Raw genomic sequence first — 72,089 nt, 5'->3', positions numbered from 1 at the left:
TATATGTATGCATTTATAATTTCAAAAATATTTTGGTTGGCATCTTCTTCATTATCTTAATTTTTGTCTATATTTCTTTCTGTAACTCATATCTAATCAGTTTTGGGCCTTAAATTATAAGTCAGTGCAATAGATTTCTATCCATTGCCCATTTTAAGCGGGTGTTTGCTTATGCCATTCTGGTAATGGTCTTTTTATACGCTATAAATAATAACATAAGATACCCATCAGCCTTCAAAATATTTTTTTGAAAAATGGCCAAGGTACATTGTTGAAAATTCCCCTGGGAAATCAATATCCCAAGATCTTGAACTGTATCCCAGAAAACATACTTTCCGGCACCTCCAAAATCTACGAGATATGATTAGCATCCAAATGACCTCACATATAGATAGTTGCCTACTCTTTATTACCAAAAGAGAAGCACAAGATTTCTCCACCCAAACTCTATCCATCTTCATGAAAGTTTTACTCACTAAAGCCAAAATGTGTCTGTGTTTCTGTCTATAAAGGTTATGCAGCTGAGAACGTGACACAAACAGAGACCCCGACACCACTGGAAAGCTCCACACCTACACTTTATAGCTCTAAACCCACAAATGTGGGTCAGGGTAGGATTTTTATTTCATTTTTTACATATTTATTTCCCAGCAGAACCACACAAACATCCCAGAATTGCCTGTTATGTTTTATATAATAATCGGTTTAAGTTTTATATGTTTATTCTATACTTGTTTCCCATTTATTTGCGGCTTTGAATCAAATTGTTTCCAATACAGCTAAACTGAGTTACAGATCCAGTACAAAATGTCTTCGTTCTCCGTTTACCTTGATAACATATTCTGTAAAGTTTGATCTGTCACGGAAGGCATCGATTTTTGGTGGCATAATAAACCCGGCGATATTTGTTTTGGCTTATATCTCAAATACAATTCAATCAGGAAAGTGTTCGCCTCGTTCCTCCAGGTAACCCCAATGCGACAGGGGTGACAACGAGCCCAGATGCAGAGCAGTTTGACCTCACCGTGACTGCGGCAATCACTGACAACTCTTCAGACTCCCCGGTGACCTCCGCTGTGACCTTTGAAAAGACGCCAGCCACACAGCGTAAGCTTCGATTCTGACTCAAATACAAGTTTGGTTTCGGTGGAAGGACTTTCAGTGTGGAATTGGGGGAGGGTAACAGAGCCGAGGATTGCATGAATAGCTGAGAGGCTTCCTCTTTACTCATGCAATTCATATCAAGGGCACACATAACTTAGAAACTAATTAGTAGGTAATTAGAAAATGTTCAACGCTCTTTCCATGCTGAGAGGCTTAAAGATAATGCGGTGTTTCCGCGGGATTGAGGAGCACTGTCGCGGTGAGCTGATATGCTTTATGAAGAATCAACCAACCATATATCCTGGGAGAGCAGCGCCATTGAAATATGCAAAAATTGAATTTGAAAGACAAGGCCGGACAGAGAATGAGTGCCGCTGGAATTTAATTAGAAGCAATTACGGACAAATCCATAGGATTGCGATAAGAGGAAGCGTCTGCTTTTCACACCCAAAGTCTTTGCTGTCAACCTACATTATGGACAAAAACGGGATTCAAAAGCTCACTTCTATTCATAATTCTGCGAATTCGAGGAAAGAATGTACATGCTAGATTAGGTTTCTCTCCTTGTCTTTTTCCTTGACCTCACTTCCCTCTCATTTTCTCTTTGCAGCGGCCCGTAACACCAACACCTCCAGAACCGCCAAAGCTGTGGTGTGGGGTAAAACTTTCTCATCTTCTTACTTAAATGTATTCTACAGCCTTTTCACTCATGATATATTGGAGGTGTTACTTTCCCATTGTATCTGTCAATAAAAGCTTTGTCAATGATGCTTAGTTTCAGAAAGATTCACCGAGTTTTAGAAAAAAATATCATCTAAAATTATACAACATATAAATATATATTTTTTAAAAAGTCATCAAAGTTAAAATATAGTTTTTTGTTTCATTTTCAGATTTTTATAAAGCTCTTTTTTTTTTTTTGCTAAGGAGTAGCAAAAATTAAATGTTAACTATATACATATAATTTTATAAATTAAATGTATACATATAAAACAATTAATATTCTAATATGTAAAATATTATATTAAAAGTATAATAATATTTAAAATATATCAAATAGTTATTGATTAATATATAGTTATAATATATTTTAAATATTTTATATTTTATATACACATCAATCCTTAATCACTGCAATTTTTTATTTTTGTAAAATAAAATATTATTTTTTATTATTATCTAATTTTAATATACACTACCGTTCAAACATTTGGGATCGGTAAGATGTTCGGCAAAATTTTGAAAGCAGTCTCTTATGCTCAAAAATACAGTAAAAACACAAATATTGTGAAACATTATTACAATTTAAAATAACTGTTGTGAATGTGAAACATTTTTTCAAGCTTTTTTTGATGAATACAAAGTTCAAAAGAACTCATTTATTTGAACTAGAATATATATTTATTATATTTTATTCACAGTTTAATTAATTTTGTATTCCACTCAAATAATAAAAAACTTATGAGTGATTAAATAAAGAAATCTTTTTTATCCAATTTTTTTGGTTAGGATATCTTTTTAAATTCCATCATGCATACACTGTAAAAAAATTCTGTACAATTTACGGTAAAAAACCGGCAGCTATGGTTGCCGGAATTTTACCATAAAAAATACGGTAGCAACGTTTTAGGTTTTACAGTTTTAACTTAAATTTACAGTTAAATACCGTAATTTCATTAACTGATATAATGTTAATATACAAACCTATTGAAGTACTGAAATCTGTTTAATACCTTTGTAATACACTGATAACCACGAAATGCAGGTGGTGATGAGAAAGTCACATGATGAACCAAAGCCCATCACAAGCAGCTTTTAAATAATAACATGTATAGAAGGTGCACAGTGTCATTCACACAAACGCTAAACACCATCATGGTAACACACATGAAACTGAAATAATGCAATAAACATTCATTTAACAACATTAGGTGTAACACACAACCCTAATATACAAAACTGATAAGAAAAAACTAAGATAGTTAATAGAAAAAACATAGTTATTTAAAAAAAAACACATCAAATTTGAAATGTAACGCAGGGAATTCTGGGAATGTCAATTTACAGTTATGCTTTTTCACTTCCAAAAACGGTATACTACCGTAAAATTAATGTCCAATACGTGTAATGTCCAATACAGTTTTTCATCGTATATAGTAGGGGAATTTACCGTTAACCATTTAACAGGTTTTTACTGTAGCATTTTTACAGTCTTTCAGTCTTTTACAGTTAAATTCACGGTCATTTTTTACACCCATATCAGTCTCCATTACTTTTTACCCATCAAGTCATTTGCATAAACAGCATCTCATTGACACAACTCTGATTAAATCGTAGAAAATTAGTGTTGGAGGTCATGTAAGGTGGACAGGTGAAAGATCGTTTCATCCCATTAGACCCATTAGACACCATGAACACACACACACCCACACATATACTACTGGCTTATTTAGCATATTATGAAAATGATAAAGTCCATTACATTTTATAGGCACGTGGACAAATAGGCAAAGAGGTCTTGTTTATGATGTCAAAACCTCTCTAAACTGTGCAATTTCCTCAACAGATGAGAGATGGGATGAGCCGTTTCATTACAGTAAGTATCTGTTTAATCATTCAGTAATTAATGGTGCTTGCTAATGCAGACATCACAATTACTACTAAAACAAACCCCTAACCCAGAGTATTGAACGTTGGCCTGTAACTCGTGGCGCAGCATTTGTTCTACAGACATGGATGATACTTTAAATCATGTGCTGTTTGTGCTACAACTTTTCCAAGTGACTGGACTTATGATTCTTACTTAATGGATGATAAAGCACGCAACAGATGGAACAATTAGCAGTGTTGTATATTATTATAGTATTTCATATTTGGAAGAAGTTTTTATTTTTATATTTTCAATTTTCATTTTCATTTTACTTAAGGTTTAGTAATTGTATGTTCTTTTGTTCTTATTATTTATTTTTCTGTTTAGCTTTATTTTTTATTCCAGTTTTAGTTATTTTAGTACTTCAGATTAAACATTTATTAAAGAAATAGTTCACCCAAAAATGAAAATTTGCTAAAAATGTACCCTCAGGCCATCCAAGATGTGGACGAGTTTGTTTCTTCATCGAAGAGATTTGGAGAAATTTAACATTACATCATTTGCTCACCAATGGATCTGCTGCAGTGAATGGGTGCCGTCAGAATGAGAGTCAAAACAGCTGATAAAAACATAATAATAAACAAATCCATCATTAAGACATTTTGTACTTCCGTCGCTTCTGGCAAAAATACATAAATCATAATAACACTTCCTCCAGTAAAAAAAGTGCAACCCCTCACATCAAAATCCACAGACCTGTTTGTTTAGAACTGAACTTTTAGACTGTTTTCACTTGCATATTGCATATTTCTCTACTGATTCAGATGAGATTACTTTGTTTTATCAGAGAAAGCAATATTATGGATAGATGTCAATGGTTAAGACATCTTAGCGATGGATTTGTTTATTACAAGTATGCAGCTTTTTACTTCACAAGACTTTAATTATTCTGACGGCACCCATTCACTGCAGAAGATCCATTGGTCAGCAAACAAAGCAACCAACAAACTCATCTACATCTTGGATGGCCTGAGAGTGAGTACATTTTCAGCAAATCTTCATTTATGGTTGAACCATTCTTTTAAATAGTTTCAGTTAACAATAACATTAATAGACCACATATTTAGTGATCTTGCGGAACTCGTTAGCAACTAATCAAGTAATGTGGCAGTTTTATTCTTAATGTCACAACTGTGCTGCTCAGGTGTTAATAGTCTGCTGGTTTTTCTGGTACGAGCCGCTGACAGTGCGTTCTAACACAAAGACTGGAGGAACTCGGTCTCCCTGTCAGTGGAAAGTATTGTGTTTATAAGAAGCACAGAGGTGCTGAGCATGGGAGCACTATTACTGTCTCAAGAGCTGTAGTTAAAAGCTTATGACCTGGCGACAGCCGCTGCTTCAATCACTTCCTATTGTTAGGGCAGCTACAGGGCATCTGATGTTCAGGAAATAGCCTCATTAGCTGTGACCCGTAGATGCCTCTGTTCTGCATTCATTCCCCAGGAACTAAGTTTATAAGTGCCCGAATGTGTTTCAGAGTCATCAGTTAAGGGTGTTTTATGCCGGTTCAGTGTTACTTCAAAGCCTGTGTGTGTGCGTTTTGCCTGCTTTGTGGGTACCGAATGTTCCCACACGGATAGTAAAAGATATACAGACAGACAGACAGACAGACAGATAGATAGATAGATAGATAGATAGATAGCTTTGAGAGACACTTGGTGATTTAAAGTCTGTCGTGACATCTTCACACAAACATGAAATTAAAATTAATGTGACTTTATGTATGTTTTCAGACTGTTTGACCGGATTCTGTGAGTGTGTGTTCTTCATCATGATTAGCGCATAGCATGACTTGTTTTTTTTTCTCAGATTACACCTCTCTACGTCAAGTAGGGTTAACCATTGCTGCGGTTCTCTTTGTGATGGGAATCATGGTGCTTGGTTGTAAGTAAACCTATCTTCAAGTCTCAGTCCTGATTGCTTTTATAAACCGTTGCGTTTCAAATCCCCAAACCCCTCTCCTCTCTTTTTTCATTCTTCATTCATCTGAAAGGTGGCAAAGTTAAACGAATACCACGGTGTCATATTGACAAAGGAAGGTGAGCAAAAACTCTCTAGTGTGTGTGTGAGGCTGTGAAGTTCTTTTCAATGGCATATGGTGTATGATGAATGAACTGGAAATAGAACAAGTTGCCATTTTTAATATCTTTCTTTATTCGTCATTTGATTGGACTGACCAAAGATCTATTTTAATGCTTTTGGATTGCTTCAATATATTTCACTTTTCCACGACATTCTAATTTATTGAGATGCACCTGTATATACAGTATATAGTTTAATAACATTCCATTATGAATAATAGGCTAAAGTAGTTGGTGGCTCTATTAATATGTTTTTGTTTTGTTTTTTTTGTAAAATTGTCATAGATTTTGGCACTGGAAATTGGGTTTATTAACGGATACAGTAATCCATGCTGTAAGCTCTACTGTAAACTGCTCATTTAGGCAAATGTAGAAGTTAATTTGAGAACATATGCATGCTGTGTATAGTATACATGCTATATACTTGCTTTAAAAGTAGTCTGCAAGTATGCTCTTTCGTACATAGCCATTGTGTGCATTTTGAATGCATTCAGTGATTGGGTGCATAATAACGTTTGGCCTCTTTTGTAACTTTCTGATGTGTCTTTATAATCATAATGGACTTCCTTGTGTTTAGACGCCATTAGCGCTTTTATATAGATTGTTCTAAAACATATGATTTCAATCTTGCCACATATGATGAATGCGAAGAGTTTAACTGTAATGTGCTTATTATACACCTGTCTGTGCCATTTGAAAATGAAAATTAAAAAATAAAAATACACAGCCATTGCATGGACAGAATGTCAACTGAATTGACTAGCAAAGAGAGACAACAAAACAGTATATAATTTTAGTAATATAAGAGAACAATAATGACACGCTTCTCAATGAAAAGAGCCTTTTCAAATGGTCTCGGCTATTAAGGCAAAAAGGCATAATTTTCTTTCTCTGCAAAATAGTAACAAGCGGTAATGCTTTACCTGGAGAGAAAGCAGTTGTTGACTTGGCTTTACCTCTCACAGAGCTGCTCTGAAAAACCCGCTGGAGGCTTTAACAGACGATTTATACTATATTTAATGGAATATTTAATGCCCTGTGGACTGTAAAGTTGCATTATATGACTTTGGAGTGAAGGTTGACTTTTTAAAGGAAAAGGAAAATTTGTTAAAACATTTACTCACCATCAGGCCATCCAAGATGTACCTGTAAATTAGTATGTTTCTTCATCAGAACAGATTTGGATAAATTTAGCATCACTTCTTCACTAACGGATCCTCTGCAGTGAATGGGTGCCATCAGAATGAGAGTCCTAACATCTGAACATCACAATAATCCACACAAATCCAATTTGGTCATTAACATCTTGTGAAGTGAAAAGCTGCATGTTTGTAAGAAACAAATCCTTAATTAAGGTGTTCTAACTTTAAACTGTCACTTCTGGCCAAAATCCATAATCCATAATAACACTTCCTCCAGTGAAAAAGTCCATCACCTGTTGTCCTCTCACATCAAAATCTACCAACATATTTGTTTAGAACTGTTTTGGACTGGTTTCAAATGGTGTTTGATCGGTGCATATTTCTCTCCTGATTCAGATCAGATGACTTTTTCACTGGAGAAAGCAATATTATTGATAAAAGATGTGAATTGTAGCAGGAAGCAATGGTTTGAAGTTAAAAATGTCTTGATGGATTTTTTTAAACAAAAAGCAGTCAGTTTGTCACTTAAGACATTAACTGATGGACTGGAGTCATGTGGATTTCTTGTGGATTATTATGATGTCTTTAACAGCCATTTGAACTTTCGTTCTGACGGCACCCATTCACTGCAGAGGATCCATTGGTGAGCAAGTGACGTGATGCTTAATTTCTCCAAATCTGTTCCGATGAAAAAACAATCTTATCAACTGTACATCTTGGATGGCCTGAGGGTGAATAAATTTACAGCAAATTTTCATTATTGTGTGAAGTATTCCTTTAAGGACATCCCCACAGGATTTTACTGGTGCAAAAATCTGCTCACAAATTTGACAAAGAATTTGTTTTCTTCTTGGTCACACTGCATTGCTGCTCAATTTAATAAAGTTAAACTCTGGAAATGTTGACAAACTAGTTCAGTGTCAAAATGGCCTCCAGGTGAACTGATTTACTTTAAAGGTTTTTTGTTTTTGTTTTTCCTTGAGAAAACTAAGTGCACAACTAACCTTTCTTTTTTCTCTCTCTCCAATCTCTTACTAACCATTTTTTCTGTGTTTGTAGTTCATACAGGGTGACCAGAAGTTAGCACTTCTCTCAGCATTGATCAGCTGGCTCGGCAATAAACAGAAGAACAGCAGGAGAATACAAAGGAGCCAGTCAGACCTGTTTCCACAGCGGTTACAGACTTACATTTCCCCCTTGTGAGAACAACATCATAAGGACAAGATGGAGAGGTTGTGTGTGTGAGCGTGTTCTTTATTTCAAACTGATCTCCGGGTTTGTCACACAGAGGAGCCGGGGAATAAGATGTGCGCTATCGTGCGGCACTAAACGCCAGCGGTAACACAACGGCTGGGACTTCGGCAGATCCCAGCGTAATCACGCGTCTCAGACACAAAATCCCTTCATCCCTCTGCTCTCCTGCACCAAACTGCTCGGTTTAAGCGTAAAACTTTGTACAACGTAGACCTGTACCTGTGTTTTATTATCATTATTATTTCAATACTGTGCATCCTCAGATGTGTCTATCTTTTGGAAACGGAGAGAAGCGTTGTGTGGCTCACAAGCGCCCTCAAGAGGCCTTCAGACACATTTATTATGAGTTCTCCCAAGAGGAGAGAATAAAAACGGTTTGGCTCAGTCTGTTTAGAGATTCATGTATCTGAATTCACCATCTACATCATGTCCATCATGTCAAAAAAAGCATCTTTATCAGTGTATAAGGCCTGAGTTTAAAATAAGTGAAGTTTCATATTTCTTATCTTGCATAAGTTTGTTTGGGCTGTCATTGGAAAATGAGTATTTGCTGATGTCAGGGGAAAAATGAAAATATCAAGACCATCTCTCAGTGACATTTACCATTAGCATATCTCCGCTGGAAAAGTGTGCATGGTGTTTATGTAAATATTCTATAATTCGCCCAAAAAACACATTTGGTCATAAAAAAACTGATTTTTTTTCTTCTTCCATAGTGCATATAAGGAGATCTGTAGATGCTCGTTTATGAACAACAAAACCAAATGGTTGTTAACTAAAGCAAGCAAGCAAATAAACAAACAAACAAATAAAGTTATTTTAAATAAAGATGAAATAAAAGAAAATCGAAATATTAGATGAAAAACTTAAGCTTTAAAAACTTCAATGAAAATTAGAAAGTATGTTCCTTTGGCAAATAATTGAAATAAAAAGTAGTAAAAGTACTAAAACTAAATCTGAAATAATAATGAATAGAAATATGTAAAAATATGTATAAAAAAGTAATGAAATGACTAAAGTGTAAACTAAAACTAAAAAGAAAACTGAAAATATAAAAGCTATTCAAAATATTAATAAATACTTTAATAATACTAAACGGCAAGCACCAAAAAGTACCATAAATTTAATTTTTATTCAATTTAATAATTATGAATTATAACAATTATTATTATTTAAATGTATTATTACTTTTTTTTTTTAATTACATTTTACGTTTACAGTAACACCATGCTAATGGAGTATAATCACGCAATGAGTAGCTGATGATGATGATCAAATTTTTCATGTTAGAATAAATACCAAACTGTAGTCCTGGTGTAAAACTATGCATTTTGTCATTTTTATGATCTCTATACTAATTCCCACCCAAAACAGATACATACAGTTTGCAGTATAATACCAGCACAGCTGTTGAGAACAATAATATTTATTTAAAATAGGTCTCATACAACAAATAGATGACAGGTTGTCTTATAAAATATATACAGCAACAGGCATTAACCTTTAAACTTCAGTAGAAATCACACAAATGTCCATTAATAATGGCAACAGTTATCATGAGGAATCAAGGCTGTCAATGCTCTGGACTCTATTCTTATTCACTGGGAGTGTAGTATAGTACATTATCAAACTGTTGGTCAAATGTACTCAGAAATTCGAATTAATGGAGTACTGAAAATAAGGCGTATATCGACTACTGCATGATTTATTACGCTGCTTTATCCAGTGACACTGTGCTACAAAAGAGTTCAAAGAAAAACACTACTGATAACATTTATAAAAGACAAATATAAATGGATAATCTCTTTCATACCTCATAAACTTTTCATAAAACTATTTTAAGTATACATTTTTGCTGACAGAATACCTTACATAACATAAAAGAAAATAAGCGCTGATGTCAGAAACAGCCTCTATTGAAAGGAAATACAATACAATCTCTCATGGTTTTCTCTTCAAAGACTGTTGAGAGCGACCTTCAGAGGGAAAATCTGCATCTGCATTTTCCACTCCGTTCTTACTTCAACCACTAAGAGAAACCGGTAACAGAATTGAAATGTGAATCTGTGTGAACCGAATCTTACATGATAACAAGATGTACATGATTCATTTGTGGAGTTACTTGAATGGGGGAATATCAAAGCTTTTAATTTTATTTTTTACAGTATAAAGTCCCTTCACATGGCATAAAGCAACCTGCCCAAAAAGCCCAAGAGAAGTTGTTGGAGTTAATAAAACCCAACGGTTTATTAAAAAAAAAAATCTCTATTAAAAAGTGGGAGGAAAATGTCAAAATGATGTGAAACTGGCTTTCAGAATGATTTTTTTTTTCTGTTTTTCCAATTCCAGTTATCTGAAATGCTATTGTCTAAGGACACCTTTAGCAAATGATTTACCAGAATAGCTATATTGCAAATCTTGATTAATATTACACACTAATGCCTTTATACACACCCACACGCATCAAAGTAACAAGCTCAAGTTGTCTGATGCACGCAAGATTGGATTTCATTTAGATTTAAATAGAAAACCGGCAAGCTCAAGAAAAGCAGGTAATCAAGAAACAGAAAATTCAGCTAGAAAGGAAATGGAAACATTTTTAAAAAGAGATCTGGGTTAGCAGCCCTCCCTTGTTTGTACGTATATACACAGGCTGGGTGGACAGACAGTTATTAGCTACATAAAAATTCAGATTTTGTATTTTATATTCATAAAAATATTTATTTATCCTAATGTCATTCCATGTCTGTTTGATTTACTTTCTTCTGTATAACAATGTTTTCGTCTATACAATAAAAGTCAATGTGGTCCAATGTTTTTGGACCCCAAACGTTCTTCCTAATATCTTTTTTTGTGTTCAACAGAAGAAAGTAAGTCATATAGATCTGGAATAACATTAGGGTCAGTAAATGATGACAAAATGTTCATTTTTGGGTGAACTGTCCCTTTAACAAGATAGCAAGAAATCACAGAAAAACTTTGCCTCGGCAGTGTTAAAAGTGTTTGCTAGCCTGTCGTCTTTGTGTAAATTCAGAGTAAAAAGCTGAGAAGCTCTGAGTCCCGAGACTCGGGCTAAAAGGGCTTTGATTGATTTCCATTTTAATCTAAAAAATGGAAGAAAAAAGATGAGAGAGAAAGAGGAAGATAAAAGTAAGCAGCTCGTTAGTGTCTTAGTTTCAATCGATGATGCTGTGGATACACTGGGGTCCAAAAGTCTGAGTCCACACTAAAAATCGCTTTTAATTTTATTTTTTACAGTATAAAGTCCCTTCACATGGCATAAAGCAACCTGCCCAAAAAGCCCAAGAGAAGTTGTTGGAGTTAATAAAACCCAACGGTTTATTAAAAAAAAAAATCTCTATTAAAAAGTGGGAGGAAAATGTCAAAATGATGTGAAACTGGCTTTCAGAATGATTTTTTTTTTCTGTTTTTCCAATTCCAGTTATCTGAAATGCTATTGTCTAAGGACACCTTTAGCAAATGATTTACCAGAATAGCTATATTGCAAATCTTGATTAATATTACACACTAATGCCTTTATACACACCCACACGCATCAAAGTAACAAGCTCAAGTTGTCTGATGCACGCAAGATTGGATTTCATTTAGATTTAAATAGAAAACCGGCAAGCTCAAGAAAAGCAGGTAATCAAGAAACAGAAAATTCAGCTAGAAAGGAAATGGAAACATTTTTAAAAAGAGATCTGGGTTAGCAGCCCTCCCTTGTTTGTACGTATATACACAGGCTGGGTGGACAGACAGTTATTAGCTACATAAAAATTCAGATTTTGTATTTTATATTCATAAAAATATTTATTTATCCTAATGTCATTCCATGTCTGTTTGATTTACTTTCTTCTGTATAACAATGTTTTCGTCTATACAATAAAAGTCAATGTGGTCCAATGTTTTTGGACCCCAAACGTTCTTCCTAATATCTTTTTTTGTGTTCAACAGAAGAAAGTAAGTCATATAGATCTGGAATAACATTAGGGTCAGTAAATGATGACAAAATGTTCATTTTTGGGTGAACTGTCCCTTTAACAAGATAGCAAGAAATCACAGAAAAACTTTGCCTCGGCAGTGTTAAAAGTGTTTGCTAGCCTGTCGTCTTTGTGTAAATTCAGAGTAAAAAGCTGAGAAGCTCTGAGTCCCGAGACTCGGGCTAAAAGGGCTTTGATTGATTTCCATTTTAATCTAAAAAATGGAAGAAAAAAGATGAGAGAGAAAGAGGAAGATAAAAGTAAGCAGCTCGTTATAGTGTCTTAGTTTCAATCGATGATGCTGTGGATACACTGGGGTCCAAAAGTCTGAGTCCACACTAAAAATGTGGGATTCAAAATCTGAAAATAGGCTATACAATTGAAAAAGTAAAAAATTTTATTATCTATTTCCACTTATTTCGTTATAATTGATTATGTAATGTGTCTTCAAATGTTTCTAATGTTGTTAAATTGGGGGGGAAAACTTACTTTTTTCACTCAGAAACTGCTAGTAAATTGACAACAGCAAGTGACACATTTGGGCTTTCACACCTCGCGTTACTCCACTTTACTGTACTTACAGACTCCGCTTTTAACCCCGGGTAAAAGTAGGTTTTACACTTGTAATTTAGAAGCCGGTTTGACACCGCTTTTGCGGTATTAACCCCGCACTGCCGTGCCAGAACTCTTAGCAATAGACACCCAATCGCGTGCCTCGACTGACTTGCTTCAAACCGTCACGGAAACACCGCGCCTCGCATAAACAGTCGTTTAATTGAGTGGAAAAAATGCCTGAGGGTGACTCGAAACACATGTATTGGCGTAAAGAAGAGACTGTTTTATTCTTACCTTTGAAGTCCAACGAAAAAAAAAACGTTGCGGAAAACTTTAGTAGCCTACATCTGCAATATAAGGGTGCGCAATGCTGTAAACATCACATGCTGCGTTCATCCAATCAATGACAATGTATTGCGAATATGTAAATATGACGCCATATCGTAATTATGAGCAGTGTGAAACAAGATAACCTAGGACTGCTTAGAATGACCCAGGGTTAACTATTTTAAACGAAGAAGAAGAATCTCAAATAATCTTTATTGACAACTTTTCAAAAATCTGTTTTTAAAGTGGGCAATGGACTTTTGGACCTCATTGTAGCTACGTGTTGTATCTTTATTCCATCCGCCCATCAGATTGTCTTCCTATTAAAGCCAGGAGTATATATGAAACATTAGTCTGCTACCCAGCATCCCAGAGCTATTTACAATCTGCTGTGCTTTAGAGGAGCTGGCCACGGTGAAAGAAAGGAAAAAGAAAGTGGTTGATTAATTCACCGTTTGACAAGTGGGTGTTCAGAGTTCCACTCGTTTTTCTCTCTCCGCTTCTTTCTCTCTTTTGTCAAATAATCAGAGAGCCAGAGACCAGCTTTATCTTTTAACCGCCTTGATTTTGTCACTTTAAATGCACTGGGGACAGCTAACATTTGAGGACCGGGAGCAAAAATAAGGAGGATGTTTGCTTAAAGCTGCAGTTCATGATTTCTGTGGCACTGTCTGCCATTGGCTAGTTAATTAGATGGTCCCGCCCCAAACTCATGCCATTTGTTTATATTTTTGATGACTGTGAATGGCTTACTTTTAAGGAGAATATCTAAAGATGGAAAAATATTACACACCTTTAAGCAGAGTTTAAAAAAGGTCTGAACTTGATTTAAATAAAAAATTATTGCAGGCAGAGAGGAAAATGTTCCAATGAGCTGTACTACACAGTCCAAGGACTTTCTCTGTGAGTGCAACATACGACATGTGTGCATGAACAGTATGCATTGTGCATTTAAAAATGGTTCATAGGAAATTTGTGATAGCAACACATTCTCGTCTACTGATGTTATAGAATCCGCTATAGATATAGATACGTTCGGATGAGAAATCACATGCTTGCAGCATGTCCCTGAAAGGATCCAGTGGAGAGGGGAAATGAAAAGGCCCTGATGGTTAGACAGCAGCTTTCTGTCCTTGCTCTGCTGGCACAGAGTAGACCCTAGAGAAACAGAGAGAGAACAGTCAGTTCACTATGGAGACTTTGATTAAATCTTTAAGACTTGATGCTCCATTTTTTCTGCCTTTCCCTTAACAGGATTTTTTCCTCATTAAAACATTTAACACATAATAGAATTAATGACAGATATGTTTAAATGATGCACACCAAGTGAAAGCTTAATGAAAGCTGTTATATTTTTAAACGGAGCGGGTCATGAGATTAGTCAAATATTACTCACTTTTTGTAGGTTAATTAGATACCTTTGTTGACTGCAAATCAGCCTAACAACAAGACTTCAATACACAATTTCAATACTAAAGTCCTCTGAAATGTGATATGAGAGACATTAAAGTAGCAGTTTGACCGATCGATGATGGCCAATATAGTGCAACGGTTCCAGAAATAAAAATCCCATTCATTTTTGGCATAAAATAAACCTTTAAAGACAGACTTACTCTGAGCTTTGAGGTTGTTAATATATGGTGCATACTTTTGTTTTTGTTGTTGTTGTTTTTTTTTTTAAAATAATCATGTTCAACAGTGGAATTCCTGATCGAAAAACTACATTACCCATGATTCTGCAAAAAATATCAACCAATCAGAAAACCGAAACAAGCAACTTATGTCAAAGGAACTCTTTAGTATCCACAAACTTAGTTAGTTTCCTTATGTTTTCAAACTACTATATATTTGTATGCATAATATACATATTTTGCTATAAACTTAAATTTTAATGTTTCCATATGTCAACATTTTTATAACTATCTGTAATTTCTTAATTGGATAACATAATTCGCAAAGCTTTATGGGATTGTAGTTCTTTTCATCACTAAAATCATTAAGTACACAGTCTTTTACCTTTATCTTTTTGTCTTATTTTCAAATACTTTTTGCTTTTAATATTGTAATTTACATTGTAGCTTGGTTTGTGGCTTATAACTCTTAAACTAAGAAAAACACCTCAACAATATTACAGTAATATTACTGTGGCCAAAGCGGAACCAAAGCCAATGAAAAAGTGGGCGGGCATTGGTAGACTCTATTAGTACATATCAGACCACTGAATGTTGCGACTGACCAATCAGAATCGAGAATTCCAGAACGCATTATAATATTTACTACATTTATAGATTTATATTTTTACATTTATATAATGTCAGTTGTGTTGCAAAATCAATCATAATTCAGCATCTAATGTATCTGATGTGAGATATCAAAAGATTTCCTAACAAGCCATGTTTCAACATCAGTAATGGTCTTTTTGAACTGTGGACAAAGTTTCCATTTTACAATTAAATGTTATCTCAAAAGATTAACAAAAATGTGATTCCTGATGATGTGACCCATTTCGACATGCTTCAGACACACCAAACATCTACAAAACCTATTCAGTGTCTTAAGACAGAAAGCATAGCAGTAGCACCAAGAATGGCTGGATAAATTTACACAGCCAGGCTGATATCTGTAAAGAATAGGGTCAGCTATGGGTCACATTGTACTTAAGGCAATAAATTTAAGGGGGTCTGAATACTTTCCGTACCCACTGTACATGTGAGAGGAGCTTAACCCTGACTTGCGCTTTGAATAAAGGGACATTCAGCTTACAGTTGAGGAGAAAATGAATGGAGCTCTTTGTGACATATTCATGCTGTTCAAACACATGTACGTACGCTTGCTTTCCTCAGGTAAATGCTGTTTAATTTGCCTCGGTGATGAATTCGTTCACAGTTTGCCTGGCTTTATGAACTCTATGGCAAGATTTTTGCCCCGCAAGGCATTTCGGGGGGCTTTTATATTTTTTTATTGAGTGTGCTTTCTGTGAACATGCTCAGAAAGGTTCAGTGTTGATCCACAGAGCCTGTGGTTGCTGTGTGATTAAGCCCCTTTCAGCCACCCTATCACTCAACACTGAAAAAAAAAAAGCTGTGGCTCAGCTAACTGCATTCCCCTGAGGTAACCTGTAATCCTGCAGAAGAATTTAACCTCAATAAAGAAAGCGAGAGTGAGAGAGAAAGAGAGAAAACAGAGGATCTTTAAGCTTGCTGTGTGGAGGCAGGTGTCAGACAAACTCCGCTCCCTCCCAGCCTTCTCTCACATATCACCATACTCAGCAACTCACTGAAACTGATTACTGTGCAAAACATTTAGTTACACAACCTATCAAGACGACAGCGATAGGCCACGATGTGGGGGACAGGACGTGAGAGAGAACAAAGCAGCTCTTTCCTTTTCTCTACAGAAAGAAAACAAGCATTTTTATCTTTTAACCGCATTGATTTGTCACCTTAAAGGGACAGCTCACCTAAAAAAAATAAAACATGTCATCATTTACTCACCCTGATGCTGTTCCAAACCTCTTTGACTTTTTATTACATGTACAATGAATAGGGTCTGGAGTTTTTAAGCTTCAAAAATTCACTTAAAGACATAGTACAAGTAGACTAATTTGCCCTATCATAGGTGACACGATAGCTTTGTGTGAAAGAAAAATAAATTTAGTTCATTATTTAAAGGTGCTATATGTATTTTTTTGACTCTACTAAAGCATAAAATATCATAGTATGTTTGCAGATATTTAGAAAACATGCTACAGCTGGTTACTTTGAAATGTGAGTTCTGTTTTGAAATGTCTGTTTTTTTTTTTTTAATTATTGTCTGGGTGATTACACAAATTATCCAATAGTATTTCGACAACCCGGGTTGCCAATTGGTGAAAAACACAGCCAAGGAAGCCAGCAAGCACTAGGTCAGATTTTGCAGATTCTACCCGACCTAAAAAGCCTCTGCATTCATCTAACTAATCAACTTATAGTGTAAGGCTTGTCACCTTACACTGTCAACTACGCTCGTTCCTGTTGCGTGTCATCAATCTGGCAACCCGTGTCAGCGTTGAGTCTGAGAAGAGGGGGTAGGAGAAACAATTCTCTCCAATGTTTTGAACATAGACTGCAGTACCCATTTCAACCACTAGCTGAACTCAAGAATTGGATCTGTCCAATGTGAAAGAATCATTCAGATGTATTTTTTTTTTAATTACATCAGATGATTCCTTAAAGGGATCTAACTTAAAAGAAAGATGTGTTTACGAATCGGACACCTGAACAAGCTAATCTCCGTTTAAAACTACGTGAGTAAACAATGACAGAATTTTCTTTTGGGGTGAAATGTTTCTTGAAAGGCAAAGGGGACTGAATGCTGGCTTACAGATGCAGGGACTTCAAGGCCTATTCTCACCAAAGTCAATAGCAACAACTATAAATAACGTTTTAATAATCATTTTAATTCGACACAATAACTATAACAATAATGACACTGAGAAACTATATCACTTGGATCACTTTTAGAAAGGCTGATGGACGAGAAATACATTGACAGCCAATGAGAATCCACCCAAATGTAAAGAGTTTGTGCATTTAAAGCAGCAGATGACATAGCTGCAGATTACATGCGATTTATAATAAACAACATTATTGTGCGTTGGTGGACGCTAATTTAGTTATCGCTCTTGATGTGAACGAGTGTTTAAGCTTTAAGGAAAGCTTTAAAATGGCCTGAACATGATCCGAACAATGAATCATTCTGTGGTGTCACTATAAATGCAATGTACCGATAAATGGCATGTAATTTGTCATAATGTTTAATGTATTGATTCAGGTGAGGACATGCGGTGTGGGAGTGTGGCTGTGTTTGCACGGAGAACAATAATAAATCAACATGAATTGCAACACCATTTTCTTCCTTATTCCTTCTCTGTCTCTAATAAACATACAAACTGGTTCAGGCAGTTTTGTCCCTGATTGTTTTAGTCCAAAAACATCATGACAAACAGACATGGAAGAAGTCCAATTTCTTATTCTACATTCAACTTTTTAGTTTTCAAATGCCGCCATGACATATTCCCACAGTGTAAACTCTCTCAGGGTTTAGCAGGTCATATCTTGTTCATGTTAGTCAGCGCCTGGCTTGTTTACTGTCCTTTTTTCTTTTTGTTTCAGGGACTTGTTTATAACAGTTCAGGGCTTGAGGGGTGTTTGACAGATGGCTGGAAAGTGGAGTCATCAATGCACATGTACCAACCCGCTGCTAATGGTGGCCTATCCCTCCTGCATATGGCCCTCTATTGTCTCGCTTACTCACGTCGTCTTGTGTTTAGTGGGTTACCAGGGATTCGGAGAACTGTTACCCATCCGACTGGTTGGACCACCCCAAAAAGTTGACGGGGTGGAGCATGCAAGCCACCTTGTAAATCGAAGCACTGATGTGTCACTCAAGATAAAGTGTCAAGTAAGCTAAAGGTGAGACAAAAGGATTTTTTCCCACCCATTTTCCAGCAAGTGCTGCCAAATCCTTCGTAGATCCAGTATAAAAGGGGGACCATGTGGAGCAACTAATAAATAAGCAATTGTGCTTGTGCAGATAGCTTCAGCTTCAATATTTTCCGAATTATTAGTGAGCGTGAAGTACATTAGATATTTCCAAACCTCTATTCACAAAGGCATGCACAAAATCCACACTGCATTTGCAGGCAACATGGGTAATAGTTTGTAGAGTGCTCACAAATTTCTGTCAAATGGATTTTGCTATATTCAACCCAGCATGCTTTGAGTCTTTAATAACATTTTTTCAAAAATATGCTTATCTGACGTGCAGGTCATTTGAAATTGCTTGCAAGCAAAGGTAAATCAGTCTTACCCCTGTTCTCGGCTTTGCAAGTAGCGTCTGAAGAGGACAATAGCTGTAAAGATAAAAGAGATGTTACACTCTATTAAATAGCCTCACAGAAAAACTACTGTATGAAAATTGTGTTGCTTTTTTGGTCAAATAAACCAGGACATCCAACACCCATCAATGGAGCTGTTGGAGTTGACAACAATTTGGCGTACAGCTTTAGCTCCTGTGTTTCTTGTAAAGTACACACCCATATTAAACTGACTTTTTACAATAAGGCAAACATTTTAGATATTCATTTACAGCATGTATCTCATAAACTTTATAACTGCTGTATAATTAAAAGGAAGTATTCCTGAGCTTGCATTTGCAACGTGATCTCATTAGTAGTCGTATGTAAAGTGTGTTTCTTTACACACATTTTCATACATTTGCGTAGGCACTGAATGTACAGTATGTTACTAACGAATTGACAGAATCGAAAACTGCATTTTAGATATGAATAACTTTAAAATGTTTATTAATTCTTTTAAGCTTATAGAATATCGAGAATATTCGAATTAATATTAATACAGGTATAACTTGAAGGATTCATAAATATGTTTATGAACTTAACCCTAAACTACAGAAACTGTCAATAATCCATATTGTGCATTTCAGTGTACATCCAAATACACAAAAATGTACATGTAAACTTTATACAAATACTATGAATACTATAATAGGATCAAGCTGCCATTTGCTGGAATCATTCATTCATCTTGATTATCTAAGATTTTTACACGCACTATTTGTGAAAACTAATAGAATGATAGTATCAAACTGTAATGTCTAGAAAATGCCTGTTAGTGTGGCAAAGTGTGCTAGGATTCAACCTACCTACAATACCTCCAATGGCCAGAACTATGACGCTAACGGCAGCTATGATGATTACCAATGTTCCACCTAAAAATGAACAATAAAAACCAGGAGGATGTGCATTAAATGTGTGCACATATACTTTAACTCCAAGTTGGAAATATGAATTAATCAATAAATAGAAGAGTTTGAAGTTTTTGTCAACCTCCATTAGCTTCATCGTCTCCTGTGGATTTATCTGATCCAGGACTTGATCCAGGACTTGCTCCAGGAATTTCAGGACCTGCATATACAGGACGCCTTGGCTTCACTGAAAAAAAAATGCAGACACAAGGATGATATTCATCGATGAACTGCTATCACATTAACAACGGTTACAAAATTCGTAATGTTAATACTGAATTTAAACAGGGATCCATTACAGTCTTGTGAAATGATTTTGTAGGGCTTTAAGCCATTTTATTGAAGCAACAGTGGATATTTTCCTCTAGGGGCACCAAATTGAAGTGCTGAAAATAATGATTGTTTTTAGACAGGTTTCCTAAACACTTCCCCATCTGCCACTGGTCAAGTTTTTTTCTTCCTGTTCACAGAGTCTATGGCTTTTCAAAGCGATATCTGTCACATGATAATTTTAATAATTGTGGGAACAGGAATATTATCAATGTGACTGCACTGACACTATTGCATGTTAACAAAACTCTAACTAATTTGAACTGAAGTGAAATTTTAATGCACTATAACTGAACTAAACTGAATCAGCACTGAGCTGAACAATGACACTATTATCTTCTGTAGAGCTGCTTTCTTTGAATTGAGTTCATTCATAATTAATTAAATGAAATGTAAGAAATACTGCTGCTGCACATATAACACATATGAATAACCACCATATAGCATACATGAATCACCCCGTAGCAGCTCTATACAGGTGGAGCTGGGGAAGGAGGAGGGTTTCTGAAGTGCGCTGCAAACTGCTACAGCAAACAAAAGCCAGGTATTTGAATATTGAGCAGTAAGCTCATCGGCTACCAATACAGGAGAGAACCAATCAGCTGCCATGTGACAATGATGTCGCCAGGTCAGATTGAGCTAGACCTATCGGACTGCAGCATCTAGAGTTTCATGCCAGAACTCTGTATTGAGCTGAATAATGGCACTATTGTGTTTTCTGAGATGGTTTAAGCAGCAATCATATGCATTTCATAATTAATGAAACACGAAATGCAACATTAATGCTGTTATTTTCCTGTTTATTACTGTGAATCGGCGTCTTATAAACAAATCTGTATTGTATAAATCACTATATAAATAAATGCCACTTGACACAACGCATGCCAAATTTGAACACATTTGAGCGGCATAGCTTGATGTCTCTAAGCCACATCTCCAATCCAATTTTTTTTTATTAATCACTAACATTTTTTTTCGCCTTTTCTAGGAAATGAGATGGGAAATTAATCTCAATTCTGATCGTGCTCATACTGGAGAGTTTTACTTCCCTCCATCCTACCTCCCATCCTTCCCATCTGCCTCTGGCCAGAATTGGTGAACAGGGCTTGCCTTAACAGCTCAGTAATTCTATCAGAGAGCAATCATTCCGCTGATGAAGACGGACAGCTCCTCGCACAGGAGAGCTGAATGAGACTGCCAACGTCCATTAAGGGGATGGACAGTGGTGCGGATGGAGCCGGGGCTATCAGCGCCTCTCTGCTGGGAGACGCTAATTGATTGCTTTCAGGAATTAATGTGGCGGATGAGCTGGTCACGTCTTACAGTAACAACCTGTCTTCATGTTACATGTGCGACCGGAGAGGAATACCTACCTACATCGTCACCGTCCTCATCGTCACCTGGGTAAATGGGAATATGAAAATGAAATAGAAAAAAGACAGAAAATTACATAAAAAAGTACACTGTTACAAAATAGCAATGGTTATTTACCAAACAATGGTTACTATCTGAATGTCATGAAAACATGTCCAAGTCACTTTCACCCCCAAAATTAAGTAAAAATAAGTCTAAATATTATTTTGTAGTAAAGAAGCCTGTTTTAAGCTTTGTTAAATAATTTTGACAGTCTGACTTTTTTTTTTAATTTCCCCATTATTTTCAATAGTGATTTTTATTATATTCTCATATTTTTTCTGCATTATAGTAAAATACAATTATGTATTTATTGATAATATGATTTATATATTTATCAATTTAAATCAAGGCAAACACAACAAATGCTGTCATGATATATAGTTTTAATTTAAATAATATATTTTATATAATATACAAATATTTTCATATATTTTGAGCAGTGTTGTGTGTAATGCATTACTAAGTAATCAATTTATGTAATTTGATTACTTTTCCCTTGAAAAAGTAAAGTAAGGGATTACTCTCAATTTTTCTGTAATTTAATTAGTTATTTCTGATGTAATTGTATTGAATGCTGTATTGTCTATAACAATTCTATATAAATACATTTAACCTCAAAATGTAGCACCTAAAATTAAAATGTATTTTTTTTAATGAAACCTTTAAATACTTTGATCAGTTCAAGAATAATTTATGTAATTTCATATTATTTATTTGAAAAAATTAAACAAGCAGTTTCATGTCTATCTTTGTATTGTTCAGTTGGTCGAGGTTCATATGGAATTTAGAAAGTAATTTGTAATAAGTAATGCAATACTTTTTAGAGAGGGTAATTTGTATGGTAATCGAATTACACTGTTGAAAATGCAATTATAGTGGCTAGTAATTTATTACTTTTTTAGAGTAACTTACCGGGCACTAATTTTGAGAATGAGATTTTGAGGAAGAAAGTGTAATTAATTGTGAGTATTCGTGCACATAATATTCATAAGAGTATTATGTGCAAAAGTGTTTATGGTCTTGAAAATGAGTTTCATTTTCTTTTAGCTAAATATCTTTTTTTTTTTTTTTTTTTTTGTGATTGTGGGGTGAAATATGGCCCGGGCATGACAAGAAGAGATTTATACATATTCAGATTGTCAGAAAACATGAGAGATGTCATACTGATATTATCTCCTGAAGAATTTCCTTCTGTGTCTTCTGATGTTGCAGCTGTTGATTTGAATAAATAAATATAAGGTTAGAGGTCACATGAACATAACCAATTATTATAAGCGTTACAACTAAATATCTTCAGAGGTTATTCAACTGCCAGATAGTGAAGGTAAAACAGCTCCATTGTGAAATGACTATTTTAACATGTATATATATATATATATATATATATAGCATTTCATTTGTCACATATCTAAGTGGCAGATAGAGAACTGCCATCATTTGATGAAATCTCTAGTGTTAGCACAAAACTTTGAGAGTGTTCAAGGCACGTTGGATGAAAAGCATCTGCTAAATGGCGAGTAACAGGAGGATTGGTTCACAAGCCTGTCACTGATACAGATACTTTAGACAGACATGAGAAGGAAAGGATGGATTGAGTACAAAAATAAACATCTGAATAGAATGGAGAACTTTTGATCAAAGTACGACAGAATAATGTAAGCCTAGAGAGAATGAACTTACCTGCACCTCGAAGAATCAAAAACAGAATGAGTAAACGCAGCATCTTCTTATTCTAGGAAAAAAAGATAAGGAGAAAAAATTAATCTACACATTAGAACGCTACACCTAGATTTCTCAAGAGCTTTGATACATAGTCAACCCCGTGAACCTGGCCTAGTGTAACCTAGATAAATTCACATGGAAGAACTGCTTTATCTCTCTAATCTCAAAAGGATCACAATAATCTATTACACCATTCCATGCCATAGTTGAAAATGTATGTCAGAGTTAATAAATAACTAGAAACATAATCAGTCAAGTATGAACTGTGGTTAGCCAGGTTAAATATTATAAATTCATCAGAAGTCTTTAGTCCTTATCTCATCATGAATTTACTGTGGGCTGACTCATGGTTTCAGGTCTGTGGTCTGGTGCACACTTGTGAATGCAACTTTTTTTGTTTACCAAAGCACTTGAACAAGCACACTCGATGGGAAACTTATGCTGAGTGCCATGAGCTCCTTTGAGGACCATGCAGGCTAGTCATGCTAAGCAGTTTATTTTCCCATAACAGTAAATTCCTGAACAGTGTGGGTATTTATCAATTTTTGCTCCCTTGAAATCATAACCTTGTGAATTTAGTGGCTTTATTTTGCGTATTTTAGCCTCAAGGCCATGCTCTCCTAAGAGTCCAATTAAACTGGTGGACAAAATAAATGCATTTAAAATGTACTTCTTTCTCTTTGTGGAAATTGAACCAAAGTATCTAATCATAGCTTTGCCAGGCTGTGATATCAATCCCACGTCAACTTCCTCAAAAAGTTAATTGTGGAAGTTTGTTTCCCCCATGGGATAAAAAATGAGAAAGGTAACTGCAACTTTTTATCTTGGAATTTTGTGTTTATATCTCACAATTCTGCATTTTTTTCTCAGTATTGTGAGACTGAAACACAGAATTGCAATATATAAATACAGAATTGGTAGACGTACACTCTTAAAAATAAAGGTGCTTCATGATGCCATTGAAGAACCTTTTTTGTCTAAATGGTTGCATAAAGAACCTTTAACATCTGCAGAACCTTTCTGTTTCACAAAAGGTTCTTTGTGGCGAAAGAAGGTTCTTCAGATTATAAAAAGGTAAGAAAGAGATGGTTCTTTAAAGAACCTTTGACTGAATGGTTAACCAAAAATGGTTCTTCTATGGCATCCCTGTGAAGAACCTTTTAAGCACCTTTATTTTTAAGAGTGCAAACTCGCATTTCTGAGAGATGTCTGAATTGCGCAATAAAAAATTGCAATTACCTTTTTATTTTTTATTCTATGGCAAAAGAAAAAAAAAAGAGATATAAACGAAATATAAACTTGCCAACTCAGAATTCTAAAAAATGTCACAATTCTGAGATGTAAACTCAAAATTCAGAGAAAAAAAGTTAGAATTGTCAGATATAAGCTCAAAAAATTCAGAATTGTGAGATGGAATCTCAGACTTCCACAATTCTGAGATGTAAACTCAGAATTCAGAGGGAAAAAAGTCAGAATTGTGAAATGTAAACAGAATTCAGTGGGAAAAGTCAGAATTGTCAGATGTAAACTCAAAATTCAGAGAAAAAAGTCAAAATTGTCAGACGTAAACTCAAAATTCAGAGAAAAAATGTCAGAATTGTGAAATGGAAATTCAGAATTCAGAGAACAATAGTCAGACGTTTGTGAGATAGAAACTTGGAATTGTGAGAAAGTCAGAATTCTGATTTGAATTATAAGTTTCCATAAGTTTTTCCCTTGTCAAATATTTGTCAGGCCATTTTGTGCAATCTTAAACTTAAATTATTAAACCCTTCCAGCTTGGAGGCAAGCAGATGTTGTGGCATTTAAATAGAAATGTGTAATAGAAATGCCCCCTAATTTCCTGTAACATTAAGAAGTGATTCATTTCACACTTATGTGTGATTTGTGTACCTCACACCTTAGTGATTTAACAGCCTTCATTGTGAAAGCATCTGACAAGCTACCAAATGACTTTAATCAATACAACTAAAGCACAAATACACATGGAGGAACGTTCATCTTCTATGTTCCTCTTCTACCTATTATGTTTTCAAGATTTTACTTCCACATGGCATCTTTCCCAGAAGGCCGTGTTGTGGTCATTATCCAGGCAGATGTTTGACACACACAGCTGGCCGAGCTCAGCTTCCGCTGGCCGTTACTCTTAACAATTACATGTATTTATTTTTGTTCCCACTTCGGACTAGGAAATGGGAACTAGCCCAGGAATGACCTTTTCCTGAGTCCTCAAATGGTCAAATATAGCAAAGGCTTTTGCCATACAGTCAAATGAGTGCTATGGTGCCCAAGCTCCAAATTTCCCCTCTGTGGCCTGCATATCCATCTCACAAGACCCTGCTCTTCATCCAGATATTGTTGTTGGTGCCCATTGTGTTGGGCTTCCACTTCCTGTTGTTAATTGCTGTTATGATGTCACAATAACTGGGAACTCCACACAGGGAAGTGACACTGGGACATTATACACCTGCTTTCTCCATTCACATTATACTACCCCAACTGGATGTCCACTTTGGACAGTTTTCTTACGCAAAGACTGTAGCTAATAATAGGCCTATTTATAATTGAATCAGTCATTTTTTGCTGGCACAGTGAATGTTTTTGAAAGAATGAACAATCTCAGTTAGGCCTAGATACAATTTAGAATAAAGGTAAAAAATTAGAACAACAAAAACATGTCCATTTACACAAGTCGAAAGCAGTAGCAGAGAAATTTGAATTGGTGAATCGTTCATTCATATGAACTATCTGAACACACTGAATCAATTCACTTGAATGAATCGGACATTCCACTATGAAAGGAGACCTCTTAGGATGAAAAGATTCACTAGAATGTCTCCTGCTGAATTTGGATAAAAAGTAAGAGTAGTAGTATGCGGTATTGCGGTTCCGAATTCCGCACCGGGCTTTATAGCGCGACATATGAAAGTGCCATTTAGGATGAACTGGTTCACTGGAATTAATCAACTTTGATCGGACTATAAGAGAGGGAGGGAGCTATTTATGTCTGCTCGGACATTAAAAAGAGTGATGTAGCATTGGTCGTTAGTTGTGCCGGGTTCAACGCGGAATACTCGTGCTAAATTTACAAATTCCAACGTCAGTTTGTTTCTGTTAATCACGAGTCACGATATGAACGCACCACAAGTTGGCGCCACGAGAACATTCTTCGTGTTTGAAAAGCTCACGTTCATTCATTTTACGTAATACAAATGCATAACATTATTTATAAATTTAATGTATCTCTATAGAATTAATTCAAAAACAATTCAGTAAAAGATGTTTTTTTTTTTTAATAATTGCAATTTAGTTCAGTGCCAAGTCGATGCTTTTTATTCCACTTCTCACTCAGGTGTTCCGACTTGGAATGGTATTCTGTTGCTAATTTTCAAATAGCAGGTGGAAAAATTACTAGTTGTGAGTTTTCTGAAGCACACCATTACAGAAATAAGCGGTGGATTAGCATGAGGGACAGGTCATGACAATGTCAATAAAAGCAAGAGAATGAGTAATGCTTTTGACGCTGTCAAATGAGCTTCGTTTGTAGAACAACCTGTGAGTACTTGGAACTGTGCTGAGCGGAGAGGAGAGTTTGCTTTGACCCTGGCAAGTCTATATTTGTTAGTCTAATTAGCAAATTATCATATTATAGTAACAGCAGCCGAAAGCAGCCTGGCTGGAACACCTTGTTTTAATTGCGTTGTCTTCATCTGTGGTTTACATGTCTTAAATGTGTCAAAAACTGTTAATAAGTGGAAATGAAAGAAGCATCATGGTAGTGATACCAGTATGTCTGTCTTAAAGGGTTAGTTCACCCTAAAATGAAAATTATGTCATAATTACTCACCCTCATGTCGTTCCAAACCCGTAAGACATCCGTTCATCTTTGGAACATAAATTAATATATTTTTGATGGAATCTGAGAGCTCTCTGACCCTCCATAGACAGCAACGCAACTGAAATGTTCCCAGACAGAAACGTAGCAAGGACATCGGTAAAACAGTCCATGTGACATCAGTGGCTCAACTTCAGTTTTGTGAAGCTACGAGAATACTTTTTGTGCGCAAAGAAAACAAAAATGACGACTTTATTCAACAATTCTTCTCCCCCGAGTTACTGTCTTCCCCCATTTTGGAGAGTATCACAATGCATACGCATGCTTTACCCTAAGTGTAAACAACGCTGATTACACCGATTACGTTCATGCGCACGCTTTCCCCCCTAACGTAAACAACGCCGATTACGTTCTTGGGTACTCTCCAAAATGGCAGAAGACGTAACTCGGGGGAGAAGAATTGTTAAATAATTTATGTTATTTTTGTTTTCTTGAGGGGGAGTAATTAATGACAGAATTTTCATTTTGGAGTGAACTAACCCTTTAATGATAGGCTGTCTTGGCAAACCCATCCATAAGGGACTGCTGTATTTGTGGGGGAAAAGAAGGCTCTCCATAAAGAGAGAGATTGTGGTGGCTTAACTCGTCTCGTAATTTGGAATTTACACGCTCGATTCAGGTCATCACGGCAAGAGAGATTCTCTCAATTAAGCTGTTAATCAGAAGATGTGGGACTGGTTGTCGGAGCAAGCACAATTTAAGCTTGTAAAAATGTGACAAGCAAATCTCCCATCAACAGTAACCTACAGCCGTCTGAAACCCCCTCCAACCCCCTCCCTAAATTCCAATTTGGTGCACCCGGCTGCCTCGGAGAAATAATAAGCTGAACCAATTTGAAAATATTTATCAGTGTAGTCCAATGCCTGTGAGTTGACAGTCCTCCTAAAGCTTGTGTTGCTGAACAATTGGCTAATTTATTCGTGTGTATTTGAATTCAAATTGAATTTGGTCTATTCTCTGGTTTTTGCACTTGTTTTGCCTCCACCTAATTTGTGCTCTATCATTAATACGTGCAGTCCTGCAAAAGAGGCCCGACATAAGCCTGCAGCAAAGCCACCGATGAAAAACCACTTATGTACCTCATAAAATCGTAAATCAACACACAGTATAACAGGGTTTTTCATTTTGCTTTTGCTTTGTCCTACATTGTGTGGTTTCTGCGCCTTCCATTGTTCAGACTGTAGATTGGTTAAGCCAATGGTGGTATGTCAATGTTTGCGAAAAGTTGCCCAAAGGCCCGCACACTACAAAGGTTCAAAAATACAAATGCGAAATAAAAACCACAGGTTTACTAAGAGACGCCAAGCATTTTGGTCATGGCATGACCACCTTTAGTGCCTAATTGTCTGTTTTCCTTTATATTGTGCAGGCCATTTTTTTCAACTGTTTACTTGTTTGGATTATTATGATTTACCTGCCTAGAATTTTTTTGAATGTTTAGGCATGGTGAGTTTTTGTTCTCTTTTTTTTTCTTCAGTATGTTAATGTTGATAGCGTTGGAAAATCAGCCTGAGAAAGTGTTGGAGATAAAAAAAAAAAAAACAATTGACATGGTAGCTTTAAAATTAGCAACACAAGTTCAGAGTAAAATTGGTTGTTATGGGCTGATGGACATGCATAAATAAAATTAAACCATTTGCAACCAATTTTACTTTCATAACATGGTGTATTATTGGCAGGGGCAGACTGATTTGGGGGCCCTAAACAAATTTCAGGTATGGGGCCCCAACACAATAACTATATGCTCTTTTATGTCTAATCCTTATTTTGCTCTCTCTCTCTCTCTCTCTCTCTCTCGTAGGTTATAGCTATAACTAGTTTATTTACGCCTTCACAACTTAAGTGAATAATTAGTCAACCTGATGCTGTTCTAAAGCCATATTAGGCTACCTTATTTTTTTTCGGATCACCAAAGACATTATTAAAAAAAAATCTTGCACTTGTCCATTTAATGAATTGTAAACTTCTTCGATATTTTTACAAAAAGGATTCAAATGTCATAAAAATTATCCCATGCAACTCGTTCCGTATCCCAAGTGTTCTTAAGGCATACGGTAGGGTTTGCCGAGAAACAAATCGAAAATGTAATCTATTATTAAGAGAAAATCTCAAGTCATCACATTCGTGCATATATATATACAACACGATTCTTTGTTCTCTGAGGTTAATATATCCGTTCTGAGACAGTCATACATTGTTATAGGCCTACAGCCTAGAAAGTGCGCAAAGAGCACTACCTCTATAAACACATAAAGCTGTCATTCCAGGTCATTCACTTCAGTTCATCACGATCTCACGATGTTAGTTAATCAATGAAGCTGTCTGCACTGCACAATGAATATCTTATTTACATCGTATCTAAATGTTGTTATAATGAGAGGATTCTTGAGCTTGCAGAACTCGGCACCTGACAAAAACTTGCATTTTGAGTGGTGAGTGAACATTTGAGGCTCTCCATAACACAAATACACACTGAAGCATTTGCCAAATATGTTTCGCCAATATCAGATGGGGCCCTCTGATTCCCCGAGGCCCTAAGCGGGTGCTTAATTCACTTATTGGTTAAGTCCGTCCCTGATTATTGGGAAAACTGGATATTTAATGAGGAAAATGGGGCATAATTTGATTCGCCAGGAACTGATTGGCTTGTGAAAAGTGGGTGTTACGTACTAGAATGGACCACAACACATTTAAGTTTGCTAAAACAATATAAATAGCTATTTGGCTATTGGTTAACATTATCCAAAAGAAAAGGAACATCATTACAGAGCAAGATTCAAGTAACATTTTTGAGCAAAGATAACTATTTTTTCCCCTTCCCCATTAAGAGCAGGAATATGTATTTAAAAAGCTAGGGTCAGATGATTTCATGTAGAATTAAACAGATGAGGAAAGGGTCAAAGAAAACAGATATGAAATTATTTTGTGCAGCACAAAAAAATTCCCATAGAAAATTAGGAACAGGAGCAAATAAACTGATGACTAAGAAACTGTCTTGCTCCATTCTTATGGAAATTAATCTTTTCTGATTGTTTACAGTCACAAACTGTCTCAAAAACATCTAGGCCAGACTCACTAACAACTCTCAGTTGAATCAGTAATGTCAGCATTATATGTAGAATTCAGGTAGATGGGACAATACAAGTTTATGGCTGGTTTGGTTTCTTGTTATAAACTCAAAACTCCAAAGCATAACGATGAGGCTGTGTTAGAGGCTGAATTTCCTTTTTAGTCATTAGCTGCTAAAATCAAATTATTTTTAGCTAAACATATTGTTGCTTTATTCCCCATTATATGCCAGTTCCTAAAGTGTGAATACTTGTTCTGCCAGCTCTTTTCTTTATTTCACACTTTCACATCTGGCTTAATGTGACCTGTTATTGCAGCAAAGATTCTAAACATAGACAACTGTCTTTTGATCTACAGTTTCTCACTGCCAACACCTTGTGTGAACCAAAAACCTCAAGGCCACAGATACATGACTAAAGTTAATAGACATGGTTTTGGTAAATGTTTAAATTTGGCCTGAACTGAAAGTGAAAGACATGTGGGATAGTAAAAACAGTTTATATAAGACACATAAACAAATGTTTCACAGGTGTGATTGCTTGAGACAGAAGCTGAAAAACAGGAGGTTTGAAATCCTGCTTTGATCGTATTTCCTTTAAATGGTCTATGAGTGAGAGACATTCAATAAATGCACAGATCAAAATAACACCATACAAGAGAAAATATTAGGTGTAAGAGGGAAGTCGGACAGTTTGAATTAGATTTAAAGCCAAAATTTACCACAAACTGCAAATTTTCTCATAATTTACCTAACCTTAACCAGTTTTACTTTTTTCTGTGGAAACAGAGTTCGGTTTGTTCTACACTGAAAACTGAAAAAAGTCCAGAGCACCATAAAAATATCATAAAAGTACTACTTCTAATAATTTTCTAAAGTCATATAATAATCATATAGTCCTTATTCATAGCAATTGCATAGAAAAGAGTGACCAGCACATTATTCAAAGCATTTTTCTTTTTACATTTCACATAAGAACGAAAGTTAGAATGGCATTAGGGTGAGTAAATGGTAGCAGAATTTTTTATTTTGGGACCAACTATTCCTTTATTTATTTATTTTCTCTTTTTTGAGCTTTGACAGGGTTGACATGATACAAAAGAACAGCAATGATGATAGACAGGACCTACAGTACAAAAGTAGGGACATCAAACATTCATCAAAGGGTCACAGAATAAAGCAGCACATGAAAACACATCCTCAGTTGCAAACTTAACCGCAGCAGCCAACCACATGGAGCTCATATAATAAGGATATGGTTATGATTACATAAGGTTTGTGTTACATGGTATTTGCTGACGGAGGTCTTGGTAAAAACGAGTGACAAGATACGCAAACACCCAAAAAACCCCCAAAAGTATCCAAGTGAGGCGGCTCAGAAACTTGGGTGCCGGTAGAAGGGAAATTTGATGAAAAATTCAGCACTTCAAATGAAACCTCAGGTCTGGCGAGTAGTGGTTTGACATTCTCTGAAAGTGTGACGTCATTTAGGTCGTCTGTTGAAACTGAGCGGAACACAAAACTTAACGTTCACAAACACGACGCGTGATAGAATGTTCTTGAGTGCAGTCAAGAAAAACATATTGCACAATCTTCCTTCAGTATCTGAAAGCTAGCACGACTGTGCAAACAGTCAAACAACATTCTGGTCAATTTGAGAGAAAAAGTCTGAAGAACCAAGTCTGCATACCAGGTTTTCCTCCAAACCAAGCTCTGCTAGACCACAAGTAGCCTTGCTTTACAGAGGCGCACTGTTGCATTTACAAAAATAAACTAGCATATTTTGAGAATGAATCTGCTACTGTTTCAGAAGAGCTTTTGAGACAGAAAACTCCTTTAAGCATTATAGTTGCCATGCAATGCAGACTTTTTTACTTGTGAAAGCAGTAACTGCAATGATAGCCTAAAACTAACAGTGATATCAATAGTAATGGTAGGAATAATAATATGAATGAGCAGTTTTATTTAACCTGGAAAAAATGCCTGACAAAGTTTGTTTTCTACCAAAAACCTGTCTTCACATTGGAGGTGAAAACATCTACAGCCCTGGGTTTTTTTTTTTTTTTCTTAATATCTGCACTGACCATATGGCTTTCATTACAACTGCAAATGAACATCACTCGTCAAACATCCAACAGCCAATGAAACACTGCAACTACTATAAAGCCTTCCGCAGGGGCATAAAATATTTATAATAAAAGTTTGATTACAGACTCACCACTTCCTTGGCCCCTGCCGCATTGAATAGGACAGGAAGCTGAGCTGACTGAAGCTGAGCTCTGAGAGCAGCAGAGTCATTCTGTGAGATCTACACTATGTACGTCATCTTATATGTGCAACAAAACTACAACAGTGGTGCTCAACTTTTTGACTGCAAGTCCTTATACTTTCAAAGACAATATTCAGAAGCACACCATGCCTTCTGGTAGGCCTACTTATGCTGTAATGATATACAGCTGTTTGTTTTGACCTTTTTATTGATATAAAAACAGAAATGTCAAAGGTTAAAGTAATCATCCTTGATCATTTTTGTGATTGCATAGGTATATGGAAAAACCTTAATCGGGCTACAGTTGCTTGCTCAGCATTTTGCGCCGAAAAGTGAGCGATGGGTTACGTGAATTCGTAGATATTGATACATCGCCATGTAAACTTACGTTTTGTACAAGGCGCCACAAAATGGACTGCTTCCATTATAATTTACATATCTTTATAGCGTGTCAGTGTTTCAGTTCTCCACAAATTATTGTCGATAATAATGATATTTATAAAAGGAAAATTGAAGTTTCAAACGTGGTTAAATCTCTAAGTGTCAACAATTTAATTAACCTATTTGAAATAACAAGCCAATGGTTGCCTTTGCTACAGGAGCGTGCCAAAGTTATAGTTGCAAATTGACGCTCACGTGTGCGCGAGTTTCACTTCACCTGCAGCAGCAGAACATAAAAGTGAATCTTATGTGGTGGGGGAGTAATGTTTAGCAGCGGAATGACACCATAAAAGCTTTAAATGTGCCACGGTACTGTAAATTATTTTTAGATTGATGCACTGATAAGTGAAAGCCCGTCAACATGTGAGTTTCATGCATTAAACATTTGGAAACCAAAAACCGAGATAACAATATACATGCTATTAATAACAAAATGTATATCTGTATTAGGCGCATGTGGCAAACAGCGCTGCAGTGTTGAGTGTTAAATGCGTTTCTCGCGCACACTTCTGACAGCGTCTCTAGATTTTCTTGATAACAAGTGTTAAAATCTCTTAAGTGTGATAGCAAGTCAACAGTTCTATTGTCTTGACCTCTTTCAGCAACGAGAATTAAAGAAATTCCCAAGGCTTCACTGTTAACGCATCCCAACCACACACACACACACAGAAGTTTTGGAGTTGCACCACCATGTCCAGTGGAAACATATACAGGGCATTAAAAAAAAAAAAAAGATTATTTAAAAGAGGATGCAATTGTTCCTGTTTTGAAGCCTATAGACATGCATGGGAGAAGTTCCCCATGTTGCTGTTTTTACTAGATATGCTACTTTATCAATCTTTGGCAGAAAAATCCATGAATCCATGCAATATGCAAAACATAAATCCATGCAATATGCAAAACACTAGTTAAAATCTAGACTAGTAAGCTGATACTGACCTGCATGTTTGATGCAATTGTTTGGACACAGAAAGCAAGTGGCAACATGTTCTGTTTACAGTCACAGAGGCCACTGCCTTAATTGATAACTGTCAGCAATGTGACGTCCGACTAATTTTAACTCTGTGAACAAAGACTTCTTTATTTGAGCCTTCATGTTGCCTGATTACACTTTAATATACATCCTGGCATGTGATGCAATCTCTAGCAGTTGAGCACCTGCAGGTTTCTGCAAAGTAGCCACAAATGAATTTGCAGTAGCCTGTAAACATGCTGTCAGACATTTATTATTCTTGTAGCATGCCTCCATTTACTCTGTATTGCATATCATAGACATGTATGTATAAAACCTGTTTTAATTCAAGAGATACTGCTTTTCATATTCCTGAGGTAACCTAAATGTTTTATTAAAGAGAAATGAAAAGCCCTCCTCACTTTGGAGACATCTACTCCTGCCGTGCTTTTAGAAGCTGTGAAGAAAAAAGTCCCACTCACCAAATTGTAGTCCTCTGCTGGAGGTATCGTTCGCATGCACTTATGACTGTCTCTATTCTCACATGAGCTCCTTTGTCAACCTTCCTGGCAGAATGGGAACTTCCTGGCTGTCTTAACCCCTGTGCACGTTTGACAGGGCCGTGATGTGAATGTCTCATTGGCTGACGTTTCACATGAAATCTGACACCTGCACGAGTCTCACCTACACCGTGCTGACTGTGAAAGCGTGGATTTGTACAGAGAGTATTATTGACATTTATGGAGGGGCCTTTTCTGTATCATATATCAGTTCAAATTCTGGTTCTCTCTTTTGCAGTCAGCATTTTCACATGAATGATTTATATAGGATAGTTGTAAATGCTGGGGGGAAAGATTCCATGAATCTCAAATGAATATGAATTGATGTTTCAGGAGCGTTGTACTTTTTGTATGAGTTACATGTTTGACAAGAACTGGGATTGGCTGGACCCCTCGGGTGCCGAATGTAATGATGAATATCACAATGAGTTACTTCTATATCTTTCATCTGCTCAACATCATTTCAGGGGAACCAGCCTCTTTCCTTTCCTTACATTGTTTTACATTTTCTTCTGTAGCCTACAAGATCCATCAAGGCCAGACCTGGCTGATTTTATTGTATTGGTCATTAGTTTGCTCAACAGCAAACAATAAAGCATTATTTTTTCACTGACTGTTTTAACTATTGATTGTGTATGTTAAAAATATTATTGTTTCACTTTTTACAGAATATTAAAGTTGTCACTGGTTTGTGTTTGAGCAACCAGTATACAAATTGTAGGTTATCTATTTTTTTTTTATACATGGTGTTGCTAATAGCATTCGTTCGACTTTTTACAGCAAAAGGTTGATGTTTTTAATCAGCGTAGCTTTTATCAAATGTTTTTCAGCTACTGTGAACTATATTAATTAAGTAGCGGGTCGCATGTAAAGCGCTAAAATGTAACATTTTGACAATATTTCAGCAATAAAAACATGTTTACATTGTACTCCGTCGAACGTTTACATCCGAATGAAGCCCGTTTCATTCGGAAATGATTAACTCTTTTGAATCGGTTGTTTTCGATTAATAAGAATCTGAGCACGAGTCAGAGCAGTTCCAGCCTAAATGATGCACTCGGGTTGCTCAGGTGGTAGGGATTTCGATTCATCTCAACGACTCGAATCTTTTGAATCCATTTAATGACCCTGCAGCAGGCTATTACGCCAGTAGGTGGCTGCAAGCCTTTGCATGTTGTGAGTGAGTCATTAACTCATTCTGAAGTCGCAGACTAAATTAGTCTCATTATCCTTTATTTAAAAAGAGACAGAGTGTTTAAGCATCATGACTATTTCCCACAATTGTCAACAAAACAAATGTCGTATTTGTTCTTCTATTTTGTCCTCTGCTGTATAGCTTTAAGCAAACAATATACATTGTTTTAACCTATAAAGACACTACCCTAAACAATATAATTAGCTAAGAGTTTCTTTAGTTTAATATTGTCATCAACATATTCAAAATTCTTCCTCATCTTATTGTAACATATATAAAAAAAATATTGTAACACAAGTAGCCTATGCAGATCCTCTTTCGAGAACGAGATGACTCGTCCAATGGCGTGATAAGTCTCGTTCACTAAAAAGATTCGATTCACTCGCGAACAAAACACTAAATTCTTCAGAACTTGTACGGAGTACGTCAGTCAGCATCGGTGTTTTTCTTTTCTTTTTTCCCCTCCATCTCAGTTTCACGCTCCAGTGGGTGTCGGAAGTGCACCTAGCCACCTACTGCTGTAAAACGGAAAGAAGATTGGTCCGGGATTTTTCCCCCCAAACTCTATGCAGGCCTCCTCGAGCTTTCGGCTGGTTGTCAGATCGTATGTCCAGTAACTAGCTCGCCCTCACAAATCACCGCGTCTTATTACATTGAGTCACCATGGCCATTTCTTATCAGAAACTTCTGTGGCTTTATTTAGAACCATGTTAGTTGAAAAATATATGCACTTGCCAAGTTAAATCTGAAACGTAAATTAGGCTACCTGATTTTAATCTCTTGCTTATGTAGGCTAAGCATTGTATAATAGCAAAACCTGACACACACACACACACACACAAAAAATTATATAATTTTGTAATAAAGCCTTCTGGATCATATTTGATACATTCATTCACAAGGCCTCAGAATTATTGATGTGATCAAAACTTTGCTGAAAAACTTGTGTAGGCTACACAATCTTCTACATACCTTCTGCCTTCTGATTAATCTCTTGCTTATGTAGGCTAAGAATTGTATAATAGCAAAACCTGACACACACACACACACACACACACACAAAAATTATATAATTTTGTAATAAAGCCTTCTGGATCATATTTGATACATTCATTCACAAGGCCTCAGAATTATTGATGTGATCAAAACTTTGCTGAAAAACTTGTGTAGGCTACACAATCTTCTACATACCTTCTGCCTTCTGATCAATAGTTCATATTTTTCTACCAAGTAAAGGTAAGCATAACCTTTATATTGTCTTTAATATTTCAAGATGAACAGGACTGAAGCAACTTACTTTATTATCCAAACATACATTTTCTTTTAGAAAAAATGTTACAATTCAAAAGTGTCAAATGTGATGCATATATTATTGTAAATAACAACTGTTCTTCAGTGTGAGCTCCATGTTCTCTCTATATTATGCTCTATGAGCCCGATGTATATCATATGATACAAAATATAAAACACATGCAAACGTTCCAGTAAATAGCACAATTTTCTGACTATTGTTTCATATATCAGGCTTTACAGTGTTAAATAAGGGTCACAACCGAAAGTAATTTAAAGCTGTGAATGCTTTATATTAATGTCAGGTGTTTGATTGATTTCTTGACTTTTGGCTATTAACAAACAGGTTAAGGGTTGAATTAGTCACATATAATCCACCTAAACTTAGGAACAATCCTCATGTCCTTCAAATGTGTAGTCAAGCCTTGACTTGCCCAGCCAACTCCCATTATAACGTAAGCACAGGCACAATGTCTAAGCAAATGATTCCTCTGAATCAGATCTTCCAAGCGTTTTCGGTGGATTTCTTATTGCAGTAGAACAGCAAAGGAGAGGTTTAGCAGAGTGTCAAAAATGCATTCTTTCTAGTGCTGTCAAACGATTAATCGCGATTAATCGCATCCGAAATAAAAGCTTTTGTTTACATGATATATATGGGTGTACTGTATATATTTATTTTGTATATATAAAGACACACACATACAGCATATTTTTTGAAAATATTTACATGTATATATTTATATTCATATAAATTATATCATATAGCCTATAAATATATTTCATATATAAACTTAACATATTTTTCTTAAATATATACGTGCATGTGTGTGTATTTATATATACATAATAAATATACACAGTACACACACATATATTATGTAATCAAAAACTTTTATTATGGATGCGATTAATCGTGATTAATCGTTTGACCGCACTAGTTCTTTCATACAATGGAAGTGGATGGTGACCAGAGGCTGTCAAGCTTCAAAAGGATCATGAAAGCAGTCTATATGACTTATGCATTACATTTCAACTCTTCCAACGTCTTACAATAGCTTTGTGTAAGGACCCAGACCATTATTCACTAAAAATCTCGCATGAAATGTTTGGTCACCATTCACTTTTAATCAATGTATGTTACTCCTTAGCTACTTTACGGTGCCAAAATAACACTTACCTGGAGGCCTCCGCCTGTGCCCTTTCTAACAGATTTTTCAGCTGAAGTCAGCAAAGGAACGACTGGTTCTGCTGGCATTCATACAGCTGTTGAGAAGCTAAAGAACCAGTTATGTTAGGCCCACACTTGTTTTGAAAGGTGGCTTTACAAAATGCGTTGTTATTCGTCACTCGTGGATACATGACTTAAGCCTCTGTGAGTCACAGGTGATCTGATAAACAGTTAGTTTGAAAAGGTGCTTGGCACTGTTTATGACTTCTAAAGAAAGGAATAATATAAAGTCTCTAAGTATGGGAACTATATGAGATCTTTGCTGTATTCTCAAAAGAGTTCATCAATCACCCTGGAATTTATTATAAAATGAGTACAATGTTAAAGTGTTTTTTTTTTTAGATTCTGTTACCAGTTCAGGTATAATGTTGTTTGTTTTATATTAAATATAATGATGTTTTAGTGTTATATTAAAGTAAATTATTATGCACTACCGTTCAAATGTTTGGGACCGGAAGGCTTTTTTAATATTTAAGTATCTTATGTTCACAAAGTCTGCATTTATTTGATCAAAAATAAAGGGAAAAATAGTAATATTGGTATTTAAAATAATTATTTAAATTATTAAATAATATTAATTAATTAATATATTGTAAAATGTAATTTATTCTTTTGACTACTTAAGTCTTTAGTGTCACACGATCCTTCAGAAATCTTTCTAATATGCTGATTTGGTGCTCAAGAAACATTTTCTTGCTTAATATTTTAATGGAAACGATAAATTTTTTCAGTATTTTTTTTTTTCACGATTAGGCAATTCAAAAGAACAGCGTTTTTGTAACATTATAAATGTCTTTACTGTCATATCAATTTAATGCATCTTGGCTGAAAAAAAAAACCTTACCGACCCCAAACTTTTGAAATATAGTGTATATTTATTTATTTTTTTAATCTTTTATTAAAATCATATGTACGTACACAAATTATTTATCAATGCTACAAATTCTTTCAAAATCTCATATTGTGACAATTTTATTATTTTTGATGATTTTCATGATTTCAAATTATATGAAATTTTCATAATATTTGTATCATTACTTTTATTCTCAGCTTATTTTTTTAGCGCATTCATTTTTTATTTTAGCATAAGCTTAGCCTTAATGACAGTTTTCATGTGTTGGATTTTCTTTCCTGTGCTTCCATATTTTCTATTGAAACAGGAAGTAGCTTTTTGTTACAGCTAAATGCTCTAGCTATAGCTTCTTATATTTTTAATTCTTGTTCTTTTCTAAATACTGTTAATTGAAATGATTTATTGTGGAGAGAGGGGAACTAAAATAGCCTAGCTATGTTTACAGTGTTTATTATAATGTTTGTAAACATTTTGTGTCGGCATTAGACCTATTTCTGAATGAAATAATAAAATGTGACTTAGACGCTACTTATGTTTTTTTTTTCCTCTAAAAAAACGAAAACATTTTTTATATGCGTAGCGTATTTCAACCATGCAGCAAACCTTTTTAAATATTTTGATAAATTACTAAAAAAAAAAAAAAATTTAAACCATTTAACATTGTATTAATCGGTCAAATTTCTTCACGGTCGGTTAACGGTTAACCGGTTAAAATGAACATCCCTATATGTGGTATTAGGGATGGAGCATTGCCATACTACTTTTGATTGGCCTCAAATCTGTTTGGTGCAGGATGAGTCATAAATCTTCATGGTCTGTTCTTACCAAAGAGAAGCATGGTAATTTTGTGGTAATTTTATCAACTTTTAGGAGTTCACTAGCATGACCTCAAGACGGACGTACACAAAAAGTGCACGGATGTGCAAACATGCTAGTCTTCAAAGAGCCCACATTGTAGCTTTGATGGACTGATATGGTGCACAACAGTTGTTTTGAGAACGATCAGGATCTAAAAACTGTCTCCACAGTGCAAACTCTTCACACTCTATTACCCAAAGACCACATAACCATTCAGGAGGCTAGAGGGGTGTTGTCTGGATATGTTCCCGCCGTCGTCACAAACAGAAATGAGTTCTATTGTGTGTTTGTGTGCAGTGTGAGGAGGGGACGACGAGTCAAGAATGGGGGCAGCTTGTTTCGAATTGCAAAGGTTGCATCATAACTAGCAGGTTCCAGCGCAAATGGGCTTGTTGTATGTTCAAGTACACAAAGGTTTGCAGGGTCAAAGTGTTCACAAGCCGAGTTGAAAAACAGGTCACATATTTCAATGACTGAGCCTAAGGTGATCCACACAGGTAGATGCACTGACATTCAGATATTAAAGCGCTTCATTAAACAATTAGTTCACGGTTAGAGACAAAAGTATGAACAACAGCCCGAGGCATTTCAGCGGAGGTCTGAGAAGAAGGAAGAACATTTAGCAAAAGAAATGGTTTAAACATTTCCCAATTGTAAATTATTAAATGCATTATTTATTGGATATTTCTGAATACACCTGCTAATGTTGTTGTTTTTTTAAAGCTAAAATTAGTGTTTATGCAGTTATTATTTGTATATGAAAATCAGCAGGCAGGATTTTGTGTCAGATAAGTTTGGTATTGGGTTACAATATGAGTGAAATATAGTCCTCCAACCTGATCTAACCAGGTGAACGGCCAGAGGAGGCTTGTACTAGTCATAGTTAGAGGGCATGTTTGCAATTCTAATCATCTCCAGCCTGAACCTGTACGTTTCAGCTTGCCCCACTATGTAAATGTTCAGGCTGGAGATACAAAGTCTTTGTTCTTTACAGATTGTGAAGATGTATGAGACTAATAATCTTTTGAATATCACAAATATCAGTTAGAACTCTTTCACTGCATTTTCTAGATAAGATTTGCTGTTTGTGGCAGAGTCTTAACTTTGATATAGAATATCTCTTTGGTTTTGAGACTTTAGTCTTTGCAACTTCAGGGATCTTATCTATTCACGAACAGCTTGTAACACTACAAAGAGAAAGGAAAACTTGAAATCGCATCATATGACCCCTTTAACAAATGCTCTGCTGCAACCTGTGGCCTCTGTGGGAACTGCAACTGATGTAAAAGATCATCTGAAGGGTCGAACTAGTAGTCTTAGAAACACCTGTGCATTTAGAATAGCTGTTGTTGATTTTCACTTTTGAAATAAGTGTAATGAAATGTGCATATTATGAGGAATGGTACAGAAAACTTTCTGCAGCATTGAAGGTTTGCAGAAGCATGTAGTCTCCGTTACTCTTAGTGAAAGAAGTTTAAAACAACCAGGGCTGCATTTCCCAAAAGCATTGTAAGCCTAAGTTGATTGTTTCAATGGGTCTACGATACAATGCTTTTGGGAAACGCAGCCCAGGACTCTTCCTAGAGCTGATGGCCTCCTGGCCAAACTGAGCAAGGGCTTTGGTTAGACTGGTGACCAAGAACCTGATGGTCAGTCTAGTTGAGCTCTATGATCATATGTTGAGATAGGAGAAACCTACAGAAGGACAAACATCACTGCAACACTCCACTGATCTGGGCTTTATGGCCGTGTGGCCAAACTCAATCCTCTCCTCAATGAAGATGCATGAAAACACACTTGGAATTTGCAAAAAAGCATCTAAAGAATATACATTTTATAATCATATTCAGAGAGCTCCCATCGTGTCCATAACGGGGTTGAAGACTAATAGTGCACATAAATTAAAATAATGACCAATAATAATAGGGATTTGATGCCTAAGGTGGGAAAATATGTTTTTCTGGAAGTTAAATATGTCATTAATGTTGTGAGGTGTTCAGAAAAGTAATATATTTTGGTAAAAAATCTAAAAATGTGTAAGTCCAAATCGTACCGGTTTCGTGGAATGACTCAAATATTATATATTTTTCAAAGTCTTAATTTGCCCTTTCAAAAATTAAAGCCTAAAAAGTTTTTAAATCTGAACAGAACGGAACATCAGAACTTAAATTCAAAAAGTGGTGCCGTTAAATGTTGCATGTGCTGCCAGAAAAAGAGAGAAAATCTTCCTCAGTATTTTTTTTCGTTTTCCAGCACAAATCTAAGCATCCTTAAATCATGATACATTTACTTGACATGCAAATTGAACATGTGAAGTCTTGTTTTCTGAAAAGTTTTTAAAAAATTAAGCAAGATATGCTTAAAACAAGAAGAAACATCTGTTTGAAAACTTTGAATTACCGGTAAGTTAATTTTTCTGAGTCCTTTGGCAGATATTTGTCCATGTTTTAATCATGAACTCACTTCAATTTGATCAATTATTCATAAAAAAGACTTTATATTTTATGCCATTTTGCTTCAAGTAAATTATTTTTTTAAACTATCTTTAGATATTTGCACTGGAAATCAAGACAAAAATACTGATGGTACTTCACTTTTTTTGCAGTGTGTTCAGAAGGTACAGTAAAAGTTATTTGCATATACTAGTGGTTGGGAGCAGATATATTCAAACCATAGGTGTTTTTAATTTTTATTTTTTATTGTAAAATTAAAAAGTAATGGAGATCTATTGGAAGTGGTATTTTCAAACTTTGAAGCATTGTTAATACGAGACATTTACTCAAAAAAAGTAAATTAAATGTCTTAAAAAGTCTTAAATTTACCTTCATAAAAGCTTAAGTCACAAATATGTTAAAGGGGGGGTACAATGCTGTTTCATGCATTCAGAGTTGTTTACACTGTTAAAGAGTTGGATTCTCATGCTAAGCATGGACAAAGTTTCAAAAAACAATTTGGACGTATGACGGAGTATTTCTGTGCCAAAAACCTTACTTCCGGGTTCGTACAAGTTTCAGAGAGTTTTTGTGTGTTTTTGGTTGTAAGGGAAAGATAACTTTGTTCAGCTTCCTAAAGAACCCAACGTTATGTAAACAGTGGATAATTTGACAAATATTTTCCCCCTTTTGCTATGTTGTTTTGACACCAGCATTCTTCTAAATAATCTATTTTATTACATTAATATTATCATGAAAAATCTACTGTTTATAATATTTTGTTTGCTCAGTGTGTCTTGAATTTTGATAGTTTGGCTAGTTTCAACCAAGTGGTAGTTGAATTTGCATCCAATAAAACTATGTTTTGGTGCAAGACATCAACAAAGTTTATTAGCCTTTTTATTGTGTTTTCTAACCTTGCACGATTAAGTGGTTAGGTTTTGTTAGCTGCATTTAGCATGGATTATTCCCCTGCTGTTTGTGACCCTATCACGGCCTTTGAAATCATTTTCAGGTCACAACCAGTCTAGGATGGCTATTTATCATATAGCGGTAGGCGGTCCTGGGTTTTGGAGAAATGATGGTGAAGATACTATGTTTGTATTAGTTCTATAAAGTTAAAAAGATAAACAAGATATAATCTATTTTGGTGTACTATGCAGCAGATCACTCCCCGCTGCATTAAATGACAAGACCTTCTCTTTTTTTCTGTCCGCATTCATATTCATGCAACCCGCAGCAAGTTTGAAGCATTAATTGCACCATATTGAGCTATTTATGCATGGCATATTGCCAAATGAAACCGTGTCAAAGGAAGCCATTATGGGATGTGTTATAAGATGATATTGATGGCACTGCAGAGTAAATGCCGCTAAGCTGTGAATTTGGGCTATTCGTATTCAGATCTGAGCCCTGGTTGCTTTGTGCAATGCATTCTTAATGCACCACCGTTATTGACAGACAAGTATTTAGATGAGCAATTTCATCTTGGCATCTATTTGCTATGCGCATAGCAGCCAATAAGGCCTACATGGAGTTGGGTAGACCTATATCATCACTAGATGGCAGTGTTGCACCATGTATTAAGAACTGTGAGTGGATGATTTAGGCTCTTTATAAGTACTTAGTGTGGTTATTAATATATAAAAGCATTTTAACTTTATTTACATATGTTGATTTTTATTTGCAGGTTTTAAAGACACATTTTAATAGCCTACCTGTATGTTTACTGTACCTTGCTGTATTTTAATCTCTAATAAGTTGCCTTTTTGCACTTTTTTTTGATCAATATTTGATTCTGTTTTTCTCTTTATTCAGATCCACACTTGACGCTAAGACCAATACGACTGCAACTGGCAGACTTAACCTCTTATATCAGAACTTCTGGTTCTCAGATCTGATCAGCAATAGCATCAACAAAACTCGTATGTTAATTAGAAAGAACGTGTTTTCCTTACTTACCCACTGATCCTTCCAGTGACATCAAACTATGGCAAACCCAGAACCATTGATTAATCATTGCATGCAATTTGTGTGCGTGTATGTATGGAAAGGCCAGAGAAAGAAGCTTTCCCTGTAGACCGATATGCTGTGTGTGAAGATGCACATGAATGTTGAACCTGCAGAGGACTTTTACAGGAAGTGGTAAGCACACGGAAATAGTACATTTCTGCACTGCCTTCTGCAAACACCTTCTTTTCAACTATGAGATATCGCATACAATTAAATACTAATTAATCAAAATTGAAAAGCAACCTTTGTATTTTCTATCAAATATTTCTGGATTCAATTTATTTTTTTTATATAGTATGTGTAGTTTTTATGTGTTGTGTTAAGTACTTTTTAGATAATATTAATAATCCTTTTTATTTTTTTGAAATGCAAAGCTTTGCTGTGTTCCCTGTCAGAGGATCAGAGATCCTCCAAATATAGAGGTAAAATTGAGGTGAACCAGTTTTTGTTTTTTTTAACAAATCAATATAGACTACCATTCAAAAGTTTGGGGTCAGAATTTTTTTATAAAATAATTTCATTCATCAATGATCCATTCAATTTATAGGTAAGTGAGACTAAATGCAATTATAATGTTACAAAAAAATTGCATCAAATAAATGCTGATCTTTTGAACTTTGTATTCATTGAAGAATCTTTAAAAAGTGTTATGGTTGCCATAAAAATATTAAGCAGCACAGCAGTTTTCAGCATTAATAATAAGAAATGTTTCTTGAGCAGCAAATCGGCATATTAGAATGATTTCTGAAGGATCATGTGACACTGAAACTGGAGTAATGATGCTGAAAATTCAGCTTTGATCACAGGAATAAATTACATTTGGAAATATATCATAATAGAAAATGTTTATTTTAAATTGCAATAGTATTTCACAATATTACTGTTTAACTGTATTTTCAATCAAATAAATGCAGCCTTGGTGAGCATATAAAAGACTTCGACCCCAAGCTTTGAATTGTTGGTAGTTGTAACTTTTAACAAATAAGGCTTGTGAGAAGTTCACAATGTTGATTTCTGATTTAATTATTATTTTAATTTAATTTTCTTCCAGTGAGTAGTAGGTCAATACAGCTCATCACCAGAATTTTTGTTTATCATAGTATATTTTTTTTACCCTGTTGTTATATAATAGAATTTGAAACAATTAAATGAATAAATAGTGATACAGGAGAATATAATTACGATTTATTTTTTCATCAGATCTCTTTGAGGTGTAGCAACTCAGATGACCACATGGAAAAGGAGCGAAAGGCTTGCATGGCTAGGAATCTCATTACCTCACCTCTGACTGCAAGACCTTTGCAGAAAAAGAAGCAGAGTGAGTTAAAAATGTTGCATGCTGCAACACGAGCAAGATACTTTATCATTAAATCTGCACATTCTGAATTGGTTTTACTGGTGGGTGCTGCAGTCCTCTTGAGCTTCGCATAATGCTTTATTCACCATGTGCTTCGCCGTGCTTGATCTAAATGGGGGTGAGATGTACAGTAATGTTCATTCCATTGTTCCTCTGGACTCATGGGAGTGCATTGTCAATGAACAGAAACCACAAGTGATCGAATGTGTTAACTGTCTATTTCCCCTCCTTCAGTCTGTCTTCACTGTGGGGTGTGTTTTGTTCATCTCTCTTTTATCGTAAATCTCTGCTGTAACAGCTCTGGGGATATCTTTTCACACAGCATTTATCTGGGCAGGAAGTTTCATGGTTACAATATTGACGCAGCCAACTTGTGTGTACTGATAATAGCAATTATAGCCTTTCTGTGGCTCAAAACCCATGTGGATTGTCTTTTTCCCAGACTTTATGACAGTGTGTAAGGACCTGTTTCTAATGGCTAGCCTAACTTTTTAGTCTTGTTCTGCGCTATAATAAAAGGCTAAAATTTAGAAAAAAACTTTATGCTTGTTTTATTAGCCAAATTATAAGTTTGTAATGCTGCCTTGTTTGCAGGCTTTGACAGAAACAGAAAACCTCATTTAATCAACAGTTGTTAGAAAGTATTCATGGAAATGGTGCAAACAAATGCTTTGTGCCATTTAGGAATATTATAGACTGGAGACAGATTGCTGTAGAAGGCTGGTGAATTTGAAGTATTATATACAGTTCATGAAATTAAGCATAGACCATTTATCTTGTTTCAAATGTTTATTTTGTCATCATTTGTTATATCCAGCAAAGTAATCCAAAAGATTGAAGGGCGATTCTCAAAAATCTATATTTTCTGCAAGCTTTTTTCAAGATAAATTTAAATGTCTTTCCAAAAAAGGACTCCAAAAGGAAACTCCAAAAGACCAAATGGAGCCCATTTAAGCACATATGAAAGAAAGAAAAAAATGCTAAAAAAAAAATCAGATTGCATAAATACAATGTGCGATCAGTGCGTCAAGAGCATTCATACACGCATTAGCCTATTATAATGAAGTCACTCGTGCTTACTGTATGACTCCTGTACACCACAGCAATCGTCTTTACCTTGATTGCAGTCTTCATCCATCAAAATTTTACTAGCCAGACTGGTTATCCAGTCGAGAAAACATAATTTGCGTCTCATCGGGCCATACAGCGGTGGGATGTGTTGACAATCCGTTCAGTCTGTATTTCACACAGCATGACGTGTGAGGGCTCACGCTCTTCAGAGACAATCACACAGAATATGACAGAGCTCTTTTTTAAAGCCAAACACATTGGAATGAATAATTCACTGAAAACGCAACGCGAGTCTCTGCAATCTCTGATGTATTCAGCCTGGTTTCCTTTATATTAGCGCTGTTTTGGATGGATTGTTTGGATGCATTCGCTTACTGGATCATTGGACTGAAAACTTTCCCGGAGTTAAGCAGCTTAAAATGATCTGATCGCAAGCAGAGAAGCAAAATTGGGTTAAAGGGTTAGAATATAAATTGTTCTTCAGTAATTTTGCGTTAATTGCGTTAAATTATTTTAACACGTTAAGGATTGTAAAATGAATAGCATGCGTTAATGCATTAACGTTGACAGCCCTAATTTTTTTTATTCTGATGAAAACCAAACCCACATAATTTGCATAATTTACCATCACAAGCTCATGTTTCAGAAATGTTGCATAATAGTATTCTTGTATGTTGCATAAATGTATTCTGCATTCTTGTTTATTTGCACAATTGCAACAACTGTTATATCGGTGTTACAATGTATATACATATTATTTGTATGACTTTACATAGTGTAATTTGTTGTGTGCTCAGAAATCAAACACAGATTGTTTAACTATTTCATGAAGATTGCATGCTCTCAGAAATGATATTGCGATTTAATACTATTCATTCATGCCTCGAGGGAGAAAATGGATCATTTTATGTATATAAATAGGTCATGTCCCCAGTTCCAGGATCCAAACTTGGCAGTGCTCTGATTGGTTTTGAGATTGGGATAATAGGTATTTAAAAGGCTGCATAGGATAGACTGTATAATTCTTGATTCTCATGAAGGTAAGCAGCATTAAAACGTTTATTTTCATGTGGCATGAGAAATATAATTTGTAGTTTTTCAAAGGAATATATATACATATATTGATATTACATAAATAGTATAATCATATATATGATTTTATAATGATTATGATTATTTTTATTTAGTGGATGATGCTATTTATGTATGCTGCATTTTTTTTTAATTGAATGCATGTTGAAAGTTACTGGTGCTTTATCAGTTTGACTAACATTCGTTTGCAGCTAATCATGGGAGCGAAACTTTTACCAGTTTGTTTTGTGATATTTCTGTTTTGGGGTAAGGCTTTTTATCTTTTGGATTATTATTTTATGAAACTACATTTTTTTTATATAAAAATAGATGTTATTTAAACTAATTTATTGACATTAATTATGAAATTATTAATTAAATTATTCAAATTATGAATGTATTAATTATGAAAATTAATCATTTGAAATTATTAAAAAAATATTAAATCATTATTATTATTTTACAAGTTAAATTATAAAGATTGGATGCACTGCCATGTAATGCCAACTTTTTTCCAAACAAGATTTTTGTTGTTGTTGTTGCATTAATTCTCTCAAGTCTTTCTCTCTTGACCTCTTAAAGATGGTGGCCAGGCTCGATCTGCAGGACGAGAGTTTGCCACCGCGTTCATGCAGAACTATGTATCTCCTTTTGACCTGCCGCTCTTTCAGCTTTACATTACCTCTCTGAATTCTAATTGCCTGGTGAAGATCAGTGTGCCCAGTCTCAATTTTAACCAGGAGGTGCAACTGACTGCAGGTCAGGGCTTCACTGTGACCCTCCCCAAAACAATTGAGCTGTCTGGCACTAGGAGGTCCCGCAAAACTGTCTTCATTCAGGCATCTGATTACATAACGGTTTCCTCGCTAAACTCAAAGCAGTTCACAGCGGATACGTCCCTGGTCTACCCCATGAGCGAATGGGGTACTGAATATTTTGTGTTCACCCCCACCAACTCCCCTCCATCCATGCTGAAGGAGTTTGTGCTTGTCAACGGTAAAGAGCGGAACTCAGTGGAAGTGTTCCTTAGAGCGGCGGTCCGGTTCGAAGGGCGCTTGTACGGTGTCGGCAGTAAACTAGTTGTGGTGATGGATCCTTTTGAAAATGCACAAATTCAAAGCCAAGGAGATCTTACGGGAACACGCATATCTTCACAACTTCCCGTCGCCGTGTACTCGGGTCACATGTGCACGTGGCGCTTTTCTAAGTGCAATCACGTTTATGAGCAACTGCTGCCAGTGCAAAGCTGGGGAACTCAATTCCTGGTGGCTCCATTTAGCATTCAGAGCCAGTTTGACAGCATCTATATCCAAGTGTCACAGACAACGAATATAACCCTTCAATTTGGCCATACTACATTAACTGGCGTTCTTCAGCGTGGGCTCATCCAAGAGCACAAAATCCAGTTTCCAAATGGTCTCAACATCGTTGCTGACAATGGAATCCAGGTGTTTTTTCTGTTTAATGGTGTGCGAACATCCCGTGGTGTCCTATATGACCCGTTTCTTATGAATCTTCTGCCCAACGACCGGTTTTGTTCTTCGTACGCGCTTGATGGGATAGCTGGCTTTGACAGCCGAGCCCTTCTGATTGTTCCTACCAAAGAACAAGCAGGGATTCGTTTTGATAGCTTGCCTTTACTTGGAAACCTTCAGTGGAGGGTCATCAAAAACAGCGAGTACTCTTGGACTGAGCTGGTTTACCAACCTGGGGCAGGTGGGCACAAATTAACCCATCCAAATGCTTCTTTTGGGGTCTATAGTGTGGGACTACAGCAAGTGAATGGGTACGGAGCCCCAGCTGCATGCATTGATCCAGGTTTGCCAATTAAACATTCTTCCTTCTGTTTTAAAACATTTATGTTGATACAACCAGTTTGAAGATAAGAAAATCCCTAGTATAATCCAATAATGCATTTTTAAATGAGTAAGACATTAGTCTTAATTACAGTGGAAGAATTAAATGTTCAGATTTTGGTAATATCTTAATTGACTCTATTTATGTTTATGCTGCTTAAATGTAATGTATATCTTCTCCATTTGTAATAGAATTGCCAGCACCTCGCTCTTGCTTCAACATCATCTGTAGTGAGGATGAGGAGTGCCAGATGATGGATTCCTTCCCCATCTGTGTGAAGAAACCATTTGGAATCTGTTGGGCAATGGGTGACCCTCACTACAGCACATTTGACCAGCATTATTTTGACTTCATGGGCACTTGCACTTATGTTGTCACCAGGAACTGCCAGCAATATGATAGTCTTCCTGCTTTTGAGGTCCTGGCTAAAAATGAAAACCGTGGTGACATTAGTGTCTCCTATGTGGCACGTGTAACTGTGAATATTGGGGATATCACCATCAGCGTTGAAAGTTCTGAGCCTGGAAAAGTCAGGGTAAACCTTTTTTTATTTTTTTCCAAAAAGAAAAAGTATTAGTAATTGCATTGGATTTAGTTCATTTTAATACTAAACATTTTAGAAACCTCATTCAAAACCTGCTGCAATATTGAAAGCATTATCTCACATGAGAATACAATATAATAAAAAGATAATAGCTTTATATTAAGCACTTTCTTATAATAAATTATCAGTATTTTTGTCTTATTTTTAGTAAAGATATCTAAACATCTTTATAATGATCAGTTTACTCAAGAATCAGAAACGCATAACAGACCAAGAGTTGTTCTCAGAAGCTACAACTTAAAGTTTATTTCTTACCCATTAAAAATAGTGTAGATCAGCATAGATAAAAATCAGTGAGGTTTATGCTTAAAACAAGAAAAAGAAATGTATTGTTATTATAATATAATGTTATAATAAAGTATTATTATTCAATCTTTTAAATAAGTAAAAGCGGCTTTTGAAATGGGAATTTGAAAAATAAAAAAATTTAACTAAATCAAGATAAAAAAATATTTAGTAAGAAGCTATTTTGCCATTTAATATGCATTATTATGTTTTGATTTGTGCAGATTGACCAGAGTTTGTGGAGTCTTCCTGTGGTTCTTGATGATGTTGGGGTGTCCATGTTCCAGTCTGGCAGCTTCATCACCATCCTGTTTTCTTTTGGGCTGAGTGTGAAATATGACTGGAACCACTATCTCATGGTCTCCCTGCCCACTGCCTTCATGAACAAAGTCTGTGGGCTCTGTGGAAACTTCAATGGCGATCCCAATGATGATTTCACCATGCCTTCGAACACCCTTGCTCCCAGTGCGACAACGTTTGGCCAGAGTTGGAAAGTTCACAATTTAACATGGGATGAGGGCTGTAGAGATGATGGTGGGGGACATGGATGTGATGCTGAAGCACAGAGGCAATGGCTGGGTGAAAAATACTGTGGACTCCTAATGATGGCTCCATTCAGTCAGTGTCATTCTGTTATTGACCCAAGTATTTACATTCAGAACTGCATGTATGATGTCTGTATGACAGATGGGCACAGAAACTACTTATGTAAGGTCTTAGAGGTCTATGCAAGTGTATGTCAACTTGTTGGAATACAGCTAACCAACTGGAGAGAAGCAGCCAATTGTTGTGAGTAATAGCATTTGCAAAGCATACTTGACTTGATATTGTTTTGCAATATGTCTTAATGTCTTTGTATGTGTCTTCAGCTTACAAATGCCCAGAGAACAGCCATTATGAATTTTGTGGTGGCGCATGCCCTTTGACCTGCATGGGCCTCGGGTCTCCTGTGAACTGCACTTTACCCTGTGTCGAAACATGCGCTTGTGATCCTGGTTTTGTTCTAAGTGGATCTGAATGTGTACCTTCAACCCAATGTGGCTGTTCCTACAATGGACACTACGTTCCTGCTGGAGATGCTTTCTGGGCAGATGATGCTTGTCAGCGGCTTTGTCATTGCTCCATGGAGGGTGGACATCTGGAATGCCAAGACAAAGGCTGTGGGGAAGGAGAGCACTGCCAGGTGGAGAATGGCATTAGGGACTGTTATCCTGTCTCTCAAAGCACCTGCATGGCACTGGGCGACCCCCACTACTACACCTTTGACGGGAATTATTTTGACTTCCAGGTACTAGATGCACTCGAGAACTGTGCAATTTTTTTCTACATTACATGTTTCATGTTGTATATAACAATCAAAAATGGAGGGGAAAAAATCAGAAAATATGAAAAATCATTGGAATTTTCCCCCATTTTTCACATGGATAAAATAGTAAATAATGTGGAAAATAGGCCATTTTTCTGCCTTTCATTTCATGGTTTCCATACTATAGGTATAAATATTTTTTCTTAGTTTCTTTTAAACCCACATGTAACCACAGATCAGCCATTTATTTTCTGCTTCTGAGTATTTAATGCATAATCAAAGTGTCCTGGAAAGACAAAATAACCTTAGCATGTAGTGTCAACTTTGGAAATTTGGGGTTGCATTAATATGTTTTTTTAATGGTTGTAAAGTTGGCAAAATCAAGAAAAAAGGAAATGTTGCTATTGTTAAGTAAAGCTATTAAAATGGCTTGTTAATTGAATCTAAAATATAAATTTTAGATCGAAAACTATATAAATAACAAAAACTTAAATAAGAAATATTGCTTTGCCAACTAACTGAAATAAAATAAGTGGAAGGGCTGATTTCTAAAAAGAAACTGAAATATAATTTAACACTAAATAAACTAGTTTAAAGCTAAAATAAAACTAATAAAAATGACAAAAGTGTATAACAAAAATTATTAAAGTATAAGCTAAATTTAAACTGAAAATATACAAATAAAAGCTAATAGTATATATTCAAAATATTAATGCATACTATACTATACTGTACTATACTACCTGTATACCATACTAACACTGGTAGGAAATATTTTTATATTATTTATATATATATTTTTTTTTAAATCACCTTTCCTTAGTAAGAGTGTAGGCATAAAAGTCTTTTATGTTTTTGGTTAAATAGCTTTTGTGGAACATAATAGTATTATTACTTATATTCTCCCTTCAGGGCAACTGTGTGTATCAGTTGGTTGGAGTTTGCGCCTCAGATCCTGGATTGGTGCCGTTTGATGTGCTGGTGCAAAATGAGTTTCGGGGAAGCAGAGTGGTGTTGTTCACTAAATTACTGGAGATCAGAGTGTTTAATATCACCATTGTTATCGATAGAGAATACAGCGGTGCTGTTACCGTAAGTTGCATGTTTTAAACCTTTGGCAAGCTTGGTGATGTTACAGTAAGTCATTCAATGAGAAGTTGTAAAAAAGCAAAGTTGGCTTTCTTTTTTAGGTCAATGGTGAGCTGTTCAACCTTCCTCTTCATCTTATTGAAGGTCAGATTTCTGTTTTCAGAAGTGGCTGGTCTGCTGTCGTTCAAACCTCTTTTGGTCTCAGAGTCACGTTTGATTGGAACAGCTTTGCAACCGTCACTGTTCCCAGCACCTACATGGGTGCCATCTGTGGCCTCTGTGGGAACTACAATGGAAATCCAGAAGATGATCTGACAGTCAGAGGAACAGCATTACCTGCTTCAGGACCGATGGAGTTCGGTGCCAGCTGGAGTGTAGCCGAGATCCCAGACTGTGCGCATGGCTGCACAGACAGTTGTCAGGATTGCGACCCGACCAGAAGGAGTCTTTATGAGACGTCTGATTTCTGTGGACTCCTGCGTGACCCACAAGGGCCATTCAGGGACTGTCAAACCATGCTAAACCCTGCTCCATTTTTTGAGGATTGTATTTACGACGTCTGTTTGTATAATGGAAGGAGAGATATACTATGCCAGGCAATAACGGCATATGTATCTGCCTGTCAGGCGATAGGAAGGACCATCAGCCCCTGGAGAACTGCAGAATTCTGTGGTGAGAGAAACCCGGGGTCATTGTATCTAGACCTTTTTGAGAAACCGTATACATGGTAATATTGTGTTCATACACAAGAGATTTTGTAGGTATAGTGATGGACTTTCTAGCGAAGACACTGCAGTTCCAGTTCCATTCATGTCAACAAAGGCCTTAAGAAATGTAAAGCAGAGCACAAAAACAAAGATGCTAAGGATAGAAAGGTGTGTTAGTACATTCAGCATAAGGATATTGAGTTCAAAATCAAACTTGACATGTAATCTAGCCCAGGTGTTTTTTTAACTTTTTGATGCCACGGACTCCCAAATATGAGGATCTTCCTGCAAGTCTCTTATTTCTGAAAATATAAAGGCACCTATATATTTTCCTAAATGAAGTCCAGTTTATACTGTGAAAATGTGTATAATATTTAAGTATATCCTTATGATTTTTTATGTGCATGGTTTTATTATTACAATTTTTTTTTTTATTACAACTACATATTTGTTAGAAGGTTTTTGGTAACACTTTATTTTGATGGTCCCTTTTTGAGCATTCTGTTGACTATAAGTAACTTTGCACCTACATGTCAACTAACTCATTAGAGTATTATTTGATGGCTGCTTAATATCTGCTAACTCTTTGTTGTGATGGTGTCCCAACAGACATTCTACTGACTATAAGTACATGCCAACTTATTCTAACCCTAAACCTACCAGTCTACTAATACTCTACTAACACTCTAATGAGAGGTAATAGTCAACAGAATGTGTTAAAGGGACCATCAAAATAAAGTGAAACCAGGTTTTTTCCCCTTTTTTAATTCTAATTTCTTAATTTTTGACAGTGAGAATACACTATTTTTATCAGTGAGAATATATTACTTACACATTTGTTATTGTTTTTTTTTTTTTTTTTTTTTTTTTTTTTTATTTTTTTTTTTTTTTTTTTTTTTTTTTTTTTTTTTTTATTTTTTTTTTTAGTATGGAAAAATTATTTTTCTTTGAACTTTTCTGCACCACCTTGTGGACTTTTTGGGGTCCCTGAACGTCAGTTTGAAAAACCCTGATCTTTCCCATAAATAAGAACAAGAACTCATCGTCAGAGTGGCATTTCTACTATTATTTAACAAATTAAAGCGACAGTTCACTCAAAAAATTAAAATTCTGTCATTAATTACTCACCCTCATGTCGTTCCAAACCCGTAAGACCTTCGTTCATCTTCAGAACACAAATGAAGATATTTTTGCTGAAATCCGAGAGCTTTCTGACCCTGCATGGACAGCAACACAACTGACCCGTTCAAGGCCCAGAAAGGTAGTAAGGACATCGTTAAAATAGTCCATGTGACATCAGTGGTTCATCCGTAATTTTATGAAGCTACGAGAATACTTTTTGTGTGCAAAGAAAACAAAAATAATTATTTTAATGGACTATTTTAATGATGTCCTTACTACCTCTCTGGGTCTTGAACGTGGCAGCTGCATTGCTGGCTATGCAGGGTCAGAAAGATTTTCATTTTTGGGTGAACTATCCCTTTAATTGATATATTTATTTCTATTTTATCTACTTTTATTTATTTTTTTATTATATATAATCAGAACTTAACCAATCACATGTCTTTGTTTTGTCAGGTGTTCAGTGTCCTGTCCACAGCCACTATGAGCTCTGCGGTTCTAGTTGTGAAGTCACCTGTCACAGTTTGACTCCTCGCGCTGGCTGTCGTAGCCCCTGTATGGAGGGCTGTGTGTGTGACCCAGGCTACATCAGGAGTGGGGAACACTGCGTTCCCCTCTCTCAGTGTGGGTGTCTCTATGGCAATCACTACTACTTGCTTTACCAACAGTTCTATCCTGGCAATAACTGTGAGGAGGTGTGCACATGTTTACCGGACGGCCAGGTATGATGACAGTGAGGATATACTACTGTTTTGGCATTAGTGACTGAATTTCATTTTTTATATGGTTATACAGTGCCTATTAAATATACATATTAAAACGTGAATAAATCAACTCAACAACTTGTTGCCTTCCATTGTCAGTTGTGCTCACTCCTGTTGTGTGTCCTCAATGTGGCAACCGGCGTAAGCATCAAGTCTGATCAATATTTTGAATTTAGACTGCAGTACCCATTTCAACCACTAGCTGTCAATATTACATACTGCACTTTTAAAGCAATATAAAATACATGAAAAATACATTTTTGAAATAATAAGACTTCAGTCTCCCTCTCCAGGTTATAAAGAGTTTGGAATTAAGATTAATCAAACTTAAATTGTAAATAATCAGAGCAACTTGGACCAATGACATACAGTACATGGGTTTTTCTTTAATAGCTTTATTTTTCTGCTAATATTGTCCAGTGGTGTAAATATAATGTAAATCTGTGGAGTTTTTTTTCTTAAATGAAATACATTTTTCTCAAATTATTTATTGGTTAATTTCATTCTGTAGTGGAAATGATGGTTATAGAAGTTACGTTTTTGTAATAAAATGGCCAGCACTTTTGTCTTGCAAAGGCTATTTTCATAGCTGAAATTTTTGTATATTCTAAATACTAAATTAAAAGATTTGTACACTTTTTGTCAAGTTATACTTTTTTTTAATGTGATACATGACAATCACATTTTATATCAATCCTTTTTATTAGCACAGATTTAAAGTATAAAACAATAAATTGTATGCATACAAAATATGCAAGTCCTTAATAAGACATTTAGCATAGCTCTTTTTTCAACAGGTTTTTTTTTTCCATAATTTCTTGTTAGTTGTTGTCTCTTTAGAGCTACGTGGCATGAGCTGTTTTGCCTGTAGCAGAACCTGCTGCATTTGCATTTTTAGATTCTTTCTTTAAAACCACACTACAAATCTTGCCCCATACAAAACATTAATACAATGCTCTTCTTTCCACAGGTGGTCTGTAATAAGTCGTCTTGTGGCCCTTATGAGAGCTGCGAGTTGGTGGACGGCGTTCGCAGATGCCGACCAATTCTGCAGGCTATTTGTGAAGCTTCTGGAGACCCACACTATGTGTCCTTGGATGGGCTGCGCTTTGATTTCCAGGGAACCTGTACCTACATTCTGTCCCAATCCTGTGGCCTGGAACAAACCAACCTGACCCCTTTCTCCATCCAGGTGGAGAATGAGAGATGGTGGCCCAATAAACATCACGAAGTCTCTGTTACCAAGCAAGTGGCCTTAACGGTCTACGGCAGCACCATCATCTTAAGACAAAACAAGCCCCAGATCTTGGTAAGTGCTGGTTTGTCTGCATTTGTTCTTCAGTGAAACTCTCATAATGTGATTTTGAGTTCCTTTAACACATTAAACTAACTGTAAGTATCTAATATGACACCATTCCCACAGGTCAATGGGGTTCTGGCTAATCTCCCATACAGTTCAAACAGTTTAAATGGTTCCTTGGTCCAGGCCTATAAAGATGGTAGTTATATAATCATCGAGACCAGCTTTGGTCTCCGTGTGACCTATGGCCTGTTTTACTACGTCGCTGTTACCATCCCTGGCAACTACCGCAACAAGACCTGCGGACTCTGTGGCAACTTTGACGGAGTCCCTTCAAATGACTTCAGCCTCCCAGATGGCAATGTTACACAGGACGTGAATGTGTTCGGGAGAGCCTGGAAAGTGGACGTCCCTGGAGCCGTGTGTGAGGACGGATGTGAAGGCGACACGTGTCTGGACTGTGATCCTCAACTGAAAGTCATCTTTGAGAAGCCTCCCTACTGCGGAGTTCTGGTTGACCCTAATTGGCCGTTTGCCACCTGTCATGCTGTGCTGAACCCTTCAGCTTATCTGAACGACTGTGTCTTTGATACATGTGCATCTGATGGCAACAACAGCGTGGTTTGCGCTAGTGTGGAAAGATATGCTTTTAGTTGTCGCGCAGCTGGAGTCGTCATTCAAAGATGGAGGACGGACTTTTTCTGCCGTAAGTTTGTTCTTCTGGAGAAGTTTTTTTCTTAATTTTTATGCTTCCTTATTTTATATTAAATAAATATCACAGCAAAACAAAGGGATTATATCCAATACAGCTTAAAAAATTACCAAAATATATTTGAAACAATATAATTGACTGAAATGCACTACTGTTCAAAAATTTGGAGTTGGTAAGAATTAATTTTATTCAGCAACGATCCATTAAACTGAACAAAGGTGAGAGTAAAGACATTTATATTGTTACAAGAAATTATATTCAAAAATGCTGTTCTTTTAAACCTTCAATTCATCAAACAATCCTAAAAAAAGTTGGTAATGATAACAAATGTTTCTTGAGCAGCAAATCAGCATATTAAAATGATTTCTGATGGATCATTTGACACTGAAGACTGGAGTAATGATGCTGAAAATTAAGCTTTGCCATTAGAGGAATAAATTGTATTTTAAAAATGTATAAAAAATAATATATACATTAGTTATTAGATGGATATTTGCATTTAAATAATTCTTCACAATATTACAGTTTTTACTGTATTTTTGATCAAATAAATTAAATAAAAAATGTAATTAAAAAGTCTAAAAAATATCAGGCTAGATACGCAGTCAAGACATTCTTGCTGAAATGAATGTTAACATATACTTTGAACAATATTTTTTACATTTTTATTTTCAGTATATACAAAAATATCTAAAATATTCCTGGAAATATATTCAAAATATAAAAACATCATATAAAAACAATATTTCAGAATTCTTTCCATTTTTATTTACTTTTTTATAAATATTTATTATAAATTCATTTATAAGCTTATATATTTGGTACTATTTTAATTAAGCAAAACAGACAATATTGACAATATTGTGTATAAAATGTAAACTTGTTTACTGAACTATTGTATAAAATCAATATCACATTTGCAATCGTGCAGATTATTTTGGGAAAAAACAGCACTCCTGCTTGTGTGCTATTGCTAAACTATATCAAAAGATTTAAATGTAAGATATCAATGCAACAACAGTGTGGATAGAGATTCTGTTTTATTATACGTTTTCTCCTCCAATCATTGTAATTTTTTTCTTTGTCACTGTATTCCAGCAATGTCGTGTCCAGCTCACAGTCATTATGAGCTGTGCGCAGACGTGTGCTCTGCTGCCTGTCCTGGTTTAACTACGATAGTCCAGTGTCCTAAAACCTGCACAGAGGGCTGCGCTTGTGACAATGGTTATCTGTTTGATGGCCAGCAGTGCGTTGAACACCAGCTGTGTGACTGCTATCAGCAGGGACGCACATATAAGGTGAAGCTTTGAGTGTACTGTGGTGATGTTGTGCACATATTAGCTATAAATGTCTTGCTGGCATTCTTTCCTTTTCTTGTCTTGTTTGTGAATAAGTTTGTGTTTTCAGGCTGGAGAGGAGGTTTACCTGGACCAGTGTGAGCAGAAGTGTCAGTGTGATCCAGGAAAAGGACTTACTTGTGAAAAAGCCAACTGTCCTAACGGCACACAGTGTTTACTTAGAGAGGGAATGTGGGGCTGCTTTTACCCAGGTTGAGATATACAAAAAACAGGAATATTGCAACAAATGGAACAACATCTGTAATTTTTTTATTACATGGCAGATTTTTTTGTTTCTTCTCGTTGCTTCTGTCTACAGATCCATGTTATTACCACCATTGTCCAGAGAAAGAGACATGCTGCTCTGAACATGGCAATGCCGTGTGTTTGCCCCAATACAACAAGACATGCTGGGCATGGGGTGATCCGCACTACCACACCTTTGATGGCTACGAGTATGACTTCCAGGGCACCTGTAAATACATCTTGTCTAGGACCTGTGGGAATCTGTACGGTCTGGAGCCCTTCTCTGTAACCCAGAGCAATGAAAACCGTGGCAACCCTGATGTGTCTTATGTGCGGGAGGTGGAAGTTACTGTATATGGCAGCACTTTTACTATGGTGAAACACCATACAGGACAGATCATGGTAATGAGTCACTGCATGTTTTTACCAGTAGACTCACTCAGGGTCATCTTCACTGTCACAGTATGATTTTTAATTCATTCGAGTTCTAATTCATTCAAGTTCTTGTGCATATTTTAAAAGTAAGAATATTTTTGTTTCATTCCAGAGTTTTGATTTGCTTTTCTGAGTGCTTTTTAACTATGCTGTTTAACACATTTACAGTATGATTTAAATATTTATTTAAGGGGTCATGAACTGCCTTTTTTATTATTTTGTCCTGTTCTCTGAGGTCCTCTTATAATGTTATCAAGATTTTTGTACATCAAAAAACATAATTTAGAAGTAATAGGCTATTTTCTGTCCTGTTTTAACCCCCTCATCAGAACGCTCTGTTTGAAGGCATGGTGGATTGTAAACTCGGAAGTAAACCCCCACTGCTACAGTATGATTGTTTTTACACAACTTGGCACTGCACAGCGCCTTGTTGTATTTGGAGCCATCTTTATCGTTTGGTTTCTGCTTAGACATGCGTTTGCCTCTTTCGTTATTTACACTACGTGTGTGAATCGGTGGGCGGAGCTAAACAGGCAGTGATGTAGTAGCAAGCATTGATCTGCTTCTGCGGAGGTGGTGTTTAGCCACACTATTACATCATAGAGTGGTACATTCCACAAGCTGTCGTTTTGGCAGACCGGCTTCAATATAATCTGTTTTTAGACTAACAGGAAAGTTTTGAGTTCTGAAACTTACAGGATGTTTTTATAGTACAATGACCTCATATGTCAAATATCATTGGAATTTTGGTTTCTCAGTTCATGAGAGATATTAGAATATTTTCCCCACAATAATAAAAACATTGGTAATCATGAATATAAAATTAGACCCTAAAGTAAAGTGTTACCAAAATGTATTTACATTAAAAAGCACTATCATTCTGTGTTTCTTCTGTCAGGTGGATGGTTTGTGGTTTTATCTTCCTTTTGATCATCATGACGGCCGTGTGAAGGTGAGACAGAGTGGCTATGCTGCTCTGCTGGAAACTGACTTTGGTCTGCGCGTCTCTTTCATCTGGGGCTGGAGGGTTGATCTGCATCTGCCCAGTAGTTACTATAGATTTGTGTGTGGCCTGTGTGGAAATTTCAACGGTAATGGTGAAGATGAGCTGAGAGACCCTGCTGGAAACCTTCGGCCAAGTCTGTACCAGTGGGCAAAGAGCTGGAGAGCAGAAGACAGTGTCACATCAGTGTGTCATGATGGCTGTGAGACCGACTGCCCTGTTTGCCCTCCTGACCAACATGCCCTCTACGAAACAGATGCTTTCTGTGGTGTCCTGACATCTATAGGCCAGAATATGTTTAGTGCATGTCATGCTAAAGTGAACCCACAGGCGTTCCAGCAAAGCTGCGTGTACGATCTGTGCTTCAATAACGGAGACCGAAAACTTCACTGTCAGGCTCTGGAGACATACATCCATCAGTGTCGTCAAGAGGGTGTCATCATTACAAATTGGAGAGAAAGATTTAATTGCTGTAAGCTTGCTTAAACCTCTCATAGAGCACATGTTTGTATGCTTAACTTTAACCACGGACCTCTTGTCTTGTTCTTCAACAGCTATGAGTTGCCCGCCCAACAGTCATTATGAGGCCTGTGCCTCTCCGTGTCCAGCAACGTGTCCATACCCAAATCAGCAGCCAAAGTGCAGTGATACCTGTGTGGAAGCCTGTGAGTGTGACAGTGGATTTGTCCTCAGCGCTGGCGCTTGTGTGCCCACCAATCAATGTGGCTGCTTCTACGAAGGTGCCTACTACCAACAAGGCCAAACTTTCTGGGCCGATGAGCAGTGTCATCGGCTTTGTGTGTGTGATCGTAACTTAAGTGCTGTGGTGTGTCGCAATTCTTCCTGTGCTGTCCGTGAGAGCTGCACAATTGTTAATGGAAGTCACAGCTGCCAGCCAGTGAGTCGCCCCGCCGTATGCACAGGCTCAGTAGACCCACATTACCGCACATTCGACGGATTCCATTTTGACTTCCAGGGCACGTGTGTGTATCAGTTAGCAGCCCTGTGCATTGACAATACGAGTCTTGTACCTTTTAATGTGACAATTAAGAATGATCATCGTTGGAGCAATGCAGTGAGCTTCACTCACACTGTCAATGTAACTGTGAATGGATTCACCATCACATTGACCAGAGAACATCCGTATCGATTACTGGTGAGTACAGTCACACAATATACACTAATAGGGTTGAAGACCATTCTTGTTCAGATTCAGTTCTATTTGAAGAAATACATCTTTATAAAAAACTCAATGATGTTTGGTTTCATTAAGAATTCATACCCTGGTCGGTGCCGTTAGCCTTGTGGGCAGCGCATCAACATGCAGCGCTGTTGCGCTATGGGAATCCCGACTTGAGGACCTTTCCTGCCCCTATCTCTCTCCCACTTCACTTCCTGTCAGTTCTGATCTGTCCGGTCATAATAAAGGCAAAAATGCCAAAAATAAATAATAATTTACACCCTGGCATTCAGAGTATTTTAACAGGGAACCATGATTCTGTTTTTTGTTTTTTTTCCCTGAACCACTGTTAATTATTTCATTTGTTGCACTAATGAATATACATTACAAAACAGTGTAGTTCAAAATCCCCCAAAACCAAATGACCCTGAGTTAGTTCTTTTAGTGAATCAAATCCATAATCAACGAACTGTGTAGTCCTATTCCCAAAGAAACAACTGAGTTGGTTCTTTTTAGTGAATCAAATTGTTACAGAATAACCAGTGTAGTCTGATTCCCAAACCAATTACTTTGAGGTGGTCCTTTTAGTAAATCCAATCCAAACGGAAAAACCAGTGTAGTCTGATTCCCAAAGAAATTACTTTGAGTTTGTCCTTTTTAGTACATGAAATCTACACAGAATGACCTATGTAGTCAAATTCCCAAACAAATGACTCTGAGTCAGTTCTTTTAGTGAATCAAATCCATACTGAACGACCAGTGTAGTCCGATTCCCAAAGAAACAACTGAGTTGGTTCTTTTTAGTGAATCAGATCTACACAGAATGACCTATATAGTGAAATTATCAAACAAATGACTCTGATCCGTTCCTTTTTAATTAATCAAATCCATACAGAACAACCAGTATAGTTCGCTTTCCAGACAAATGTTTCTGATCTGATTCTTTTTACTGAATCAGATTCATACAACGTAAACAAAATGGTTTGATTCCTGAAACAGAGGCTTCCATGAGTCTATTATTTTTAGCGAATCAACATCATTGGTTGTGTGACCAATGTAGACCATATAATTCCCTAATGTATGACTCTTCTGAGTCTTTTTTAGTACAACTTTGCATTTAAGTTGCATTTAACAAAAATTATTTTAAGACTATTATTTAAAGATACAATTTATGGGTTTTGTCAGTAGTATTTTATACAAATTATGAAATATTTTACCACATTTTTGTGTGTTGAGCATTTTGCTAAAATATTAAAGGCCAGTTATTGGATTGCATCAAGGTGGAAAGTCATTAAAGCATCTGTGTAAATAAAATTAAAGCAATTAAATGGCCTTTTTCCCCTAAATATTAAATTAATGGGGAAAAAAATAATAATAATGGATTAATGGAACTTTTAAAGTATCGGAGTCTGAATTAGAATTGGAACCGAAATTGTTCAATTCCTTGTGATTCCCAGGTCTACACACGATTTAAACAGTTTCAACTAAATCAGCACTTTGTAATAGTAACCAAATGTGTTACTATTCATTTCTCTTTAGTTTGGTGGCCAACTAGCAGAACTTCCCTTTTGGATTCAAGATGTATTTATAGTTTTACGCAGCGGCAACTTTGCTTTGGTGAAGACAAACTTTGGTCTCCAGGTGACCTTTGACTGGTCCAATGTGGTGAGCGTCACTTTGCCTAGCAATTACAGTGGTGCGGTATGCGGACTTTGTGGAAACTTCAACGGTGTTGTTCAGGATGACTTTACAATGCACAATGGTATGATGGCACCCAATGCCAGTAGTCTGGGACAGAGCTGGCAGGTTGCTGCAGCACCTGGCTGTTCCTCAGTCGGTTGCCTTGGTGCTGGATGCTCAACTTGCAATGCGACCCAGAGAGAGAACGCCCAGCGCAATTGTGAGATCATCACAAACCGGACAGGGCCTTTCAGAGAATGTCATAAGCAGATCGATCCTGGATCTTACCTAGAGGATTGCATATTCGACACGTGCCACTTCCAAGGACATCAGGTTGTGTTGTGCGACGCAGTGGCAGCCTACGCATCCACATGTCAGAGTCAAAATATCACGGTTCGCCCTTGGAGAAATGCCACTTTCTGCCGTAAGTAACTAACTGATTTTTTTTTTAAGATTATGAAACTTAATATGTGAGCTTGATAAAAGTAAATGAAAAATTAAACTGTTTCAAAAACTGAGCTCAAATCAGTGTTACTCTTGTAAATTACTGCCAAACATGTTCATTAACCATTTTTTATCTTGTCGACTAACAAAAATGTTATTTCAAGAGCTTAGGCTTTGGGTTTTTGTTTTTTGTCAAATGTTAAATTAATGTCGGTGCCGAGAGCCATGTGGGCAGCTCGCCGGCATATAGTGCCATTGCACTTTAGGTGTCCAAAGTTCGAGTCCTGGCTCGTGGTCCTTTCCTGATCCCATCTCCCTCTCTCTTTCCCTCTTTAATTTATATATTATCTTATTAAATACAAAAATAAACCTTGGTTTAATATTGCATTTATTTGTTAACTAAAATGTTATTTACTAAAATTAAATGCTAATTTATTAAATTTAGTCAAGTCAAATTCATTTTATTTTACACTCTCTCCGATCTGTCTATTACAGCTCCATCCTGCCCTCCAAACAGCCACTACAATCCCTGTGCTCCAGGCTGTACAGAGACCTGTGTCAACATCTCTGCGCACAACTGCAGCAGACCCTGTGCTGAGGCCTGCCAGTGTGATCAGGGTTACATCCTGAGCGGCCAAACCTGTGTGCCACAAGCAGAATGTGGCTGCTTCTATCGAGGACACTATTACAACAAACACCAGATGTTTTACGTCCATGAGCAGTGCTTGGAGCGCTGCATGTGTGGAGAAAATGGAACAGTTTCCTGCCAGGCATCAAGTTGTAGTCCAGGGGAAGCTTGCAGAGTGGTAGATGGAGTTTTAGGATGCCACCCTGTCAGTCATGGAAGATGTGTGGCCACTGGTGACCCTCACTACACTTCTTTTGATGGCAGGAGGTTTGACTTTCAAGGTGCATGTGTTTATACGCTCGCTAAGGTATGTGATCGAGCTGGAGGACGGTTGGTGAATTTTTCTGTGGACACACAGAATGAGCAGGTTAGAAACACAAGGGTTTCTGTCATCAAGAATTTGACTGTGACCGTCTACAACCTGACAATTAGCATCAGACGAGGTGAACGCTCGAGAGTCATCGTAAGTCTTCATCTAGTTTCGCCTTTTTTTTTTTTTTTTTAAAGAAATTAATGTTTTTATTTAGCAAGAATGCATTGAAATTGAAAAAAAATTGACAGTAAAGTATAATGTTGTTATGAAAGGTTTCCATTTCAGATAAATGCTATTCCTGAAAAAAAAATTTATTACAGTTTACACAAAAATATTAAACTGTTTAAACTGTTTTCAACATTGATAATATAAGAAATGTTTCTTATATAGCGTAGAAAAAATGTCTCGGTTATGTATGGTAACCCTCGTTCCCTGATGGAGGGAATGGAGACGTTGTGTCGAGTGTACGACACTAGGGGTCGCTCTTGGGAGCCCAAACACCTCTGACATCTTTGAGAAAAGGCCAATGAAATTGGGTGTGCAGAATTTGCATAGCTGGCCACGCCCCGGACATCCGGGTATAAATAGGCCACCGTGGCATCAGCTCACTTGTTCTGAGGAGTCGAGAAGCATCTCAACCCACTCAGAGGCAATTCGGAGTTGTGGCATGAAGGACACAACGTCTCCGTTCTCTCCATCAGGGGACGAGGGTTACCATACGTAACCGAGACGTTCCCTTTCTGTCATTCACTCCGACGTTGTGTTGAGTGTACGACACTAGGGGTCCCTATACTAAACGCCACAACTGCCGAACTGCGTCACACGTCCACGGGGACACAGATGTTGACAAGCCAACGTGTCACAACCATATGCACCTCTCCTCCTCGTAACCTACCAACGCCCAAGACTTAAGACCTCACCCTACAACATCCGGGAGAGTCGCCATAGAGGCAGAGCTCCCCTCAGCCGGAGCCTTTTCCCATAGTAATACTCACCATAATATAACAGCTGAAAAGTCTCGGTAGTAACGTTGGGACAGTGACTATTCCCCCTAGGGAAAAAGGCACTACGGAGGTAACGTTGGGACAGTGACCATTCCCCCTAGGGAAAAAGGCACTAAGGAGATCACATCCTACCCGATGGGGAGGTAACATGTGAAGATCCACCTATGGACTTCAGAGGATGTACCACATAGGGAAGGTACAGAGGTGGGCTCAGTGTAAGGGGAGATCTACCAAGACCCAGAACCTATCGAAAGAATGTCTGTCTAGGGGAACACTGAGCCTCAGGGGCAATACAGTGGAGAATACACACATGGGGCCTCAAGAGGAGCCACTACATGTGGAGCACTAACCCAATACAAGAGTTCACTCGAGGGAACCTACCTCGTAATGAGTCCTAATAGCAAGTTCCTCCATCGAACTTCGCTAAGAAAAAGTGTTTATGTGATGAAAGGGTAGTCCAGAGTTCATGAAAGGAACCTGAGCTGGACTGAATAAGCGCATAATTACCCTGGGGGGAGTAGTGCTGGTAGCGAGCTCTACACCCTGCCAGTCTCCTGTGTGAAAGAACTGACGATCAGAACTCTAGAAGAAGCTGGTTTCATTCGTAGATTATAAAATCTAGCAAATGTATTAGGTGTAGCCCAACCTGCAGCTCTACAGATATCTGCTAGAGAGGCCGCGTTCGCCAGAGCTGCTGATGCAGCCATGCCCCTGGTAGAGTGAGCCCTCACTTCCAGTGGGCAAGGTAGGCCTCTGGCCTGATAGGCCATTAGGATCGCATCCACAATCCAGTGGGAGATCCTTTGTCTGGAGATAGCATTCCCCTTCTGCTGCCCTCCAAAGCAGATAAAGAGCTATTCAGAAGGCAGTCCTTCCTCAGGGGAATTTGCCAGGGAGGAACTGATGCCATGAGCATGAGCTCCGAGAACCAAGTCCTGTTGGGCCAATAAGGGGCCACAGGCAGGAGCTGTTCACCGTCTTCTCTGACTTTGCACAGTGTCTGTGCAATGAGGCTCACTGGGGCAAATGCATACTTGAGTAGGCCCCTGGGCCAGCTGTGAGCCAGTGCATCCTTGCCGAGGGGAGCCTCGGTCAGGGAGTACCACAACTGACAATGGGTCGATTCCGACGAAGCAAACAGGTCCACCTGTGCCTGGTCGAACCGACTCCAAATCAGCTGAACCATTTGGGGGTGAAGCTTCCCCTGAGCAAGACCTGTCACGAGAGGAGATCCACTACACGATTGAGGTTGCCCGGGATATGAGTGGTATGCAGAGACCTGAGTCTGTGCTGGCTCCAAAGTAAGAGATGGCGGGCGAGTTGTGACATGCGATGGGAGCGAACACCACCCTGGTGGTTGATGCATGCAACCATCGCTGTGTTGTCCGTCCGGACCAGCACGTGCTTGCCTTGGATCAAGTGTCGAAACCTCCTCAAGGCCAAAAGCACTGTCAACAACTCCAGGCAATTGATATGCCAATGCAGCCAAGGGCAGACCCTGATGCTGCATGCCCGTTGCACGCGGTGCCCCAGCCTGTCTTGGAAGCATCTGTTGTAACAACAATGTGTCTGGACACCTGTTCTAAGGGCACTCCTGCCCGTAGAAAAGAGATGTCCTCCCAAGGGCTGAAGGTACGGCCACACAACGGTGTGATGTTCACACGGTGTGAACCGTGACGCCATGCCCATCTCGGCACTCGGGTACAAAGCCAGTGCTGAAGTGGTCTCATATGCATCAGTCCCAGCAGCGTGACCGCGGCTGAGGAAGCCATATGCCCCAGGAGCCTCTGAAAGTTTTTGAGAGGGACCGCTGTTCTCTGCTTGAGAGCCCTCAAGCATTTCAGCACTGACTGAGCACGATCCTGAGAGAGACGTGCAGTCATCGTAACCGAGTCCAATTCTACACCGAGAAAAAAGATACTCTGCACAGGGGAGAGTTTGCTCTTTTCCCAGTTGACCCGAAATCTCAATCGGGCTAGGTGGTCAAGGAACATGTACCTGTGTGCGCAAACCAATTCTCGCGAGTGAGCTGGGATTAGCCAGTCATCAAGGTAATTGAGAACTAAAATGCCCACTTCCCTGAGAGGGGCAAGGGCAGCCTCCGCGATCTTCGTAAAGACGTGAGGAGACAGGGACAGTCCGAAGGGAAGAACTTTGTACTGATATTCCCATCCTTCGAAGGCAAACCGAAGAAACGGCCTGTGCCTTGGTAGGATTGAGACGTGAAAGTACGCATCCTTCAGGTCTATTGCCACAAACCAATCCTGATCTCTGACACATGTTAATATGTGCTTGAGGGTTAACGGAAGCTTGTGAAGGGCCCGGTTCAGAGTCCTCAAATCCAGGATTGGTCTGAGCCCCCCACTCTTCTTGGGTACAATGAAGTACGGGCTGTAAAACAAATAGCCAGTATGTATTAATTGAAAAATAGAGAAATAAAAATAAAGTATAAAGATGGTTCTCTATGTAATGCTGGTTTGCACTTTTTTAAATTGTAATGAAAGAAAAAATTATTCTGAAATCATATTTGCTGTTGGTTCTTTAACAGGTGAATAATGAATTTGTCACCCTCCCTTCATCTTTTGGCACTCAAGTCACCATTAACCAGGTTGGATACAGTGTCAAAGTGCAAACCAACTTTGACTTGAGAGTTCTGTATGACACCTATTACCACGTGGAAGTCCATGTACCCTCCAACTATCAAGGCCGCATGTGTGGCCTCTGTGGAAACTACAATGGCAAGAAAACAGATGACTTCTTGTTGCCCAATGGCACACAAAGCGCCAATGTCAGTGCATTCGGACAGGCATGGGCATTGCCAGCAACTGGTGTTCAGTGTGGAGATGAAAGTTCCCCGCAGCAGTGCGATCAAACCAAAGCCGAGAGATACCGCAGAGGTGATGCCTGTGGCATTATGGCAGCTGCCGCTGGTCCCTTCAATGCTTGTCATGATCAGGTGAATCCTGAGCAACATGTGGTTAACTGTGTATTTGACATGTGTGTTATGGATGGAGACAGAGCGATGCTGTGTGAAAATCTTCAGGCTTATGCCATCATCTGCCAGAAAGCCGGGATACAAATCATGCCATGGAGAAATAGTTCATTCTGCCGTAAGTTTGTAAATCTTAACCTGTTCTTCGCTTTATCATTGCCTTTAAGTTATGTATCATAATCATTTTGTTTCATATATATACACTGGCGCACAAAAGTTTGGAATAAATTTTAGGGTTTTAAATGATTTTTAAAAATCCAGTAGACAGTAATATTGTGAAATGGTATTACAATTTAAAATAACTTTCCTATTTGAATATATTTTGAAATGTAATTTATTCCTATGATGCAATGCTGAATTTTCAGCAGCCATTACTCCAGTGTCACATCATCATTCAGAAATCATTTTAAAATGCTGATTTGATGCGCAAGAAAAATATATTATCAATGTTTAAATCAGTTTTTGCTGTTTAATATTTTTGTGGAAACTATATATTTTTACAATTGTTTGATTTAATAGAAAGTGCATTAAACAGCATTCATTTGAAATATATTTTTTATAAACATTATAAATGTCTTAACTTTAACTTTTGATCATTTTAATACATATTTGCTGAATAATTTTTAAATTATTCATAAAATTTAATAAATATAAAATAAAGAATTAAATAAAGAAATGAATATAAATATAAAATATTTAATAAATAATTTAATAAATATAAGAATAAAATTTAAAATAGAAAAATAGAAAAGTTATTCTAAATTGGGATAATATTTCACAATATTACTTTTTTACTGTATTTTTAATCAAATAAATTCAGATTTGGTGAGCATGAGACTATCCATAACACAAAAAAGACCCCAAACTTTTGAATGGTAGTATATATATAGTGTGTATTTTTTCCTAATATTTTTTAATGTAAATTACCTGATACACATTATTTTATGTTTTGTTTTTTGCATTTTCTTTTTTTTTAAGCGGCAAACTGTCCAGCCAACAGTCATTATGCACAGTGCTCTAATAACTGTGCCAACACCTGTGCCAGCCTTAGTGGCTCCGTTAACAACTGCCCAGATATTTGCATGGAAGGCTGTCAGTGTGATGAAGGGTGGCTCTCAGATGGTGACACGTGTGTGCCTGTGGGAGACTGTGGATGTGTCCATAATGGCAAATACTTAAAGGTGAGATTTAATGCTTCTCATACATTAAGTATTAGGAGCTTCTCATCTACTTTTCAGAGCTGCTTTTCCTCAGATTTTTCTAAAATTATGATTAGAGCCATTAGAATCTTCTACAGTTTGCATTGCAAGAGTGCAATCTTTTCTCCACTCTTTCCACTTAGGTCGGCGAAGTCTTAGTAACTGACACTTGCGACAGGAAGTGTGTGTGTCGTACCACTGGGCTGCTGGAGTGTGTGAACCAAACCTGTTCCAGAGGAGAGATCTGTGAATTTCGGGATGGCCAACGAGATTGTTACACTGATCAAGGCCACTGTGTATTTGATGCCAATGACCAGTTGCGGTCCTTTGATGGTGTAAAGGGGGCAGTGGAGCGGCCGGGAGCCTATCAAATGGCTTTCTTGTGCAATCAAGAGTCTCCTGACTGGTTCCGTGTGGTGTTAGATGTACGTGCATGTGCCAGGAATGATTCTGGTCATGTGACAATGGTCCACATCTTCTTTCAGGACATGATCATTACGGTCAACAATCACAGGCACAGCTGGGTCAGTGGAAAAAAATGTTTGATACTATAGTGTTTTTTCTATACATCAGCTAGAGTCTTAAAATGTTTGATTTGACACAAAGAAACTGTTGAGAACACATTTCTCTCATTCTCTCAACAGGTGAATGGAAAGAAGGTCTCGTATCCCTTTATGCCTAAAGAGGGGGTGTTAGTCTCATACATAAATGAGGCCGTGGTCATTGAGAAGGTATCTATCATGAGACTGACTTACTCTGGCACTGGAGAGGTTGTGTTATCCGTAAGCACAGTCCTGACAGACCAAGTTTGTGGTGGCTGTGGCAACTTTAATGGTATCACTGCAGATGATATGACAACTTCTGATGGGAGAAACTCCACTATGATGTCTGTAGTTGCATCATCCTGGCAGGCTGAAGACTTCTTTACATGGTAAAGCCATATAATTGTGCTGCCTTCATCATATGGCAAAACAAATGCTTCATTTTCTGTCAAATACTGGCTAACCTTTTACTTCTCATGTGCTTTTTTTTTACAGTGTGTAACAACTGAAAAAAAAACTGGCAGGAAGGTTTGATTACCACAGAGATTTCTAATAGAGGAATTGTAAATTTTATTTAATTGCACACTGGGGTTTAGAATGAGGCTTTGATGTAAACTGAATGATTTCTACATATTCTGTATGCCATAGTATGATCTTAATACTGCACCTTTTGAGATTTGAGATGATTTGAGATTATGCACATTAAAGATACACTTCTGAGGTTTACGTCCAAAACTGTCTAGTACTTTTTCTATTATTCTATATTTTTTCTCTTGACTAATTAGACATGTACACAAAGCCTCAGTAGATGACGGCAACCATCAGATTTCAGCATATCTACTTAAACTTTCTCATGTAATATCTATGACATGACCCATTTCAGAGGTGGCCAAAATTAGAATTTAGAATTTACTGAGTAAAGCTCACTACAATATGAACTTTGACAACACGGTGTGTAATTGATTAAAAAAAAATGCAGTGGGGGTCTGTGTGCATGGGTCCCACAGGCTTAGACGGGCCCACATGGAAGTGCTTGGAGGCCTCACGATTATACGGCCTGACGGAGATGAGTATCTCACTTCAGCAAACACGCACAAACTGACGAAAATTAAACTCACCATTTTCCATCGCATCTTCAATCTACGGCATCTTCGCCTGTTCAGCACACGGTCATCGTGGCTGAGTGTCGGCTCACTCGGCTGTGTTCTGGCAGCGGCTCACCGAAAGTGAGCCAGCTCTGGCCCAGTAATGGTTGCCAGATTTGGCTAGGCTTTGGATGTGCGGATCTGGCCCGATTTGCACTGAGACACGGCACATTTAGCCACATTCGGCCCGATTACGGACCATAAGGGCTGGTCTGATTTTGGCTGAGATATGGGCATGCAGACCCGGACTAGTTTAGGTTGAGTGCTGGGGG

The 72,089-nt window shown here is 37.0% G+C and overlaps 2 protein-coding genes and 1 long non-coding RNA gene across 3 annotated transcripts in view; 2 read left to right on the top strand and 1 right to left on the bottom strand.

The window, feature by feature from the left end:
• LOC107739774 (FXYD domain-containing ion transport regulator 5-like) overlaps positions 1-8,615 on the top strand; it is a 15,236-nt gene extending 6,621 nt beyond the window's left edge. Inside the window, exons 3-9 of the mRNA XM_016551979.1 lie at positions 513-611; positions 967-1,107; positions 1,715-1,762; positions 3,671-3,700; positions 5,564-5,638; positions 5,748-5,793; positions 8,037-8,615. Of these exons, the coding sequence (XP_016407465.1) occupies positions 513-611; positions 967-1,107; positions 1,715-1,762; positions 3,671-3,700; positions 5,564-5,638; positions 5,748-5,793; positions 8,037-8,061 (464 nt within the window). The 3' untranslated portion in view covers positions 8,062-8,615. The remainder of the gene's footprint in view (positions 1-512; positions 612-966; positions 1,108-1,714; positions 1,763-3,670; positions 3,701-5,563; positions 5,639-5,747; positions 5,794-8,036) is intronic.
• On the bottom strand, positions 2,614-3,650 carry LOC107739775 (uncharacterized). The gene is made up of 4 exons (XR_001640029.1): positions 3,357-3,650; positions 2,992-2,997; positions 2,821-2,826; positions 2,614-2,643 (listed from the first exon to the last, which is right to left on the bottom strand). It is a non-coding gene; the product is annotated as an uncharacterized LOC107739775 (long non-coding RNA).
• A 39,526-nt stretch (positions 8,616-48,141) lies between the features above and the next one.
• LOC107739770 (IgGFc-binding protein-like) lies at positions 48,142-71,333 on the top strand. Its single transcript, XM_016551978.1, has 22 exons — positions 48,142-48,190; positions 48,506-49,741; positions 49,972-50,315; positions 50,894-51,458; positions 51,539-51,957; positions 52,888-53,067; positions 53,166-53,736; positions 55,350-55,615; positions 56,628-56,966; positions 57,081-57,663; positions 58,768-58,967; positions 59,077-59,218; positions 59,326-59,654; positions 60,586-61,162; positions 61,245-61,846; positions 63,410-63,974; positions 64,490-65,085; positions 68,488-69,049; positions 69,910-70,112; positions 70,274-70,654; positions 70,775-71,061; positions 71,168-71,333. Exons 1-22 carry the CDS (start codon positions 48,142-48,144, stop codon positions 71,172-71,174), a joined length of 9,003 nt encoding a protein of 3,000 aa, XP_016407464.1. The 3' UTR covers positions 71,175-71,333.
• Positions 71,334-72,089: the final 756 nt, after the last annotated feature.

The sequence above is a fragment of the Sinocyclocheilus rhinocerous genome, unplaced genomic scaffold, assembly GCF_001515625.1.
Source record: "Sinocyclocheilus rhinocerous isolate Xijiao unplaced genomic scaffold, SAMN03320098_v1.1 scaffold2120, whole genome shotgun sequence".
NCBI lineage: Eukaryota > Metazoa > Chordata > Actinopteri > Cypriniformes > Cyprinidae > Sinocyclocheilus > Sinocyclocheilus rhinocerous.
The sequence above is the reverse complement of the archived record's forward strand: the minus strand, read 5'-3'. Positions and strand labels throughout refer to the sequence as shown.

Coding starts and splice junctions, on each gene's coding strand:
- LOC107739770 (XM_016551978.1), top strand. CDS start 48,142: ATGGGAGCGAAACTTTTACCAGTTTGTTTTGTGATATTTCTGTTTTGG. Junction 65,086..68,487: donor GTGAACGCTCGAGAGTCATC/GTAAGTCTTCAT, acceptor GTTCTTTAACAG/GTGAATAATGAATTTGTCAC. Junction 70,655..70,774: donor ACAATCACAGGCACAGCTGG/GTCAGTGGAAAA, acceptor TTCTCTCAACAG/GTGAATGGAAAGAAGGTCTC.